Raw genomic sequence first — 56,693 nt, 5'->3', positions numbered from 1 at the left:
GCCTGGCTCCTCGGGAGAGAGTGGAGAGATGCAACACCTCTGAGGAACTCCTTGAAGCATCCTGGCAGGTCTTATCTGTCTGGATTCTGTTTGAGAGGGTGGGATGAAGTCCCACTTAGTAAGGCGATACTACGCTCCTGCACAACAGAGATTGAAGTGCTTTTTTTAACAATTGCTTTTTAAAAAATATTGTCTAGATGTATTTTAGATACATTTTACCTTACACCTCTATGTCAAACATGCTGCTTTTTTAACACGTTACCACAGAACTAAGATTGTGCTCCATGTTGGAGAGATGTGAACATCAATGTCTACAGTAACAATAAAAATTTTGCAAAAGAAAAAAAATCTGTTCTTATCAGTTTAATATCTGATACGTTCCCTATTTGGGGACCATATATTAAATTGATTTTTGGAACTGGGAGATGGAATAGGGGCTTGCTCCGTCCATTCCACGCATCGACCTGGTATTGCAGTACCGCCAGGAGCGGTGCACCCACCTCTGCTGGTCACAATGAATTTGTTGCTGGATGTTTCCATTCTATGTAGTTCTGTGGGAAAACGAAGAAACCCTTTAAGCAGCTGTCGTGTTTCTCAAAGGCTGTCTCTTGTTTTTGAGACTTTCACCGAATACCATGTCATGCTGCGGCTTAAAGGACATTCTTTCATTGAAGAAAGCGTCGTCTTGCTCCGTTATTGAGGGAACATGCGGTGGGTGGTCATATAAATAATGGTTTCAAATATAGATCATATAAATTTCCTATAAAGTTATAATATTGGCGCTTGGCTAATCAAAAACGTAAATAAGTAAAGTTTTGTAAAGGAGTTTGAATTGTTACACCGCTACATGTTCCTGACCACACAAAGAAACAGGAAATGAGTGCTAGAAAGGCGTGGGGCAGGGTCAATTCAATTCTCGCTTTGAATTCTTGTTAGAATTTAAGCAAGGCGTGATGGGAATGTTTTTGCTGATTCTTTTGACCTCATTCACAAATATTTACTTAATGCAAGTCTAAAAGAGACTACTTAAATTAATGTACGTGTCATGCATCATCCAGCGTGTATGTGTGTGCATGCGATCACACGTGCGTTGCAATCGGGCCCGTGACTGAAGATGGTGTGGGTGCTTAACCTTTTGGCCTGGCAATGTGTACATCTCATACTTACCTGGCAGGGGAGATACCATGATCACGAAGGTGGTTCACCCAGGGTGAGGCTCAGCCATTGCACTCCGGCTGTACTGACCCCTGCGAATTCCCCAAATGTGGGAATCTCGACTGCACAATTTCTGACAGTGGGGGACTGCGTTCGCGCTCTCCCCTGATTTCTGATGGTAATGACAATGACATAAAATCATTCATGTCACTTAGTGAGCACGGTATCATGCTTATTTGTCAACATGCGATAAATAGTTAGCTTCTTTCGCAGTTGACAAATTACTGTCATTCACCTCCACACAAGTGGTGGCGCTAGCAAGTGACAATGTCAATTGGGAAGCAGGAAGTGCGTGTAAACGAAAAGATCTCGGTTTTTTAGTCTGTTTAGGACTGTTTTACATGGTTACACGGCATGAAGTTAGCGCAGAATTCATATTGGTCCGATATGGATCACGTGACAGGCGAGCGATTTCCTAACTTTCTTTTCACTTAGAGGAGGAAAAGCAACACAATTGTCCTCTTACGATCCGCAATACGTTTTATTAGATTCTTGAAATTCGCACGTCGGACTATTTAACCATTTAAGAGCATTGCGATGCCAGTGAATGGAATACTTCTATTGCTGTTTCCAATTGGTCCACTTTGGGTCACATGGACTACAGTACCCAGCAATTGCTCAGCTTTTGTTTCGTTCGCAGGCTGGCAAGCAACACAGTTGGTCTCGTTTTCAGCTAAAAATGTGTGAGTTTGATGTTTGGCATGTAAATGGTTTGTTGTGATCATTTTACATTGGTCACCGTCACTGTTGCTCGGAATGTCGAGAATCAAGTCGCCCCCTGTGTCAGTTTGCTGATATCGCTTCTCGGCCTTTTGGCTAAGACTGCGATCACCTCCTTTGGGCGTGTTGGTTCTATACCTGCTGTGGTATAGGACTTATTCATTGGGGGATATATCAGCTGTTGCTTATTGTTGATAATAACCTTTGTATTTTCAGTTATCCGACTAAGGTAAGTAAATGTAAACTAGTATTTGTTATTATTTATTATCTACGTCCTGTGGTTCTCCGGCTATGTCGGCCACCCATGCCGGCATGCGGAGGCACCACAGTGTACGTTTTACTTTCAAGGAAGTTAATGGAGAGTTCCTGGTAATGTCCAGACTGGATTTTTCCAGGAAACTTATCCAACAGACCTTGGAATTTAATGCTAATGACCTGAACTGTATCATAACGTTGCCTTTTAGCAAAGGTTTTGATGTTAGTTTCAGCTCTGCTCAAAATCTTCGCGAATTTTGGCTTCGTTATGAAGAGGTAAAAGCCCAGTTTTCTGCGTTCAATGTGGAAAAACTGACTGATAATGCTGCTAAAACAGTTATTGTCAGAATGTTTAATGAGACAGTGAATGCAGATGACATTTGTTTTTGGCTGGGTAGATATTGCGCGGTGAAAGGCCAGGCTATGAAAGTGAGAGATGAGGATGGCATCTGGAACTGTGCCTGGCGGGTACCCATTCAACAATGGCAGGACCCCCAGGGCTTCCAGGGCCTGAAACATCTCCCATCAATGATAGTTTTGGGTGAAAACCGAGGCTACATACACTACCAGGGTCAACCCAAGCTCTGCCGCAAGTGTGGTGAGCATGGACACCTGGCAGAAGCATGTCAGCAGATAATTTGTGGAAAATGCAGAGTAATTGGGCATACTTTTGAAGAATGCACCAATGGCAGAAAGTGCAATCTCTGTGGGGAATCAAACCACCTCTACAGAAATTGTCCAAAATCATTTGCCAACAAATTGAAGGCTGGGAAAGAAATGGTACTGCTAAATGAAATTGAAATGGACAAACAACCAAAAGACACACCGGAAAATTCAAATCTCCCTCCAAAACCTGTCATTGGTGGAGAGGGAACAGGTGAGGAGGTGGAAGGGCAGGGGCATATGTTGACTACACCAATGGGGAGTTCAGAAGAAAGTAGCATGTTGCCACAAATGCCCACAACCGAATCGACCAAAACCAACATGGAAGACCAGACTAGTAGTGAACGCAGCGAAATTCCTTGTACACAAAAAATTAAACGACTAGCATCTGAGCGGTCTTCTGAGTCTCCATTGACCTTAGAGAAGAGGGGAAGGCCCGGGAGCTCAGAGAGCGACGTGGAAGAGCACAGGGTTTTTCCTTGCAACTCACCAAACGAGCTGTCTTTTTTGAACATAGTACTACAATCAACGCCCAAAAACCATAACACAATGAATTTAAGATTGCGAGAAAGACCATCACCAAGACTCCCGAATCCTACACCTATTGCTCAGGTGAAGGAAGAACTCCGGTCTCAAGAAATTACCTAATTGATTAGTTTTAAAGAGCTTCCTCCTTTTGATACCCTGTTTTGTAGGCCTCCATTTTAAATCATATCTTTAACTCTCACCTTCTCGACTATAAACGTTAGAAGTGTGAAATCAAAGACTCGTGCTCAGAGCGTATTGTCCTTTTTAAAAACTCTTAAGTCTGATGTGTTTTTAATGCAAGAATGTGGTATTCCCTTTTTAAAAAATGATAAGCAGTGGGAGGAAATGTGGCCACACCCATCTTTATGGAGTGGGTCGAACGAAAACCGCAACGATGGAGTGGCCATTTTAATAAACAACACTCGAATTGCAATTAAAGGTAGCACGGTTTTAATAGATGGACGAGCACTTTTAGCACACCTAACCTTCATGGGAAAGGGTTTTAACCTTTTAAATATATACGGTCCAAATGAAAAACACGACAGGTATGAACTTTTAGAGAACTTGCAGTGTCACATGCTAGGTCGTGCACCCTTTATTATGGGAGGAGATTTTAACTGTGTTTTAAGCAGAAATGATAAAAAAGGAGCTGGGGAGGATTTTAAAGTTGATAAAACATCTGTTTTACTGAAGGACATGTGCCGGGTTTTTAAATTAGATGATTGTTTTAAAACCATACATCCAAGAGAGGAGGGTTTTACATGGTTTAGCGGAGATAGCAGCAAAGCCTCTCGCATTGACTATTTATTTACACGGGGTTGGACACCAACTGATGCGAGATTAACCCCTGTCTTCTTCTCAGACCACCTCTCACTTTCTTGCAACCTGTCAATCCCATCTGGTTTGACAGTTGGCAGAGGCCTCTGGAGGCTCAACTGTTCCCTTCTTGAAGACGAAGTCCTGGTGAACAAATACAGGGAGCAGTACAAAAATTGGCAAACGCTCCAAGACCTGTTTGAATCACGAGCACAATGGTGGGAAATGATAAAGTTAAGAACCCAGACCTTTTTTAGAGAAGCAGGAAGAGAGAAGAAAAAGAAGGAAATGAAACATATGTTAGGACTACAAAAAAGACTACAAAGGTATTTTAACCTCTCACAAAAGGGTATCAATTTTAATGAGGAAATTAAACAGATTAAAAATAAATTGAGGCTTTTAGCAGACATCAAAAGTAAAGGTGTAATACTAAGGAGTAAAGAAAAGGAGATAGAGGAAGGAGAAAAATGTACAAGGTACTTTTTTAAAAGAATTATGAACAAGAGTGGGGGTATTTTTAAGTTGCGAAAAGTAAATGGTGCTATAACAGAAATAAGCAGTGAAATAAAAGAGACAGTGGAAAGCTACTACCAGAAACTGTATGACAGGAAAGAGATTCAACCTGAGACAACGTCGGAAGTATTGAATTTTATTGAGAAAACAGTGACTGATAAAGTGCTTTTAACGCGAGATTTTACTCAAGAGGAATTAAACAAATGCATAAAACAATTTAAGAAAGCAAAAGCTCCGGGTGAGGACGGACTCTGCCTGGAATTTTATTTGACCTTTTGGGACATTATAGCACCGGATTTAATCACTGTTTTTAATGAATTTGACAAAACAAGCCGACTACCAGACAGTTTTAGAGTAGGGATAGTGACACTACTGCACAAGAAGGGAGACAAGGCGGACCTGGACAACTGGCGACCTATCACGCTTTTAAATGTTGATTGCAAACTTTTTAGTAAACTTTTAGCTACACGCATGTCTGTTTTTATGGGCGAATTGATCAACCCGGATCAAACCTGTGCCATCGTGGGGAGGAAGATCACGGACAGCCTCATGCTGATCCGTGACACCATCTGTTATGCGAGAGACAGAAATATGCGGCTAGTAGTCCTAAATTTAGATTTTGAGAAAGCGTTTGACCGAATCTCGCACCGGTACCTCTTTAGAGTACTGCAAAAATGGGGTTTTCCCGAAAGGTATATAGCGTGGGTGGGATTGCTGTACCGGGATATTAGCAGTAGATTTGTGGTTAATGGGGACCTGACAAAAGCAGTCCAAATTAACTGCGGTGTCCGTCAGGGTTGTCCTTTATCTGCACTCCTCTATGTCCTATGCATAGAACCGCTGGCACAGATGTTGAGAAAGGATAAAATGATCAAGGGGGTTAACATTCCAGGTGGCGGGGGACTCACGACAAAATGTATTTTATATATGGACGATTTTAATATCCTGTGCTCAGACCTTTTATCGGTGACAAGGGCTTTGGACTTGACTGATTGGTATGGGAGGGCCTCTGGGTCAAAACTTAATAGAGCCAAGACACAAGCACAGTTTTATGGACCGTGGACATTGACAGAAAAGACAGGTTTACCCCTGACATTGACAAAAACTGACCAGAAAATACTCGGGATCAGATTTGGCAGGGAAGGGGGAGGAGAAGCAAGTTGGGGCGACGTGGTAGGGAAAGTGAGGAAAAGACTTGTTTTTTGGAGAATGAGGGAACTGACCATAGAGGGAAAAGTTTTAATCATAAAAGCAGTTATTCTACCATTGCTTTTATTAATCAGTTCTGTTTTTATCCCAACAAGAAGTATCCTTTTAGGTTTGGACCGGGCTATCTTTTACTTCATCTGGGGATCCAAGTGGGAGAGACTGAAGAGAGCAACAATGAAGATGAGCAGAGAAAAAGGGGGAAAAGGAGTGCCGGACCTCCAGCTCTTCTTGGGAAGCAGATATGTGGCCCTGCACTTCCAAACTGCACTAGAGCCCTCAAGCGCTCAAAAAGCTCGAGCAATGTTAAGATTCTGGATGGGATCTTACCTCCGGAAATTAAGACTCATCCCTAGCGATCAAAGACTGCCTGTGTCTTTTATCCTGCCGCCTGCCTATTCTTTTATAAAAGTTTTTTTAAGGAATTTTAAACTAGAAAATCAAGAATGCCATGTTTTAAAAAACCACAGATCTCTCATCTCTGTTGTGCAGGAGCGGGAAACGGTATGTCCAGTGCGCGGGCTTGCATTCGGCGAGCCCACAACTGTTTGGCGCAATGTAAACCATCCCGCCCTCCCAAACAAACTTCGGGACCTGTCATGGATGGCGGCGCACGAAATCCTCCCAGTCAGGTACGTTATGCACTCCCGAGGTATGGCAGCGCACTCAAACTGCCCCCGACCTGGTTGTGGCGCCCAAGAGTCGGTGAGGCACCTCCTCTGGGAGTGCAGTGCTGCCACGGACCTGTGGGCGACAGCCGGCCACCTGCAATTCTCGGACTTGCCAGCAAGGGAGGTCCTCAATGCACAATTCGTGCTCTATGGGGTGGGCCCAATGACGAACACAAGAGAACATTTTGCAAAGCAGTGGCTCACCCTTGCCGCCATCAAAGATGCCATTTGGACCTCCAGAAACTTGCTGGTAAGGAGGCACAGACAGACCACCCCCGTGGCTGTGCTCCGAATGGCAGCGGCTACTCTGAGCTGCCTGCGGCAAGCCAAGGACACAGTCACCAAGAAGAGTCGTCTGTGCCCGCCCGGAGGAGGGAACCGGAGCCCACAGGGAAGGTCCTGGCAGCGACGGCCTGGCTCCTCTGGAGAGAGTGGAGAGATGCAACACCTCTGAGGAACTCCTTGAAGCATCCTGGCAGGTCTTATCTGTCTGGATTCTGTTTGAGAGGGTGGGATGAAGTCCCACTTAGTAAGGCGATACTACGCTCCTGCACAACAGAGATTGAAGTGCTTTTTTTAACAATTGCTTTTTAAAAAATATTGTCTAGATGTATTTTAGATACATTTTACCTTACACCTCTATGTCAAACATGCTGCTTTTTTAACACGTTACCACAGAACTAAGATTGTGCTCCATGTTGGAGAGATGTGAACATCAATGTCTACAGTAACAATAAAAATTTTGCAAAAGAAAAAAAATCTGTTCTTATCAGTTTAATATCTGATACGTTCCCTATTTGGGGACCATATATTAAATTGATTTTTGGAACTGGGAGATGGAATAGGGGCTTGCTCCGTCCATTCCACGCATCGACCTGGTATTGCAGTACCGCCAGGAGCGGTGCACCCACCTCTGCTGGTCACAATGAATTTGTTGCTGGATGTTTCCATTCTATGTAGTTCTGTGGGAAAACGAAGAAACCCTTTAAGCAGCTGTCGTGTTTCTCAAAGGCTGTCTCTTGTTTTTGAGACTTTCACCGAATACCATGTCATGCTGCGGCTTAAAGGACATTCTTTCATTGAAGAAAGCGTCGTCTTGCTCCGTTATTGAGGGAACATGCGGTGGGTGGTCATATAAATAATGGTTTCAAATATAGATCATATAAATTTCCTATAAAGTTATAATATTGGCGCTTGGCTAATCAAAAACGTAAATAAGTAAAGTTTTGTAAAGGAGTTTGAATTGTTACACCGCTACATGTTCCTGACCACACAAAGAAACAGGAAATGAGTGCTAGAAAGGCGTGGGGCAGGGTCAATTCAATTCTCGCTTTGAATTCTTGTTAGAATTTAAGCAAGGCGTGATGGGAATGTTTTTGCTGATTCTTTTGACCTCATTCACAAATATTTACTTCATGCAAGTCTAAAAGAGACTACTTAAATTAATGTATGTGTCATGCATCATCCAGCGTGTATGTGTGTGCATGCGATCACACGTGCGTTGCAATCGGGCCCGTGACTGAAGATGGTGTGGGTGCTTAACCTTTTGGCCTGGCAATGTGTACATCTCATACTTACCTGGCAGGGGAGATACCATGATCACGAAGGTGGTTCACCCAGGGTGAGGCTCAGCCATTGCACTCCGGCTGTACTGACCCCTGCGAATTCCCCAAATGTGGGAATCTCGACTGCACAATTTCTGACAGTGGGGGACTGCGTTCGCGCTCTCCCCTGATTTCTGATGGTAATGACAATGAAATAAAATCATTCATGTCACTTAGTGAGCACGGTATCATGCTTATTTGTCAACATGCGATAAATAGTTAGCTTCTTTCGCAGTTGACAAATTACTGTCATTCACCTCCACACAAGTGGTGGCGCTAGCAAGTGACAATGTCAATTGGGAAGCAGGAAGTGCGTGTAAACGAAAAGATCTCGGTTTTTTAGTCTGTTTAGGACTGTTTTACATGGTTACACGGCATGAAGTTAGCGCAGAATTCATATTGGTCCGATATGGATCACGTGACAGGCGAGCGATTTCCTAACTTTCTTTTCACTTAGAGGAGGAAAAGCAACACAATTGTCCTCTTACGATCCGCAATACGTTTTATTAGATTCTTGAAATTCGCACGTCGGACTATTTAACCATTTAAGAGCATTGCGATGCCAGTGAATGGAATACTTCTATTGCTGTTTCCAATTGGTCCACTTTGGGTCACATGGACTACAGTACCCAGCAATTGCTCAGCTTTTGTTTCGTTCGCAGGCTGGCAAGCAACACAGTTGGTCTCGTTTTCAGCTAAAAATGTGTGAGTTTGATGTTTGGCATGTAAATGGTTTGTTGTGATCATTTTACATTGGTCACCGTCACTGTTGCTCGGAATGTCGAGAATCAAGTCGCCCCCTGTGTCAGTTTGCTGATATCGCTTCTCGGCCTTTTGGCTAAGACTGCGATCACCTCCTTTGGGCGTGTTGGTTCTATACCTGCTGTGGTATAGGACTTATTCATTGGGGGATATATCAGCTGTTGCTTATTGTTGATAATAACCTTTGTATTTTCAGTTATCCGACTAAGGTAAGTAAATGTAAACTAGTATTTGTTATTATTTATTATCTACGTCCTGTGGTTCTCCGGCTATGTCGGCCACCCATGCCGGCATGCGGAGGCACCACAGTGTACGTTTTACTTTCAAGGAAGTTAATGGAGAGTTCCTGGTAATGTCCAGACTGGATTTTTCCAGGAAACTTATCCAACAGACCTTGGAATTTAATGCTAATGACCTGAACTGTATCATAACGTTGCCTTTTAGCAAAGGTTTTGATGTTAGTTTCAGCTCTGCTCAAAATCTTCGCGAATTTTGGCTTCGTTATGAAGAGGTAAAAGCCCAGTTTTCTGCGTTCAATGTGGAAAAACTGACTGATAATGCTGCTAAAACAGTTATTGTCAGAATGTTTAATGAGACAGTGAATGCAGATGACATTTGTTTTTGGCTGGGTAGATATTGCACGGTGAAAGGCCAGGCTATGAAAGTGAGAGATGAGGATGGCATCTGGAACTGTGCCTGGCGGGTACCCATTCAACAATGGCAGGACCCCCAGGGCTTCCAGGGCCTGAAACATCTCCCATCAATGATAGTTTTGGGTGAAAACCGAGGCTACATACACTACCAGGGTCAACCCAAGCTCTGCCGCAAGTGTGGTGAGCATGGACACCTGGCAGAAGCATGTCAGCAGATAATTTGTGGAAAATGCAGAGTAATTGGGCATACTTTTGAAGAATGCACCAATGGCAGAAAGTGCAATCTCTGTGGGGAATCAAACCACCTCTACAGAAATTGTCCAAAATCATTTGCCAACAAATTGAAGGCTGGGAAAGAAATGGTACTGCTAAATGAAATTGAAATGGACAAACAACCAAAAGACACACCGGAAAATTCAAATCTCCCTCCAAAACCTGTCATTGGTGGAGAGGGAACAGGTGAGGAGGTGGAAGGGCAGGGGCATATGTTGACTACACCAATGGGGAGTTCAGAAGAAAGTAGCATGTTGCCACAAATGCCCACAACCGAATCGACCAAAACCAACATGGAAGACCAGACTAGTAGTGAACGCAGCGAAATTCCTTGTACACAAAAAATTAAACGACTAGCATCTGAGCGGTCTTCTGAGTCTCCATTGACCTTAGAGAAGAGGGGAAGGCCCGGGAGCTCAGAGAGCGACGTGGAAGAGCACAGGGTTTTTCCTTGCAACTCACCAAACGAGCTGTCTTTTTTGAACATAGTACTACAATCAACGCCCAAAAACCATAACACAATGAATTTAAGATTGCGAGAAAGACCATCACCAAGACTCCCGAATCCTACACCTATTGCTCAGGTGAAGGAAGAACTCCGGTCTCAAGAAATTACCTAATTGATTAGTTTTAAAGAGCTTCCTCCTTTTGATACCCTGTTTTGTAGGCCTCCATTTTAAATCATATCTTTAACTCTCACCTTCTCGACTATAAACGTTAGAAGTGTGAAATCAAAGACTCGTGCTCAGAGCGTATTGTCCTTTTTAAAAACTCTTAAGTCTGATGTGTTTTTAATGCAAGAATGTGGTATTCCCTTTTTAAAAAATGATAAGCAGTGGGAGGAAATGTGGCCACACCCATCTTTATGGAGTGGGTCGAACGAAAACCGCAACGATGGAGTGGCCATTTTAATAAACAACACTCGAATTGCAATTAAAGGTAGCACGGTTTTAATAGATGGACGAGCACTTTTAGCACACCTAACCTTCATGGGAAAGGGTTTTAACCTTTTAAATATATACGGTCCAAATGAAAAACACGACAGGTATGAACTTTTAGAGAACTTGCAGTGTCACATGCTAGGTCGTGCACCCTTTATTATGGGAGGAGATTTTAACTGTGTTTTAAGCAGAAATGATAAAAAAGGAGCTGGGGAGGATTTTAAAGTTGATAAAACATCTGTTTTACTGAAGGACATGTGCCGGGTTTTTAAATTAGATGATTGTTTTAAAACCATACATCCAAGAGAGGAGGGTTTTACATGGTTTAGCGGAGATAGCAGCAAAGCCTCTCGCATTGACTATTTATTTACACGGGGTTGGACACCAACTGATGCGAGATTAACCCCTGTCTTCTTCTCAGACCACCTCTCACTTTCTTGCAACCTGTCAATCCCATCTGGTTTGACAGTTGGCAGAGGCCTCTGGAGGCTCAACTGTTCCCTTCTTGAAGACGAAGTCCTGGTGAACAAATACAGGGAGCAGTACAAAAATTGGCAAACGCTCCAAGACCTGTTTGAATCACGAGCACATGGTGGGAAATGATAAAGTTAAGAACCCAGACCTTTTTTAGAGAAGCAGGAAGAGAGAAGAAAAAGAAGGAAATGAAACATATGTTAGGACTACAAAAAAGACAAAAAAGACTACAAAGGTATTTTAACCTCTCACAAAAGGGTATCAATTTTAATGAGGAAATTAAACAGATTAAAAATAAATTGAGGCTTTTAGCAGACATCAAAAGTAAAGGTGTAATACTAAGGAGTAAAGAAAAGGAGATAGAGGAAGGAGAAAAATGTACAAGGTACTTTTTTAAAAGAATTATGAACAAGAGTGGGGGTATTTTTAAGTTGCGAAAAGTAAATGGTGCTATAACAGAAATAAGCAGTGAAATAAAAGAGACAGTGGAAAGCTACTACCAGAAACTGTATGACAGGAAAGAGATTCAACCTGAGACAACGTCGGAAGTATTGAATTTTATTGAGAAAACAGTGACTGATAAAGTGCTTTTAACGCGAGATTTTACTCAAGAGGAATTAAACAAATGCATAAAACAATTTAAGAAAGCAAAAGCTCCGGGTGAGGACGGACTCTGCCTGGAATTTTATTTGACCTTTTGGGACATTATAGCACCGGATTTAATCACTGTTTTTAATGAATTTGACAAAACAAGCCGACTACCAGACAGTTTTAGAGTAGGGATAGTGACACTACTGCACAAGAAGGGAGACAAGGCGGACCTGGACAACTGGCGACCTATCACGCTTTTAAATGTTGATTGCAAACTTTTTAGTAAACTTTTAGCTACACGCATGTCTGTTTTTATGGGCGAATTGATCAACCCGGATCAAACCTGTGCCATCGTGGGGAGGAAGATCACGGACAGCCTCATGCTGATCCGTGACACCATCTGTTATGCGAGAGACAGAAATATGCGGCTAGTAGTCCTAAATTTAGATTTTGAGAAAGCGTTTGACCGAATCTCGCACCGGTACCTCTTTAGAGTACTGCAAAAATGGGGTTTTCCCGAAAGGTATATAGCGTGGGTGGGATTGCTGTACCGGGATATTAGCAGTAGATTTGTGGTTAATGGGGACCTGACAAAAGCAGTCCAAATTAACTGCGGTGTCCGTCAGGGTTGTCCTTTATCTGCACTCCTCTATGTCCTATGCATAGAACCGCTGGCACAGATGTTGAGAAAGGATAAAATGATCAAGGGGGTTAACATTCCAGGTGGCGGGGGACTCACGACAAAATGTATTTTATATATGGACGATTTTAATATCCTGTGCTCAGACCTTTTATCGGTGACAAGGGCTTTGGACTTGACTGATTGGTATGGGAGGGCCTCTGGGTCAAAACTTAATAGAGCCAAGACACAAGCACAGTTTTATGGACCGTGGACATTGACAGAAAAGACAGGTTTACCCCTGACATTGACAAAAACTGACCAGAAAATACTCGGGATCAGATTTGGCAGGGAAGGGGGAGGAGAAGCAAGTTGGGGCGACGTGGTAGGGAAAGTGAGGAAAAGACTTGTTTTTTGGAGAATGAGGGAACTGACCATAGAGGGAAAAGTTTTAATCATAAAAGCAGTTATTCTACCATTGCTTTTATTAATCAGTTCTGTTTTTATCCCAACAAGAAGTATCCTTTTAGGTTTGGACCGGGCTATCTTTTACTTCATCTGGGGATCCAAGTGGGAGAGACTGAAGAGAGCAACAATGAAGATGAGCAGAGAAAAAGGGGGAAAAGGAGTGCCGGACCTCCAGCTCTTCTTGGGAAGCAGATATGTGGCCCTGCACTTCCAAACTGCACTAGAGCCCTCAAGCGCTCAAAAAGCTCGAGCAATGTTAAGATTCTGGATGGGATCTTACCTCCGGAAATTAAGACTCATCCCTAGCGATCAAAGACTGCCTGTGTCTTTTATCCTGCCGCCTGCCTATTCTTTTATAAAAGTTTTTTTAAGGAATTTTAAACTAGAAAATCAAGAATGCCATGTTTTAAAAAACCACAGATCTCTCATCTCTGTTGTGCAGGAGCGGGAAACGGTATGTCCAGTGCGCGGGCTTGCATTCGGCGAGCCCACAACTGTTTGGCGCAATGTAAACCATCCCGCCCTCCCAAACAAACTTCGGGACCTGTCATGGATGGCGGCGCACGAAATCCTCCCAGTCAGGTACGTTATGCACTCCCGAGGTATGGCAGCGCACTCAAACTGCCCCCGACCTGGTTGTGGCGCCCAAGAGTCGGTGAGGCACCTCCTCTGGGAGTGCAGTGCTGCCACGGACCTGTGGGCGACAGCCGGCCACCTGCAATTCTCGGACTTGCCAGCAAGGGAGGTCCTCAATGCACAATTCGTGCTCTATGGGGTGGGCCCAATGACGAACACAAGAGAACATTTTGCAAAGCAGTGGCTCACCCTTGCCGCCATCAAAGATGCCATTTGGACCTCCAGAAACTTGCTGGTAAGGAGGCACAGACAGACCACCCCCGTGGCTGTGCTCCGAATGGCAGCGGCTACTCTGAGCTGCCTGCGGCAAGCCAAGGACACAGTCACCAAGAAGAGTCGTCTGTGCCCGCCCGGAGGAGGGAACCGGAGCCCACAGGGAAGGTCCTGGCAGCGACGGCCTGGCTCCTCGGGAGAGAGTGGAGAGATGCAACACCTCTGAGGAACTCCTTGAAGCATCCTGGCAGGTCTTATCTGTCTGGATTCTGTTTGAGAGGGTGGGATGAAGTCCCACTTAGTAAGGCGATACTACGCTCCTGCACAACAGAGATTGAAGTGCTTTTTTTAACAATTGCTTTTTAAAAAATATTGTCTAGATGTATTTTAGATACATTTTACCTTACACCTCTATGTCAAACATGCTGCTTTTTTAACACGTTACCACAGAACTAAGATTGTGCTCCATGTTGGAGAGATGTGAACATCAATGTCTACAGTAACAATAAAAATTTTGCAAAAGAAAAAAAATCTGTTCTTATCAGTTTAATATCTGATACGTTCCCTATTTGGGGACCATATATTAAATTGATTTTTGGAACTGGGAGATGGAATAGGGGCTTGCTCCGTCCATTCCACGCATCGACCTGGTATTGCAGTACCGCCAGGAGCGGTGCACCCACCTCTGCTGGTCACAATGAATTTGTTGCTGGATGTTTCCATTCTATGTAGTTCTGTGGGAAAACGAAGAAACCCTTTAAGCAGCTGTCGTGTTTCTCAAAGGCTGTCTCTTGTTTTTGAGACTTTCACCGAATACCATGTCATGCTGCGGCTTAAAGGACATTCTTTCATTGAAGAAAGCGTCGTCTTGCTCCGTTATTGAGGGAACATGCGGTGGGTGGTCATATAAATAATGGTTTCAAATATAGATCATATAAATTTCCTATAAAGTTATAATATTGGCGCTTGGCTAATCAAAAACGTAAATAAGTAAAGTTTTGTAAAGGAGTTTGAATTGTTACACCGCTACATGTTCCTGACCACACAAAGAAACAGGAAATGAGTGCTAGAAAGGCGTGGGGCAGGGTCAATTCAATTCTCGCTTTGAATTCTTGTTAGAATTTAAGCAAGGCGTGATGGGAATGTTTTTGCTGATTCTTTTGACCTCATTCACAAATATTTACTTAATGCAAGTCTAAAAGAGACTACTTAAATTAATGTACGTGTCATGCATCATCCAGCGTGTATGTGTGTGCATGCGATCACACGTGCGTTGCAATCGGGCCCGTGACTGAAGATGGTGTGGGTGCTTAACCTTTTGGCCTGGCAATGTGTACATCTCATACTTACCTGGCAGGGGAGATACCATGATCACGAAGGTGGTTCACCCAGGGTGAGGCTCAGCCATTGCACTCCGGCTGTACTGACCCCTGCGAATTCCCCAAATGTGGGAATCTCGACTGCACAATTTCTGACAGTGGGGGACTGCGTTCGCGCTCTCCCCTGATTTCTGATGGTAATGACAATGACATAAAATCATTCATGTCACTTAGTGAGCACGGTATCATGCTTATTTGTCAACATGCGATAAATAGTTAGCTTCTTTCGCAGTTGACAAATTACTGTCATTCACCTCCACACAAGTGGTGGCGCTAGCAAGTGACAATGTCAATTGGGAAGCAGGAAGTGCGTGTAAACGAAAAGATCTCGGTTTTTTAGTCTGTTTAGGACTGTTTTACATGGTTACACGGCATGAAGTTAGCGCAGAATTCATATTGGTCCGATATGGATCACGTGACAGGCGAGCGATTTCCTAACTTTCTTTTCACTTAGAGGAGGAAAAGCAACACAATTGTCCTCTTACGATCCGCAATACGTTTTATTAGATTCTTGAAATTCGCACGTCGGACTATTTAACCATTTAAGAGCATTGCGATGCCAGTGAATGGAATACTTCTATTGCTGTTTCCAATTGGTCCACTTTGGGTCACATGGACTACAGTACCCAGCAATTGCTCAGCTTTTGTTTCGTTCGCAGGCTGGCAAGCAACACAGTTGGTCTCGTTTTCAGCTAAAAATGTGTGAGTTTGATGTTTGGCATGTAAATGGTTTGTTGTGATCATTTTACATTGGTCACCGTCACTGTTGCTCGGAATGTCGAGAATCAAGTCGCCCCCTGTGTCAGTTTGCTGATATCGCTTCTCGGCCTTTTGGCTAAGACTGCGATCACCTCCTTTGGGCGTGTTGGTTCTATACCTGCTGTGGTATAGGACTTATTCATTGGGGGATATATCAGCTGTTGCTTATTGTTGATAATAACCTTTGTATTTTCAGTTATCCGACTAAGGTAAGTAAATGTAAACTAGTATTTGTTATTATTTATTATCTACGTCCTGTGGTTCTCCGGCTATGTCGGCCACCCATGCCGGCATGCGGAGGCACCACAGTGTACGTTTTACTTTCAAGGAAGTTAATGGAGAGTTCCTGGTAATGTCCAGACTGGATTTTTCCAGGAAACTTATCCAACAGACCTTGGAATTTAATGCTAATGACCTGAACTGTATCATAACGTTGCCTTTTAGCAAAGGTTTTGATGTTAGTTTCAGCTCTGCTCAAAATCTTCGCGAATTTTGGCTTCGTTATGAAGAGGTAAAAGCCCAGTTTTCTGCGTTCAATGTGGAAAAACTGACTGATAATGCTGCTAAAACAGTTATTGTCAGAATGTTTAATGAGACAGTGAATGCAGATGACATTTGTTTTTGGCTGGGTAGATATTGCACGGTGAAAGGCCAGGCTATGAAAGTGAGAGATGAGGATGGCATCTGGAACTGTGCCTGGCGGGTACCCATTCAACAATGGCAGGACCCCCAGGGCTTCCAGGGCCTGAAACATCTCCCATCAATGATAGTTTTGGGTGAAAACCGAGGCTACATACACTACCAGGGTCAACCCAAGCTCTGCCGCAAGTGTGGTGAGCATGGACACCTGGCAGAAGCATGTCAGCAGATAATTTGTGGAAAATGCAGAGTAATTGGGCATACTTTTGAAGAATGCACCAATGGCAGAAAGTGCAATCTCTGTGGGGAATCAAACCACCTCTACAGAAATTGTCCAAAATCATTTGCCAACAAATTGAAGGCTGGGAAAGAAATGGTACTGCTAAATGAAATTGAAATGGACAAACAACCAAAAGACACACCGGAAAATTCAAATCTCCCTCCAAAACCTGTCATTGGTGGAGAGGGAACAGGTGAGGAGGTGGAAGGGCAGGGGCATATGTTGACTACACCAATGGGGAGTTCAGAAGAAAGTAGCATGTTGCCACAAATGCCCACAACCGAATCGACCAAAACCAACATGGAAGACCAGACTAGTAGTGAACGCAGCGAAATTCCTTGTACACAAAAAATTAAACGACTAGCATCTGAGCGGTCTTCTGAGTCTCCATTGACCTTAGAGAAGAGGGGAAGGCCCGGGAGCTCAGAGAGCGACGTGGAAGAGCACAGGGTTTTTCCTTGCAACTCACCAAACGAGCTGTCTTTTTTGAACATAGTACTACAATCAACGCCCAAAAACCATAACACAATGAATTTAAGATTGCGAGAAAGACCATCACCAAGACTCCCGAATCCTACACCTATTGCTCAGGTGAAGGAAGAACTCCGGTCTCAAGAAATTACCTAATTGATTAGTTTTAAAGAGCTTCCTCCTTTTGATACCCTGTTTTGTAGGCCTCCATTTTAAATCATATCTTTAACTCTCACCTTCTCGACTATAAACGTTAGAAGTGTGAAATCAAAGACTCGTGCTCAGAGCGTATTGTCCTTTTTAAAAACTCTTAAGTCTGATGTGTTTTTAATGCAAGAATGTGGTATTCCCTTTTTAAAAAATGATAAGCAGTGGGAGGAAATGTGGCCACACCCATCTTTATGGAGTGGGTCGAACGAAAACCGCAACGATGGAGTGGCCATTTTAATAAACAACACTCGAATTGCAATTAAAGGTAGCACGGTTTTAATAGATGGACGAGCACTTTTAGCACACCTAACCTTCATGGGAAAGGGTTTTAACCTTTTAAATATATACGGTCCAAATGAAAAACACGACAGGTATGAACTTTTAGAGAACTTGCAGTGTCACATGCTAGGTCGTGCACCCTTTATTATGGGAGGAGATTTTAACTGTGTTTTAAGCAGAAATGATAAAAAAGGAGCTGGGGAGGATTTTAAAGTTGATAAAACATCTGTTTTACTGAAGGACATGTGCCGGGTTTTTAAATTAGATGATTGTTTTAAAACCATACATCCAAGAGAGGAGGGTTTTACATGGTTTAGCGGAGATAGCAGCAAAGCCTCTCGCATTGACTATTTATTTACACGGGGTTGGACACCAACTGATGCGAGATTAACCCCTGTCTTCTTCTCAGACCACCTCTCACTTTCTTGCAACCTGTCAATCCCATCTGGTTTGACAGTTGGCAGAGGCCTCTGGAGGCTCAACTGTTCCCTTCTTGAAGACGAAGTCCTGGTGAACAAATACAGGGAGCAGTACAAAAATTGGCAAACGCTCCAAGACCTGTTTGAATCACGAGCACAATGGTGGGAAATGATAAAGTTAAGAACCCAGACCTTTTTTAGAGAAGCAGGAAGAGAGAAGAAAAAGAAGGAAATGAAACATATGTTAGGACTACAAAAAAGACTACAAAGGTATTTTAACCTCTCACAAAAGGGTATCAATTTTAATGAGGAAATTAAACAGATTAAAAATAAATTGAGGCTTTTAGCAGACATCAAAAGTAAAGGTGTAATACTAAGGAGTAAAGAAAAGGAGATAGAGGAAGGAGAAAAATGTACAAGGTACTTTTTTAAAAGAATTATGAACAAGAGTGGGGGTATTTTTAAGTTGCGAAAAGTAAATGGTGCTATAACAGAAATAAGCAGTGAAATAAAAGAGACAGTGGAAAGCTACTACCAGAAACTGTATGACAGGAAAGAGATTCAACCTGAGACAACGTCGGAAGTATTGAATTTTATTGAGAAAACAGTGACTGATAAAGTGCTTTTAACGCGAGATTTTACTCAAGAGGAATTAAACAAATGCATAAAACAATTTAAGAAAGCAAAAGCTCCGGGTGAGGACGGACTCTGCCTGGAATTTTATTTGACCTTTTGGGACATTATAGCACCGGATTTAATCACTGTTTTTAATGAATTTGACAAAACAAGCCGACTACCAGACAGTTTTAGAGTAGGGATAGTGACACTACTGCACAAGAAGGGAGACAAGGCGGACCTGGACAACTGGCGACCTATCACGCTTTTAAATGTTGATTGCAAACTTTTTAGTAAACTTTTAGCTACACGCATGTCTGTTTTTATGGGCGAATTGATCAACCCGGATCAAACCTGTGCCATCGTGGGGAGGAAGATCACGGACAGCCTCATGCTGATCCGTGACACCATCTGTTATGCGAGAGACAGAAATATGCGGCTAGTAGTCCTAAATTTAGATTTTGAGAAAGCGTTTGACCGAATCTCGCACCGGTACCTCTTTAGAGTACTGCAAAAATGGGGTTTTCCCGAAAGGTATATAGCGTGGGTGGGATTGCTGTACCGGGATATTAGCAGTAGATTTGTGGTTAATGGGGACCTGACAAAAGCAGTCCAAATTAACTGCGGTGTCCGTCAGGGTTGTCCTTTATCTGCACTCCTCTATGTCCTATGCATAGAACCGCTGGCACAGATGTTGAGAAAGGATAAAATGATCAAGGGGGTTAACATTCCAGGTGGCGGGGGACTCACGACAAAATGTATTTTATATATGGACGATTTTAATATCCTGTGCTCAGACCTTTTATCGGTGACAAGGGCTTTGGACTTGACTGATTGGTATGGGAGGGCCTCTGGGTCAAAACTTAATAGAGCCAAGACACAAGCACAGTTTTATGGACCGTGGACATTGACAGAAAAGACAGGTTTACCCCTGACATTGACAAAAACTGACCAGAAAATACTCGGGATCAGATTTGGCAGGGAAGGGGGAGGAGAAGCAAGTTGGGGCGACGTGGTAGGGAAAGTGAGGAAAAGACTTGTTTTTTGGAGAATGAGGGAACTGACCATAGAGGGAAAAGTTTTAATCATAAAAGCAGTTATTCTACCATTGCTTTTATTAATCAGTTCTGTTTTTATCCCAACAAGAAGTATCCTTTTAGGTTTGGACCGGGCTATCTTTTACTTCATCTGGGGATCCAAGTGGGAGAGACTGAAGAGAGCAACAATGAAGATGAGCAGAGAAAAAGGGGGAAAAGGAGTGCCGGACCTCCAGCTCTTCTTGGGAAGCAGATATGTGGCCCTGCACTTCCAAACTGCACTAGAGCCCTCAAGCGCTCAAAAAGCTCGAGCAATGTTAAGATTCTGGATGGGATCTTACCTCCGGAAATTAAGACTCATCCCTAGCGATCAAAGACTGCCTGTGTCTTTTATCCTGCCGCCTGCCTATTCTTTTATAAAAGTTTTTTTAAGGAATTTTAAACTAGAAAATCAAGAATGCCATGTTTTAAAAAACCACAGATCTCTCATCTCTGTTGTGCAGGAGCGGGAAACGGTATGTCCAGTGCGCGGGCTTGCATTCGGCGAGCCCACAACTGTTTGGCGCAATGTAAACCATCCCGCCCTCCCAAACAAACTTCGGGACCTGTCATGGATGGCGGCGCACGAAATCCTCCCAGTCAGGTACGTTATGCACTCCCGAGGTATGGCAGCGCACTCAAACTGCCCCCGACCTGGTTGTGGCGCCCAAGAGTCGGTGAGGCACCTCCTCTGGGAGTGCAGTGCTGCCACGGACCTGTGGGCGACAGCCGGCCACCTGCAATTCTCGGACTTGCCAGCAAGGGAGGTCCTCAATGCACAATTCGTGCTCTATGGGGTGGGCCCAATGACGAACACAAGAGAACATTTTGCAAAGCAGTGGCTCACCCTTGCCGCCATCAAAGATGCCATTTGGACCTCCAGAAACTTGCTGGTAAGGAGGCACAGACAGACCACCCCCGTGGCTGTGCTCCGAATGGCAGCGGCTACTCTGAGCTGCCTGCGGCAAGCCAAGGACACAGTCACCAAGAAGAGTCGTCTGTGCCCGCCCGGAGGAGGGAACCGGAGCCCACAGGGAAGGTCCTGGCAGCGACGGCCTGGCTCCTCGGGAGAGAGTGGAGAGATGCAACACCTCTGAGGAACTCCTTGAAGCATCCTGGCAGGTCTTATCTGTCTGGATTCTGTTTGAGAGGGTGGGATGAAGTCCCACTTAGTAAGGCGATACTACGCTCCTGCACAACAGAGATTGAAGTGCTTTTTTTAACAATTGCTTTTTAAAAAATATTGTCTAGATGTATTTTAGATACATTTTACCTTACACCTCTATGTCAAACATGCTGCTTTTTTAACACGTTACCACAGAACTAAGATTGTGCTCCATGTTGGAGAGATGTGAACATCAATGTCTACAGTAACAATAAAAATTTTGCAAAAGAAAAAAAATCTGTTCTTATCAGTTTAATATCTGATACGTTCCCTATTTGGGGACCATATATTAAATTGATTTTTGGAACTGGGAGATGGAATAGGGGCTTGCTCCGTCCATTCCACGCATCGACCTGGTATTGCAGTACCGCCAGGAGCGGTGCACCCACCTCTGCTGGTCACAATGAATTTGTTGCTGGATGTTTCCATTCTATGTAGTTCTGTGGGAAAACGAAGAAACCCTTTAAGCAGCTGTCGTGTTTCTCAAAGGCTGTCTCTTGTTTTTGAGACTTTCACCGAATACCATGTCATGCTGCGGCTTAAAGGACATTCTTTCATTGAAGAAAGCGTCGTCTTGCTCCGTTATTGAGGGAACATGCGGTGGGTGGTCATATAAATAATGGTTTCAAATATAGATCATATAAATTTCCTATAAAGTTATAATATTGGCGCTTGGCTAATCAAAAACGTAAATAAGTAAAGTTTTGTAAAGGAGTTTGAATTGTTACACCGCTACATGTTCCTGACCACACAAAGAAACAGGAAATGAGTGCTAGAAAGGCGTGGGGCAGGGTCAATTCAATTCTCGCTTTGAATTCTTGTTAGAATTTAAGCAAGGCGTGATGGGAATGTTTTTGCTGATTCTTTTGACCTCATTCACAAATATTTACTTAATGCAAGTCTAAAAGAGACTACTTAAATTAATGTACGTGTCATGCATCATCCAGCGTGTATGTGTGTGCATGCGATCACACGTGCGTTGCAATCGGGCCCGTGACTGAAGATGGTGTGGGTGCTTAACCTTTTGGCCTGGCAATGTGTACATCTCATACTTACCTGGCAGGGGAGATACCATGATCACGAAGGTGGTTCACCCAGGGTGAGGCTCAGCCATTGCACTCCGGCTGTACTGACCCCTGCGAATTCCCCAAATGTGGGAATCTCGACTGCACAATTTCTGACAGTGGGGGACTGCGTTCGCGCTCTCCCCTGATTTCTGATGGTAATGACAATGACATAAAATCATTCATGTCACTTAGTGAGCACGGTATCATGCTTATTTGTCAACATGCGATAAATAGTTAGCTTCTTTCGCAGTTGACAAATTACTGTCATTCACCTCCACACAAGTGGTGGCGCTAGCAAGTGACAATGTCAATTGGGAAGCAGGAAGTGCGTGTAAACGAAAAGATCTCGGTTTTTTAGTCTGTTTAGGACTGTTTTACATGGTTACACGGCATGAAGTTAGCGCAGAATTCATATTGGTCCGATATGGATCACGTGACAGGCGAGCGATTTCCTAACTTTCTTTTCACTTAGAGGAGGAAAAGCAACACAATTGTCCTCTTACGATCCGCAATACGTTTTATTAGATTCTTGAAATTCGCACGTCGGACTATTTAACCATTTAAGAGCATTGCGATGCCAGTGAATGGAATACTTCTATTGCTGTTTCCAATTGGTCCACTTTGGGTCACATGGACTACAGTACCCAGCAATTGCTCAGCTTTTGTTTCGTTCGCAGGCTGGCAAGCAACACAGTTGGTCTCGTTTTCAGCTAAAAATGTGTGAGTTTGATGTTTGGCATGTAAATGGTTTGTTGTGATCATTTTACATTGGTCACCGTCACTGTTGCTCGGAATGTCGAGAATCAAGTCGCCCCCTGTGTCAGTTTGCTGATATCGCTTCTCGGCCTTTTGGCTAAGACTGCGATCACCTCCTTTGGGCGTGTTGGTTCTATACCTGCTGTGGTATAGGACTTATTCATTGGGGGATATATCAGCTGTTGCTTATTGTTGATAATAACCTTTGTATTTTCAGTTATCCGACTAAGGTAAGTAAATGTAAACTAGTATTTGTTATTATTTATTATCTACGTCCTGTGGTTCTCCGGCTATGTCGGCCACCCATGCCGGCATGCGGAGGCACCACAGTGTACGTTTTACTTTCAAGGAAGTTAATGGAGAGTTCCTGGTAATGTCCAGACTGGATTTTTCCAGGAAACTTATCCAACAGACCTTGGAATTTAATGCTAATGACCTGAACTGTATCATAACGTTGCCTTTTAGCAAAGGTTTTGATGTTAGTTTCAGCTCTGCTCAAAATCTTCGCGAATTTTGGCTTCGTTATGAAGAGGTAAAAGCCCAGTTTTCTGCGTTCAATGTGGAAAAACTGACTGATAATGCTGCTAAAACAGTTATTGTCAGAATGTTTAATGAGACAGTGAATGCAGATGACATTTGTTTTTGGCTGGGTAGATATTGCGCGGTGAAAGGCCAGGCTATGAAAGTGAGAGATGAGGATGGCATCTGGAACTGTGCCTGGCGGGTACCCATTCAACAATGGCAGGACCCCCAGGGCTTCCAGGGCCTGAAACATCTCCCATCAATGATAGTTTTGGGTGAAAACCGAGGCTACATACACTACCAGGGTCAACCCAAGCTCTGCCGCAAGTGTGGTGAGCATGGACACCTGGCAGAAGCATGTCAGCAGATAATTTGTGGAAAATGCAGAGTAATTGGGCATACTTTTGAAGAATGCACCAATGGCAGAAAGTGCAATCTCTGTGGGGAATCAAACCACCTCTACAGAAATTGTCCAAAATCATTTGCCAACAAATTGAAGGCTGGGAAAGAAATGGTACTGCTAAATGAAATTGAAATGGACAAACAACCAAAAGACACACCGGAAAATTCAAATCTCCCTCCAAAACCTGTCATTGGTGGAGAGGGAACAGGTGAGGAGGTGGAAGGGCAGGGGCATATGTTGACTACACCAATGGGGAGTTCAGAAGAAAGTAGCATGTTGCCACAAATGCCCACAACCGAATCGACCAAAACCAACATGGAAGACCAGACTAGTAGTGAACGCAGCGAAATTCCTTGTACACAAAAAATTAAACGACTAGCATCTGAGCGGTCTTCTGAGTCTCCATTGACCTTAGAGAAGAGGGGAAGGCCCGGGAGCTCAGAGAGCGACGTGGAAGAGCACAGGGTTTTTCCTTGCAACTCACCAAACGAGCTGTCTTTTTTGAACATAGTACTACAATCAACGCCCAAAAACCATAACACAATGAATTTAAGATTGCGAGAAAGACCATCACCAAGACTCCCGAATCCTACACCTATTGCTCAGGTGAAGGAAGAACTCCGGTCTCAAGAAATTACCTAATTGATTAGTTTTAAAGAGCTTCCTCCTTTTGATACCCTGTTTTGTAGGCCTCCATTTTAAATCATATCTTTAACTCTCACCTTCTCGACTATAAACGTTAGAAGTGTGAAATCAAAGACTCGTGCTCAGAGCGTATTGTCCTTTTTAAAAACTCTTAAGTCTGATGTGTTTTTAATGCAAGAATGTGGTATTCCCTTTTTAAAAAATGATAAGCAGTGGGAGGAAATGTGGCCACACCCATCTTTATGGAGTGGGTCGAACGAAAACCGCAACGATGGAGTGGCCATTTTAATAAACAACACTCGAATTGCAATTAAAGGTAGCACGGTTTTAATAGATGGACGAGCACTTTTAGCACACCTAACCTTCATGGGAAAGGGTTTTAACCTTTTAAATATATACGGTCCAAATGAAAAACACGACAGGTATGAACTTTTAGAGAACTTGCAGTGTCACATGCTAGGTCGTGCACCCTTTATTATGGGAGGAGATTTTAACTGTGTTTTAAGCAGAAATGATAAAAAAGGAGCTGGGGAGGATTTTAAAGTTGATAAAACATCTGTTTTACTGAAGGACATGTGCCGGGTTTTTAAATTAGATGATTGTTTTAAAACCATACATCCAAGAGAGGAGGGTTTTACATGGTTTAGCGGAGATAGCAGCAAAGCCTCTCGCATTGACTATTTATTTACACGGGGTTGGACACCAACTGATGCGAGATTAACCCCTGTCTTCTTCTCAGACCACCTCTCACTTTCTTGCAACCTGTCAATCCCATCTGGTTTGACAGTTGGCAGAGGCCTCTGGAGGCTCAACTGTTCCCTTCTTGAAGACGAAGTCCTGGTGAACAAATACAGGGAGCAGTACAAAAATTGGCAAACGCTCCAAGACCTGTTTGAATCACGAGCACAATGGTGGGAAATGATAAAGTTAAGAACCCAGACCTTTTTTAGAGAAGCAGGAAGAGAGAAGAAAAAGAAGGAAATGAAACATATGTTAGGACTACAAAAAAGACTACAAAGGTATTTTAACCTCTCACAAAAGGGTATCAATTTTAATGAGGAAATTAAACAGATTAAAAATAAATTGAGGCTTTTAGCAGACATCAAAAGTAAAGGTGTAATACTAAGGAGTAAAGAAAAGGAGATAGAGGAAGGAGAAAAATGTACAAGGTACTTTTTTAAAAGAATTATGAACAAGAGTGGGGGTATTTTTAAGTTGCGAAAAGTAAATGGTGCTATAACAGAAATAAGCAGTGAAATAAAAGAGACAGTGGAAAGCTACTACCAGAAACTGTATGACAGGAAAGAGATTCAACCTGAGACAACGTCGGAAGTATTGAATTTTATTGAGAAAACAGTGACTGATAAAGTGCTTTTAACGCGAGATTTTACTCAAGAGGAATTAAACAAATGCATAAAACAATTTAAGAAAGCAAAAGCTCCGGGTGAGGACGGACTCTGCCTGGAATTTTATTTGACCTTTTGGGACATTATAGCACCGGATTTAATCACTGTTTTTAATGAATTTGACAAAACAAGCCGACTACCAGACAGTTTTAGAGTAGGGATAGTGACACTACTGCACAAGAAGGGAGACAAGGCGGACCTGGACAACTGGCGACCTATCACGCTTTTAAATGTTGATTGCAAACTTTTTAGTAAACTTTTAGCTACACGCATGTCTGTTTTTATGGGCGAATTGATCAACCCGGATCAAACCTGTGCCATCGTGGGGAGGAAGATCACGGACAGCCTCATGCTGATCCGTGACACCATCTGTTATGCGAGAGACAGAAATATGCGGCTAGTAGTCCTAAATTTAGATTTTGAGAAAGCGTTTGACCGAATCTCGCACCGGTACCTCTTTAGAGTACTGCAAAAATGGGGTTTTCCCGAAAGGTATATAGCGTGGGTGGGATTGCTGTACCGGGATATTAGCAGTAGATTTGTGGTTAATGGGGACCTGACAAAAGCAGTCCAAATTAACTGCGGTGTCCGTCAGGGTTGTCCTTTATCTGCACTCCTCTATGTCCTATGCATAGAACCGCTGGCACAGATGTTGAGAAAGGATAAAATGATCAAGGGGGTTAACATTCCAGGTGGCGGGGGACTCACGACAAAATGTATTTTATATATGGACGATTTTAATATCCTGTGCTCAGACCTTTTATCGGTGACAAGGGCTTTGGACTTGACTGATTGGTATGGGAGGGCCTCTGGGTCAAAACTTAATAGAGCCAAGACACAAGCACAGTTTTATGGACCGTGGACATTGACAGAAAAGACAGGTTTACCCCTGACATTGACAAAAACTGACCAGAAAATACTCGGGATCAGATTTGGCAGGGAAGGGGGAGGAGAAGCAAGTTGGGGCGACGTGGTAGGGAAAGTGAGGAAAAGACTTGTTTTTTGGAGAATGAGGGAACTGACCATAGAGGGAAAAGTTTTAATCATAAAAGCAGTTATTCTACCATTGCTTTTATTAATCAGTTCTGTTTTTATCCCAACAAGAAGTATCCTTTTAGGTTTGGACCGGGCTATCTTTTACTTCATCTGGGGATCCAAGTGGGAGAGACTGAAGAGAGCAACAATGAAGATGAGCAGAGAAAAAGGGGGAAAAGGAGTGCCGGACCTCCAGCTCTTCTTGGGAAGCAGATATGTGGCCCTGCACTTCCAAACTGCACTAGAGCCCTCAAGCGCTCAAAAAGCTCGAGCAATGTTAAGATTCTGGATGGGATCTTACCTCCGGAAATTAAGACTCATCCCTAGCGATCAAAGACTGCCTGTGTCTTTTATCCTGCCGCCTGCCTATTCTTTTATAAAAGTTTTTTTAAGGAATTTTAAACTAGAAAATCAAGAATGCCATGTTTTAAAAAACCACAGATCTCTCATCTCTGTTGTGCAGGAGCGGGAAACGGTATGTCCAGTGCGCGGGCTTGCATTCGGCGAGCCCACAACTGTTTGGCGCAATGTAAACCATCCCGCCCTCCCAAACAAACTTCGGGACCTGTCATGGATGGCGGCGCACGAAATCCTCCCAGTCAGGTACGTTATGCACTCCCGAGGTATGGCAGCGCACTCAAACTGCCCCCGACCTGGTTGTGGCGCCCAAGAGTCGGTGAGGCACCTCCTCTGGGAGTGCAGTGCTGCCACGGACCTGTGGGCGACAGCCGGCCACCTGCAATTCTCGGACTTGCCAGCAAGGGAGGTCCTCAATGCACAATTCGTGCTCTATGGGGTGGGCCCAATGACGAACACAAGAGAACATTTTGCAAAGCAGTGGCTCACCCTTGCCGCCATCAAAGATGCCATTTGGACCTCCAGAAACTTGCTGGTAAGGAGGCACAGACAGACCACCCCCGTGGCTGTGCTCCGAATGGCAGCGGCTACTCTGAGCTGCCTGCGGCAAGCCAAGGACACAGTCACCAAGAAGAGTCGTCTGTGCCCGCCCGGAGGAGGGAACCGGAGCCCACAGGGAAGGTCCTGGCAGCGACGGCCTGGCTCCTCTGGAGAGAGTGGAGAGATGCAACACCTCTGAGGAACTCCTTGAAGCATCCTGGCAGGTCTTATCTGTCTGGATTCTGTTTGAGAGGGTGGGATGAAGTCCCACTTAGTAAGGCGATACTACGCTCCTGCACAACAGAGATTGAAGTGCTTTTTTTAACAATTGCTTTTTAAAAAATATTGTCTAGATGTATTTTAGATACATTTTACCTTACACCTCTATGTCAAACATGCTGCTTTTTTAACACGTTACCACAGAACTAAGATTGTGCTCCATGTTGGAGAGATGTGAACATCAATGTCTACAGTAACAATAAAAATTTTGCAAAAGAAAAAAAATCTGTTCTTATCAGTTTAATATCTGATACGTTCCCTATTTGGGGACCATATATTAAATTGATTTTTGGAACTGGGAGATGGAATAGGGGCTTGCTCCGTCCATTCCACGCATCGACCTGGTATTGCAGTACCGCCAGGAGCGGTGCACCCACCTCTGCTGGTCACAATGAATTTGTTGCTGGATGTTTCCATTCTATGTAGTTCTGTGGGAAAACGAAGAAACCCTTTAAGCAGCTGTCGTGTTTCTCAAAGGCTGTCTCTTGTTTTTGAGACTTTCACCGAATACCATGTCATGCTGCGGCTTAAAGGACATTCTTTCATTGAAGAAAGCGTCGTCTTGCTCCGTTATTGAGGGAACATGCGGTGGGTGGTCATATAAATAATGGTTTCAAATATAGATCATATAAATTTCCTATAAAGTTATAATATTGGCGCTTGGCTAATCAAAAACGTAAATAAGTAAAGTTTTGTAAAGGAGTTTGAATTGTTACACCGCTACATGTTCCTGACCACACAAAGAAACAGGAAATGAGTGCTAGAAAGGCGTGGGGCAGGGTCAATTCAATTCTCGCTTTGAATTCTTGTTAGAATTTAAGCAAGGCGTGATGGGAATGTTTTTGCTGATTCTTTTGACCTCATTCACAAATATTTACTTCATGCAAGTCTAAAAGAGACTACTTAAATTAATGTATGTGTCATGCATCATCCAGCGTGTATGTGTGTGCATGCGATCACACGTGCGTTGCAATCGGGCCCGTGACTGAAGATGGTGTGGGTGCTTAACCTTTTGGCCTGGCAATGTGTACATCTCATACTTACCTGGCAGGGGAGATACCATGATCACGAAGGTGGTTCACCCAGGGTGAGGCTCAGCCATTGCACTCCGGCTGTACTGACCCCTGCGAATTCCCCAAATGTGGGAATCTCGACTGCACAATTTCTGACAGTGGGGGACTGCGTTCGCGCTCTCCCCTGATTTCTGATGGTAATGACAATGAAATAAAATCATTCATGTCACTTAGTGAGCACGGTATCATGCTTATTTGTCAACATGCGATAAATAGTTAGCTTCTTTCGCAGTTGACAAATTACTGTCATTCACCTCCACACAAGTGGTGGCGCTAGCAAGTGACAATGTCAATTGGGAAGCAGGAAGTGCGTGTAAACGAAAAGATCTCGGTTTTTTAGTCTGTTTAGGACTGTTTTACATGGTTACACGGCATGAAGTTAGCGCAGAATTCATATTGGTCCGATATGGATCACGTGACAGGCGAGCGATTTCCTAACTTTCTTTTCACTTAGAGGAGGAAAAGCAACACAATTGTCCTCTTACGATCCGCAATACGTTTTATTAGATTCTTGAAATTCGCACGTCGGACTATTTAACCATTTAAGAGCATTGCGATGCCAGTGAATGGAATACTTCTATTGCTGTTTCCAATTGGTCCACTTTGGGTCACATGGACTACAGTACCCAGCAATTGCTCAGCTTTTGTTTCGTTCGCAGGCTGGCAAGCAACACAGTTGGTCTCGTTTTCAGCTAAAAATGTGTGAGTTTGATGTTTGGCATGTAAATGGTTTGTTGTGATCATTTTACATTGGTCACCGTCACTGTTGCTCGGAATGTCGAGAATCAAGTCGCCCCCTGTGTCAGTTTGCTGATATCGCTTCTCGGCCTTTTGGCTAAGACTGCGATCACCTCCTTTGGGCGTGTTGGTTCTATACCTGCTGTGGTATAGGACTTATTCATTGGGGGATATATCAGCTGTTGCTTATTGTTGATAATAACCTTTGTATTTTCAGTTATCCGACTAAGGTAAGTAAATGTAAACTAGTATTTGTTATTATTTATTATCTACGTCCTGTGGTTCTCCGGCTATGTCGGCCACCCATGCCGGCATGCGGAGGCACCACAGTGTACGTTTTACTTTCAAGGAAGTTAATGGAGAGTTCCTGGTAATGTCCAGACTGGATTTTTCCAGGAAACTTATCCAACAGACCTTGGAATTTAATGCTAATGACCTGAACTGTATCATAACGTTGCCTTTTAGCAAAGGTTTTGATGTTAGTTTCAGCTCTGCTCAAAATCTTCGCGAATTTTGGCTTCGTTATGAAGAGGTAAAAGCCCAGTTTTCTGCGTTCAATGTGGAAAAACTGACTGATAATGCTGCTAAAACAGTTATTGTCAGAATGTTTAATGAGACAGTGAATGCAGATGACATTTGTTTTTGGCTGGGTAGATATTGCACGGTGAAAGGCCAGGCTATGAAAGTGAGAGATGAGGATGGCATCTGGAACTGTGCCTGGCGGGTACCCATTCAACAATGGCAGGACCCCCAGGGCTTCCAGGGCCTGAAACATCTCCCATCAATGATAGTTTTGGGTGAAAACCGAGGCTACATACACTACCAGGGTCAACCCAAGCTCTGCCGCAAGTGTGGTGAGCATGGACACCTGGCAGAAGCATGTCAGCAGATAATTTGTGGAAAATGCAGAGTAATTGGGCATACTTTTGAAGAATGCACCAATGGCAGAAAGTGCAATCTCTGTGGGGAATCAAACCACCTCTACAGAAATTGTCCAAAATCATTTGCCAACAAATTGAAGGCTGGGAAAGAAATGGTACTGCTAAATGAAATTGAAATGGACAAACAACCAAAAGACACACCGGAAAATTCAAATCTCCCTCCAAAACCTGTCATTGGTGGAGAGGGAACAGGTGAGGAGGTGGAAGGGCAGGGGCATATGTTGACTACACCAATGGGGAGTTCAGAAGAAAGTAGCATGTTGCCACAAATGCCCACAACCGAATCGACCAAAACCAACATGGAAGACCAGACTAGTAGTGAACGCAGCGAAATTCCTTGTACACAAAAAATTAAACGACTAGCATCTGAGCGGTCTTCTGAGTCTCCATTGACCTTAGAGAAGAGGGGAAGGCCCGGGAGCTCAGAGAGCGACGTGGAAGAGCACAGGGTTTTTCCTTGCAACTCACCAAACAAGCTGTCTTTTTTGAACATAGTACTACAATCAACGCCCAAAAACCATAACACAATGAATTTAAGATTGCGAGAAAGACCATCACCAAGACTCCCGAATCCTACACCTATTGCTCAGGTGAAGGAAGAACTCCGGTCTCAAGAAATTACCTAATTGATTAGTTTTAAAGAGCTTCCTCCTTTTGATACCCTGTTTTGTAGGCCTCCATTTTAAATCATATCTTTAACTCTCACCTTCTCGACTATAAACGTTAGAAGTGTGAAATCAAAGACTCGTGCTCAGAGCGTATTGTCCTTTTTAAAAACTCTTAAGTCTGATGTGTTTTTAATGCAAGAATGTGGTATTCCCTTTTTAAAAAATGATAAGCAGTGGGAGGAAATGTGGCCACACCCATCTTTATGGAGTGGGTCGAACGAAAACCGCAACGATGGAGTGGCCATTTTAATAAACAACACTCGAATTGCAATTAAAGGTAGCACGGTTTTAATAGATGGACGAGCACTTTTAGCACACCTAACCTTCATGGGAAAGGGTTTTAACCTTTTAAATATATACGGTCCAAATGAAAAACACGACAGGTATGAACTTTTAGAGAACTTGCAGTGTCACATGCTAGGTCGTGCACCCTTTATTATGGGAGGAGATTTTAACTGTGTTTTAAGCAGAAATGATAAAAAAGGAGCTGGGGAGGATTTTAAAGTTGATAAAACATCTGTTTTACTGAAGGACATGTGCCGGGTTTTTAAATTAGATGATTGTTTTAAAACCATACATCCAAGAGAGGAGGGTTTTACATGGTTTAGCGGAGATAGCAGCAAAGCCTCTCGCATTGACTATTTATTTACACGGGGTTGGACACCAACTGATGCGAGATTAACCCCTGTCTTCTTCTCAGACCACCTCTCACTTTCTTGCAACCTGTCAATCCCATCTGGTTTGACAGTTGGCAGAGGCCTCTGGAGGCTCAACTGTTCCCTTCTTGAAGACGAAGTCCTGGTGAACAAATACAGGGAGCAGTACAAAAATTGGCAAACGCTCCAAGACCTGTTTGAATCACGAGCACAATGGTGGGAAATGATAAAGTTAAGAACCCAGACCTTTTTTAGAGAAGCAGGAAGAGAGAAGAAAAAGAAGGAAATGAAACATATGTTAGGACTACAAAAAAGACTACAAAGGTATTTTAACCTCTCACAAAAGGGTATCAATTTTAATGAGGAAATTAAACAGATTAAAAATAAATTGAGGCTTTTAGCAGACATCAAAAGTAAAGGTGTAATACTAAGGAGTAAAGAAAAGGAGATAGAGGAAGGAGAAAAATGTACAAGGTACTTTTTTAAAAGAATTATGAACAAGAGTGGGGGTATTTTTAAGTTGCGAAAAGTAAATGGTGCTATAACAGAAATAAGCAGTGAAATAAAAGAGACAGTGGAAAGCTACTACCAGAAACTGTATGACAGGAAAGAGATTCAACCTGAGACAACGTCGGAAGTATTGAATTTTATTGAGAAAACAGTGACTGATAAAGTGCTTTTAACGCGAGATTTTACTCAAGAGGAATTAAACAAATGCATAAAACAATTTAAGAAAGCAAAAGCTCCGGGTGAGGACGGACTCTGCCTGGAATTTTATTTGACCTTTTGGGACATTATAGCACCGGATTTAATCACTGTTTTTAATGAATTTGACAAAACAAGCCGACTACCAGACAGTTTTAGAGTAGGGATAGTGACACTACTGCACAAGAAGGGAGACAAGGCGGACCTGGACAACTGGCGACCTATCACGCTTTTAAATGTTGATTGCAAACTTTTTAGTAAACTTTTAGCTACACGCATGTCTGTTTTTATGGGCGAATTGATCAACCCGGATCAAACCTGTGCCATCGTGGGGAGGAAGATCACGGACAGGCTCATGCTGATCCGTGACACCATCTGTTATGCGAGAGACAGAAATATGCGGCTAGTAGTCCTAAATTTAGATTTTGAGAAAGCGTTTGACCGAATCTCGCACCGGTACCTCTTTAGAGTACTGCAAAAATGGGGTTTTCCCGAAAGGTATATAGCGTGGGTGGGATTGCTGTACCGGGATATTAGCAGTAGATTTGTGGTTAATGGGGACCTGACAAAAGCAGTCCAAATTAACTGCGGTGTCCGTCAGGGTTGTCCTTTATCTGCACTCCTCTATGTCCTATGCATAGAACCGCTGGCACAGATGTTGAGAAAGGATAAAATGATCAAGGGGGTTAACATTCCAGGTGGCGGGGGACTCACGACAAAATGTATTTTATATATGGACGATTTTAATATCCTGTGCTCAGACCTTTTATCGGTGACAAGGGCTTTGGACTTGACTGATTGGTATGGGAGGGCCTCTGGGTCAAAACTTAATAGAGCCAAGACACAAGCACAGTTTTATGGACCGTGGACATTGACAGAAAAGACAGGTTTACCCCTGACATTGACAAAAACTGACCAGAAAATACTCGGGATCAGATTTGGCAGGGAAGGGGGAGGAGAAGCAAGTTGGGGCGACGTGGTAGGGAAAGTGAGGAAAAGACTTGTTTTTTGGAGAATGAGGGAACTGACCATAGAGGGAAAAGTTTTAATCATAAAAGCAGTTATTCTACCATTGCTTTTATTAATCAGTTCTGTTTTTATCCCAACAAGAAGTATCCTTTTAGGTTTGGACCGGGCTATCTTTTACTTCATCTGGGGATCCAAGTGGGAGAGACTGAAGAGAGCAACAATGAAGATGAGCAGAGAAAAAGGGGGAAAAGGAGTGCCGGACCTCCAGCTCTTCTTGGGAAGCAGATATGTGGCCCTGCACTTCCAAACTGCACTAGAGCCCTCAAGCGCTCAAAAAGCTCGAGCAATGTTAAGATTCTGGATGGGATCTTACCTCCGGAAATTAAGACTCATCCCTAGCGATCAAAGACTGCCTGTGTCTTTTATCCTGCCGCCTGCCTATTCTTTTATAAAAGTTTTTTTAAGGAATTTTAAACTAGAAAATCAAGAATGCCATGTTTTAAAAAACCACAGATCTCTCATCTCTGTTGTGCAGGAGCGGGAAACGGTATGTCCAGTGCGCGGGCTTGCATTCGGCGAGCCCACAACTGTTTGGCGCAATGTAAACCATCCCGCCCTCCCAAACAAACTTCGGGACCTGTCATGGATGGCGGCGCACGAAATCCTCCCAGTCAGGTACGTTATGCACTCCCGAGGTATGGCAGCGCACTCAAACTGCCCCCGACCTGGTTGTGGCGCCCAAGAGTCGGTGAGGCACCTCCTCTGGGAGTGCAGTGCTGCCACGGACCTGTGGGCGACAGCCGGCCACCTGCAATTCTCGGACTTGCCAGCAAGGGAGGTCCTCAATGCACAATTCGTGCTCTATGGGGTGGGCCCAATGACGAACACAAGAGAACATTTTGCAAAGCAGTGGCTCACCCTTGCCGCCATCAAAGATGCCATTTGGACCTCCAGAAACTTGCTGGTAAGGAGGCACAGACAGACCACCCCCGTGGCTGTGCTCCGAATGGCAGCGGCTACTCTGAGCTGCCTGCGGCAAGCCAAGGACACAGTCACCAAGAAGAGTCGTCTGTGCCCGCCCGGAGGAGGGAACCGGAGCCCACAGGGAAGGTCCTGGCAGCGACGGCCTGGCTCCTCGGGAGAGAGTGGAGAGATGCAACACCTCTGAGGAACTCCTTGAAGCATCCTGGCAGGTCTTATCTGTCTGGATTCTGTTTGAGAGGGTGGGATGAAGTCCCACTTAGTAAGGCGATACTACGCTCCTGCACAACAGAGATTGAAGTGCTTTTTTTAACAATTGCTTTTTAAAAAATATTGTCTAGATGTATTTTAGATACATTTTACCTTACACCTCTATGTCAAACATGCTGCTTTTTTAACACGTTACCACAGAACTAAGATTGTGCTCCATGTTGGAGAGATGTGAACATCAATGTCTACAGTAACAATAAAAATTTTGCAAAAGAAAAAAAATCTGTTCTTATCAGTTTAATATCTGATACGTTCCCTATTTGGGGACCATATATTAAATTGATTTTTGGAACTGGGAGATGGAATAGGGGCTTGCTCCGTCCATTCCACGCATCGACCTGGTATTGCAGTACCGCCAGGAGCGGTGCACCCACCTCTGCTGGTCACAATGAATTTGTTGCTGGATGTTTCCATTCTATGTAGTTCTGTGGGAAAACGAAGAAACCCTTTAAGCAGCTGTCGTGTTTCTCAAAGGCTGTCTCTTGTTTTTGAGACTTTCACCGAATACCATGTCATGCTGCGGCTTAAAGGACATTCTTTCATTGAAGAAAGCGTCGTCTTGCTCCGTTATTGAGGGAACATGCGGTGGGTGGTCATATAAATAATGGTTTCAAATATAGATCATATAAATTTCCTATAAAGTTATAATATTGGCGCTTGGCTAATCAAAAACGTAAATAAGTAAAGTTTTGTAAAGGAGTTTGAATTGTTACACCGCTACATGTTCCTGACCACACAAAGAAACAGGAAATGAGTGCTAGAAAGGCGTGGGGCAGGGTCAATTCAATTCTCGCTTTGAATTCTTGTTAGAATTTAAGCAAGGCGTGATGGGAATGTTTTTGCTGATTCTTTTGACCTCATTCACAAATATTTACTTAATGCAAGTCTAAAAGAGACTACTTAAATTAATGTACGTGTCATGCATCATCCAGCGTGTATGTGTGTGCATGCGATCACACGTGCGTTGCAATCGGGCCCGTGACTGAAGATGGTGTGGGTGCTTAACCTTTTGGCCTGGCAATGTGTACATCTCATACTTACCTGGCAGGGGAGATACCATGATCACGAAGGTGGTTCACCCAGGGTGAGGCTCAGCCATTGCACTCCGGCTGTACTGACCCCTGCGAATTCCCCAAATGTGGGAATCTCGACTGCACAATTTCTGACAGTGGGGGACTGTGTTCGCGCTCTCCCCTGATTTCTGATGGTAATGACAATGAAATAAAATCATTCATGTCACTTAGTGAGCACGGTATCATGCTTATTTGTCAACATGCGATAAATAGTTAGCTTCTTTCGCAGTTGACAAATTACTGTCATTCACCTCCACACAAGTGGTGGCGCTAGCAAGTGACAATGTCAATTGGGAAGCAGGAAGTGCGTGTAAACGAAAAGATCTCGGTTTTTTAGTCTGTTTAGGACTGTTTTACATGGTTACACGGCATGAAGTTAGCGCAGAATTCATATTGGTCCGATATGGATCACGTGACAGGCGAGCGATTTCCTAACTTTCTTTTCACTTAGAGGAGGAAAAGCAACACAATTGTCCTCTTACGATCCGCAATACGTTTTATTAGATTCTTGAAATTCGCACGTCGGACTATTTAACCATTTAAGAGCATTGCGATGCCAGTGAAAGGAATACTTCTATTGCTGTTTCCAATTGGTCCACTTTGGGTCACATGGACTACAGTACCCAGCAATTGCTCAGCTTTTGTTTCGTTCGCAGGCTGGCAAGCAACACAGTTGGTCTCGTTTTCAGCTAAAAATGTGTGAGTTTGATGTTTGGCATGTAAATGGTTTGTTGTGATCATTTTACATTGGTCACCGTCACTGTTGCTCGGAATGTCGAGAATCAAGTCGCCCCCTGTGTCAGTTTGCTGATATCGCTTCTCGGCCTTTTGGCTAAGACTGCGATCACCTCCTTTGGGCGTGTTGGTTCTATACCTGCTGTGGTATAGGACTTATTCATTGGGGGATATATCAGCTGTTGCTTATTGTTGATAATAACCTTTGTATTTTCAGTTATCCGACTAAGGTAAGTAAATGTAAACTAGTATTTGTTATTATTTATTATCTACGTCCTGTGGTTCTCCGGCTATGTCGGCCACCCATGCCGGCATGCGGAGGCACCACAGTGTACGTTTTACTTTCAAGGAAGTTAATGGAGAGTTCCTGGTAATGTCCAGACTGGATTTTTCCAGGAAACTTATCCAACAGACCTTGGAATTTAATGCTAATGACCTGAACTGTATCATAACGTTGCCTTTTAGCAAAGGTTTTGATGTTAGTTTCAGCTCTGCTCAAAATCTTCGCGAATTTTGGCTTCGTTATGAAGAGGTAAAAGCCCAGTTTTCTGCGTTCAATGTGGAAAAACTGACTGATAATGCTGCTAAAACAGTTATTGTCAGAATGTTTAATGAGACAGTGAATGCAGATGACATTTGTTTTTGGCTGGGTAGATATTGCACGGTGAAAGGCCAGGCTATGAAAGTGAGAGATGAGGATGGCATCTGGAACTGTGCCTGGCGGGTACCCATTCAACAATGGCAGGACCCCCAGGGCTTCCAGGGCCTGAAACATCTCCCATCAATGATAGTTTTGGGTGAAAACCGAGGCTACATACACTACCAGGGTCAACCCAAGCTCTGCCGCAAGTGTGGTGAGCATGGACACCTGGCAGAAGCATGTCAGCAGATAATTTGTGGAAAATGCAGAGTAATTGGGCATACTTTTGAAGAATGCACCAATGGCAGAAAGTGCAATCTCTGTGGGGAATCAAACCACCTCTACAGAAATTGTCCAAAATCATTTGCCAACAAATTGAAGGCTGGGAAAGAAATGGTACTGCTAAATGAAATTGAAATGGACAAACAACCAAAAGACACACCGGAAAATTCAAATCTCCCTCCAAAACCTGTCATTGGTGGAGAGGGAACAGGTGAGGAGGTGGAAGGGCAGGGGCATATGTTGACTACACCAATGGGGAGTTCAGAAGAAAGTAGCATGTTGCCACAAATGCCCACAACCGAATCGAGCAAAACCAACATGGAAGACCAGACTAGTAGTGAACGCAGCGAAATTCCTTGTACACAAAAAATTAAACGACTAGCATCTGAGCGGTCTTCTGAGTCTCCATTGACCTTAGAGAAGAGGGGAAGGCCCGGGAGCTCAGAGAGCGACGTGGAAGAGCACAGGGTTTTTCCTTGCAACTCACCAAACGAGCTGTCTTTTTTGAACATAGTACTACAATCAACGCCCAAAAACCATAACACAATGAATTTAAGATTGCGAGAAAGACCATCACCAAGACTCCCGAATCCTACACCTATTGCTCAGGTGAAGGAAGAACTCCGGTCTCAAGAAATTACCTAATTGATTAGTTTTAAAGAGCTTCCTCCTTTTGATACCCTGTTTTGTAGGCCTCCATTTTAAATCATATCTTTAACTCTCACCTTCTCGACTATAAACGTTAGAAGTGTGAAATCAAAGACTCGTGCTCAGAGCGTATTGTCCTTTTTAAAAACTCTTAAGTCTGATGTGTTTTTAATGCAAGAATGTGGTATTCCCTTTTTAAAAAATGATAAGCAGTGGGAGGAAATGTGGCCACACCCATCTTTATGGAGTGGGTCGAACGAAAACCGCAACGATGGAGTGGCCATTTTAATAAACAACACTCGAATTGCAATTAAAGGTAGCACGGTTTTAATAGATGGACGAGCACTTTTAGCACACCTAACCTTCATGGGAAAGGGTTTTAACCTTTTAAATATATACGGTCCAAATGAAAAACACGACAGGTATGAACTTTTAGAGAACTTGCAGTGTCACATGCTAGGTCGTGCACCCTTTATTATGGGAGGAGATTTTAACTGTGTTTTAAGCAGAAATGATAAAAAAGGAGCTGGGGAGGATTTTAAAGTTGATAAAACATCTGTTTTACTGAAGGACATGTGCCGGGTTTTTAAATTAGATGATTGTTTTAAAACCATACATCCAAGAGAGGAGGGTTTTACATGGTTTAGCGGAGATAGCAGCAAAGCCTCTCGCATTGACTATTTATTTACACGGGGTTGGACACCAACTGATGCGAGATTAACCCCTGTCTTCTTCTCAGACCACCTCTCACTTTCTTGCAACCTGTCAATCCCATCTGGTTTGACAGTTGGCAGAGGCCTCTGGAGGCTCAACTGTTCCCTTCTTGAAGACGAAGTCCTGGTGAACAAATACAGGGAGCAGTACAAAAATTGGCAAACGCTCCAAGACCTGTTTGAATCACGAGCACAATGGTGGGAAATGATAAAGTTAAGAACCCAGACCTTTTTTAGAGAAGCAGGAAGAGAGAAGAAAAAGAAGGAAATGAAACATATGTTAGGACTACAAAAAAGACTACAAAGGTATTTTAACCTCTCACAAAAGGGTATCAATTTTAATGAGGAAATTAAACAGATTAAAAATAAATTGAGGCTTTTAGCAGACATCAAAAGTAAAGGTGTAATACTAAGGAGTAAAGAAAAGGAGATAGAGGAAGGAGAAAAATGTACAAGGTACTTTTTTAAAAGAATTATGAACAAGAGTGGGGGTATTTTTAAGTTGCGAAAAGTAAATGGTGCTATAACAGAAATAAGCAGTGAAATAAAAGAGACAGTGGAAAGCTACTACCAGAAACTGTATGACAGGAAAGAGATTCAACCTGAGACAACGTCGGAAGTATTGAATTTTATTGAGAAAACAGTGACTGATAAAGTGCTTTTAACGCGAGATTTTACTCAAGAGGAATTAAACAAATGCATAAAACAATTTAAGAAAGCAAAAGCTCCGGGTGAGGACGGACTCTGCCTGGAATTTTATTTGACCTTTTGGGACATTATAGCACCGGATTTAATCACTGTTTTTAATGAATTTGACAAAACAAGCCGACTACCAGACAGTTTTAGAGTAGGGATAGTGACACTACTGCACAAGAAGGGAGACAAGGCGGACCTGGACAACTGGCGACCTATCACGCTTTTAAATGTTGATTGCAAACTTTTTAGTAAACTTTTAGCTACACGCATGTCTGTTTTTATGGGCGAATTGATCAACCCGGATCAAACCTGTGCCATCGTGGGGAGGAAGATCACGGACAGCCTCATGCTGATCCGTGACACCATCTGTTATGCGAGAGACAGAAATATGCGGCTAGTAGTCCTAAATTTAGATTTTGAGAAAGCGTTTGACCGAATCTCGCACCGGTACCTCTTTAGAGTACTGCAAAAATGGGGTTTTCCCGAAAGGTATATAGCGTGGGTGGGATTGCTGTACCGGGATATTAGCAGTAGATTTGTGGTTAATGGGGACCTGACAAAAGCAGTCCAAATTAACTGCGGTGTCCGTCAGGGTTGTCCTTTATCTGCACTCCTCTATGTCCTATGCATAGAACCGCTGGCACAGATGTTGAGAAAGGATAAAATGATCAAGGGGGTTAACATTCCAGGTGGCGGGGGACTCACGACAAAATGTATTTTATATATGGACGATTTTAATATCCTGTGCTCAGACCTTTTATCGGTGACAAGGGCTTTGGACTTGACTGATTGGTATGGGAGGGCCTCTGGGTCAAAACTTAATAGAGCCAAGACACAAGCACAGTTTTATGGACCGTGGACATTGACAGAAAAGACAGGTTTACCCCTGACATTGACAAAAACTGACCAGAAAATACTCGGGATCAGATTTGGCAGGGAAGGGGGAGGAGAAGCAAGTTGGGGCGACGTGGTAGGGAAAGTGAGGAAAAGACTTGTTTTTTGGAGAATGAGGGAACTGACCATAGAGGGAAAAGTTTTAATCATAAAAGCAGTTATTCTACCATTGCTTTTATTAATCAGTTCTGTTTTTATCCCAACAAGAAGTATCCTTTTAGGTTTGGACCGGGCTATCTTTTACTTCATCTGGGGATCCAAGTGGGAGAGACTGAAGAGAGCAACAATGAAGATGAGCAGAGAAAAAGGGGGAAAAGGAGTGCCGGACCTCCAGCTCTTCTTGGGAAGCAGATATGTGGCCCTGCACTTCCAAACTGCACTAGAGCCCTCAAGCGCTCAAAAAGCTCGAGCAATGTTAAGATTCTGGATGGGATCTTACCTCCGGAAATTAAGACTCATCCCTAGCGATCAAAGACTGCCTGTGTCTTTTATCCTGCCGCCTGCCTATTCTTTTATAAAAGTTTTTTTAAGGAATTTTAAACTAGAAAATCAAGAATGCCATGTTTTAAAAAACCACAGATCTCTCATCTCTGTTGTGCAGGAGCGGGAAACGGTATGTCCAGTGCGCGGGCTTGCATTCGGCGAGCCCACAACTGTTTGGCGCAATGTAAACCATCCCGCCCTCCCAAACAAACTTCGGGACCTGTCATGGATGGCGGCGCACGAAATCCTCCCAGTCAGGTACGTTATGCACTCCCGAGGTATGGCAGCGCACTCAAACTGCCCCCGACCTGGTTGTGGCGCCCAAGAGTCGGTGAGGCACCTCCTCTGGGAGTGCAGTGCTGCCACGGACCTGTGGGCGACAGCCGGCCACCTGCAATTCTCGGACTTGCCAGCAAGGGAGGTCCTCAATGCACAATTCGTGCTCTATGGGGTGGGCCCAATGACGAACACAAGAGAACATTTTGCAAAGCAGTGGCTCACCCTTGCCGCCATCAAAGACGCCATTTGGACCTCCAGAAACTTGCTGGTAAGGAGGCACAGACAGACCACCCCTGTGGCTGTGCTCCGAATGGCAGCGGCTACTCTGAGCTGCCTGCGGCAAGCCAAGGACACAGTCACCAAGAAGAGTCGTCTGTGCCCGCCCGGAGGAGGGAACCGGAGCCCACAGGGAAGGTCCTGGCAGCGACGGCCTGGCTCCTCGGGAGAGAGTGGAGAGATACAACACCTCTGAGGAACTCCTTGAAGCATCCTGGCAGGTTTTATCTGTCTGGACTCTGTTTGAGAGGGTGGGATGAAGTCCCACTTAGTAAGGCGATACTACGCTCCTGCACAACAGAGGTTGAAGTGCCTTTTTTTTTAACAATTGCTTTTTAAAAAATATTGTCTAGATGTATTTTAGATACATTTTACCTTACACCTCTATGTCAAACATGCTGCTTTTTTAACACGTTACCACAGAACTAAGATTGTGCTCCATGTTGGAGAGATGTGAACATCAATGTCTACAGTAACAATAAAAATTTTGCAAAAGAAAAAATCTGTTCTTATCAGTTTAATATCTGATATGTTCCCTATTTGGGGACCATATATTAATTTGATTTTTGGAACTGGGAGATGGAATAGGGGCTTGCTGCGTCCATTCCACGCATCGACCTGGTATTGCAGTACCGCCAGGAGCGGTGCACCCACCTCTGCTGGTCACAATGAATTTGTTGCTGGATGTTTCCATTGTATGTAGTTCTGTGGGAAAACAAAGAAACCCTTTAAGCAGCTGTCGTGTTTCTCAAAGGCTGTCTCTTGTTTTTGAGACTTTCACCGAATACCATGTCATGCTGCGGCTTAAAGGACATTCTTTCATTGAAGAAAGCGTCGTCTTGCTCCGTTATTGAGGGAACATGCGGTGGGTGGTCATATAAATAATGGTTTCAAATATAGATCATATAAATTTCCTATAAAGTTATAATATTGGCGCTTGGCTAATCAAAAACGTAAATAAGTAAAGTTTTGTAAAGGAGTTTGAATTGTTACACCGCTACATGTTCCTGACCACACAAAGAAACAGGAAATGAGTGCTAGAAAGGCGTGGGGCCGGGTCAATTCAATTCTCGCTTTGAATTCTTGTTAGAATTTAAGCAAGGCGTGATGGGAATGTTTTTGCTGATTCTTTTGACCTCATTCACAAATATTTACTTAATGCAAGTCTAAAAGAGACTACTTAAATTCATGTACGTGTCATGCATCATCCAGCGTGTATGTGTGTGCATGCGATCACACGTGCGTTGCAATCGGGCCCGTGACTGAAGATGGTGTGGGTGCTTAACCTTTTGGCCTGGCAATGTGTACTTCTCATACTTACCTGGCAGGGGAGATACCATGATCACGAAGGTGGTTCACCCAGGGTGAGGCTCAGCCATTGCACTCCGGCTGTACTGACCCCTGCGAATTCCCCAAATGTGGGAATCTCGACTGCACAATTTCTGACAGTGGGGGACTGCGTTCGCGCTCTCCCCTGATTTCTGATGGTAATGACAATGAAATAAAATCATTCATGTCACTTAGTGAGCACGGTATCATGCTTATTTGTCAACATGCGATAAATAGTTAGCTTCTTTCGCAGTTGACAAATTACTGTCATTCACCTCCACACAAGTGGTGGCGCTAGCAAGTGACAATGTCAATTGGGAAGCAGGAAGTGCGTGTAAACGAAAAGATCTCGGTTTTTTAGTCTGTTTAGGACTGTTTTACATGGTTACACGGCATGAAGTTAGCGCAGAATTCATATTGGTCCGATATGGATCACGTGACAGGCGAGCGATTTCCTAACTTTCTTTTCACTTAGAGGAGGAAAAGCAACACAATTATCCTCTTACGATCCGCAATACGTTTTATTAGATTCTTGAAATTCGCACGTCGGACTGTTTAACCATTTAAGAGCATTGCGATGCCAGTGAATGGAATACTTCTATTGCTGTTTCCAATTGGTCCACTTTGGGTCACATGGACTACAGTACCCAGCAATTGCTCAGCTTTTGTTTCGTTCGCAGGCTGGCAAGCAACACAGTTGGTCTCGTTTTCAGCTAAAAATGTGTGAGTTTGATGTTTGGCATGTAAATGGTTTGTTGTGATCATTTTACATTGGTCACCGTCACTGTTGCTCGGAATGTCGAGAATCAAGTCGCCCCCTGTGTCAGTTTGCTGATATCGCTTCTCGGCCTTTTGGCTAAGATCAAGTGTAGTATCTGTTCTTATCAGTTTAATATCTGATACGTTCCCTATTTGGGGACCATATATTAAATTGATTTTTGGAACTGGGAGATGGAATAGGGGCTTGCTGCGTCCATTCCACGCATCGACCTGGTATTGCAGTACCGCCAGGAGCGGTGCACCCACCTCTGCTGGTCACAATGAATTTGTTGCTGGATGTTTCCATTGTATGTAGTTCTGTGGGAAAACAAAGAAACCCTTTAAGCAGCTGTCGTGTTTCTCAAAGGCTGTCTCTTGTTTTTGAGACTTTCACCGAATACCATGTCATGCTGCGGCTTAAAGGACATTCTTTCATTGAAGAAAGCGTCGTCTTGCTCCGTTATTGAGGGAACATGCGGTGGGTGGTCATATAAATAATGGTTTCAAATATAGATCATATAAATTTCCTATAAAGTTATAATATTGGCGCTTGGCTAATCAAAAACGTAAATAAGTAAAGTTTTGTAAAGGAGTTTGAATTGTTACACCGCTACATGTTCCTGACCACACAAAGAAACAGGAAATGAGTGCTAGAAAGGCGTGGGGCCGGGTCAATTCAATTCTCGCTTTGAATTCTTGTTAGAATTTAAGCAAGGCGTGATGGGAATGTTTTTGCTGATTCTTTTGACCTCATTCACAAATATTTACTTAATGCAAGTCTAAAAGAGACTACTTAAATTCATGTACGTGTCATGCATCATCCAGCGTGTATGTGTGTGCATGCGATCACACGTGCGTTGCAATCGGGCCCGTGACTGAAGATGGTGTGGGTGCTTAACCTTTTGGCCTGGCAATGTGTACTTCTCATACTTACCTGGCAGGGGAGATACCATGATCACGAAGGTGGTTCACCCAGGGTGAGGCTCAGCCATTGCACTCCGGCTGTACTGACCCCTGCGAATTCCCCAAATGTGGGAATCTCGACTGCACAATTTCTGACAGTGGGGGACTGCGTTCGCGCTCTCCCCTGATTTCTGATGGTAATGACAATGAAATAAAATCATTCATGTCACTTAGTGAGCACGGTATCATGCTTATTTGTCAACATGCGATAAATAGTTAGCTTCTTTCGCAGTTGACAAATTACTGTCATTCACCTCCACACAAGTGGTGGCGCTAGCAAGTGACAATGTCAATTGGGAAGCAGGAAGTGCGTGTAAACGAAAAGATCTCGGTTTTTTAGTCTGTTTAGGACTGTTTTACATGGTTACACGGCATGAAGTTAGCGCAGAATTCATATTGGTCCGATATGGATCACGTGACAGGCGAGCGATTTCCTAACTTTCTTTTCACTTAGAGGAGGAAAAGCAACACAATTGTCCTCTTACGATCCGCAATACGTTTTATTAGATTCTTGAAATTCGCACGTCGGACTATTTAACCATTTAAGAGCATTGCGATGCCAGTAAATGGAATACTTCTATTGCTGTTTCCAATTGGTCCACTTTGGGTCACATGGACTACAGTACCCAGCAATTGCTCAGCTTTTGTTTCGTTCGCAGGCTGGCAAGCAACACAGTTGGTCTCGTTTTCAGCTAAAAATGTGTGAGTTTGATGTTTGGCATGTAAATGGTTTGTTGTGATCATTTTACATTGGTCACCGTCACTGTTGCTCGGAATGTCGAGAATCAAGTCGCCCCCTGTGTCAGTTTGCTGATATCGCTTCTCGGCCTTTTGGCTAAGATCAAGTGTAGTATCTGTTCTTATCAGTTTAATATCTGATACGTTCCCTATTTGGGGACCATATATTAAATTGATTTTTGGAACTGGGAGATGGAATAGGGGCTTGCTGCGTCCATTCCACGCATCGACCTGGTATTGCAGTACCGCCAGGAGCGGTGCACCCACCTCTGCTGGTCACAATGAATTTGTTGCTGGATGTTTCCATTGTATGTAGTTCTGTGGGAAAACAAAGAAACCCTTTAAGCAGCTGTCGTGTTTCTCAAAGGCTGTCTCTTGTTTTTGAGACTTTCACCGAATACCATGTCATGCTGCGGCTTAAAGGACATTCTTTCATTGAAGAAAGCGTCGTCTTGCTCCGTTATTGAGGGAACATGCGGTGGGTGGTCATATAAATAATGGTTTCAAATATAGATCATATAAATTTCCTATAAAGTTATAATATTGGCGCTTGGCTAATCAAAAACGTAAATAAGTAAAGTTTTGTAAAGGAGTTTGAATTGTTACACCGCTACATGTTCCTGACCACACAAAGAAACAGGAAATGAGTGCTAGAAAGGCGTGGGGCCGGGTCAATTCAATTCTCGCTTTGAATTCTTGTTAGAATTTAAGCAAGGCGTGATGGGAATGTTTTTGCTGATTCTTTTGACCTCATTCACAAATATTTACTTAATGCAAGTCTAAAAGAGACTACTTAAATTCATGTACGTGTCATGCATCATCCAGCGTGTATGTGTGTGCATGCGATCACACGTGCGTTGCAATCGGGCCCGTGACTGAAGATGGTGTGGGTGCTTAACCTTTTGGCCTGGCAATGTGTACTTCTCATACTTACCTGGCAGGGGAGATACCATGATCACGAAGGTGGTTCACCCAGGGTGAGGCTCAGCCATTGCACTCCGGCTGTACTGACCCCTGCGAATTCCCCAAATGTGGGAATCTCGACTGCACAATTTCTGACAGTGGGGGACTGCGTTCGCGCTCTCCCCTGATTTCTGATGGTAATGACAATGAAATAAAATCATTCATGTCACTTAGTGAGCACGGTATCATGCTTATTTGTCAACATGCGATAAATAGTTAGCTTCTTTCGCAGTTGACAAATTACTGTCATTCACCTCCACACAAGTGGTGGCGCTAGCAAGTGACAATGTCAATTGGGAAGCAGGAAGTGCGTGTAAACGAAAAGATCTCGGTTTTTTAGTCTGTTTAGGACTGTTTTACATGGTTACACGGCATGAAGTTAGCGCAGAATTCATATTGGTCCGATATGGATCACGTGACAGGCGAGCGATTTCCTAACTTTCTTTTCACTTAGAGGAGGAAAAGCAACACAATTGTCCTCTTACGATCCGCAATACGTTTTATTAGATTCTTGAAATTCGCACGTCGGACTATTTAACCATTTAAGAGCATTGCGATGCCAGTAAATGGAATACTTCTATTGCTGTTTCCAATTGGTCCACTTTGGGTCACATGGACTACAGTACCCAGCAATTGCTCAGCTTTTGTTTCGTTCGCAGGCTGGCAAGCAACACAGTTGGTCTCGTTTTCAGCTAAAAATGTGTGAGTTTGATGTTTGGCATGTAAATGGTTTGTTGTGATCATTTTACATTGGTCACCGTCACTGTTGCTCGGAATGTCGAGAATCAAGTCGCCCCCTGTGTCAGTTTGCTGATATCGCTTCTCGGCCTTTTGGCTAAGATCAAGTGTAGTATCTGTTCTTATCAGTTTAATATCTGATACGTTCCCTATTTGGGGACCATATATTAAATTGATTTTTGGAACTGGGAGATGGAATAGGGGCTTGCTCCGTCCATTCCACGCATCGACCTGGTATTGCAGTACCGCCAGGAGCGGTGCACCCACCTCTGCTGGTCACAATGAATTTGTTGCTGGATGTTTCCATTCTATGTAGTTCTGTGGGAAAACGAAGAAACCCTTTAAGCAGCTGTCGTGTTTCTCAAAGGCTGTCTCTTGTTTTTGAGACTTTCACCGAATACCATGTCATGCTGCGGCTTAAAGGACATTCTTTCATTGAAGAAAGCGTCGTCTTGCTCCGTTATTGAGGGAACATGCGGTGGGTGGTCATATAAATAATGGTTTCAAATATAGATCATATAAATTTCCTATAAAGTTATAATATTGGCGCTTGGCTAATCAAAAACGTAAATAAGTGAAGTTTTGTAAAGGAGTTTGAATTGTTACACCGCTACATGTTCCTGACCACACAAAGAAACAGGAAATGAGTGCTAGAAAGGGGTCAATTCAATTCTCGCTTTGAATTCTTGTTAGAATTTAAGCAAGGCGTGATGGGAATGTTTTTGCTGATTCTTTTGACCTCATTCACAAATATTTACTTAATGCAAGTCTAAAAGAGACTACTTAAATTAATGTACGTGTCATGCATCATCCAGCGTGTATGTGTGTGCATGCGATCACACGTGCGTTGCAATCGGGCCCGTGACTGAAGATGGTGGGGGTGCTTAACCTTTTGGCCTGGCAATGTGTACATCTCATACTTACCTGGCAGGGGAGATACCATGATCACGAAGGTGGTTCACCCAGGGTGAGGCTCAGCCATTGCACTCCGGCTGTACTGACCCCTGCGAATTCCCCAAATGTGGGAATCTCGACTGCACAATTTCTGACAGTGGGGGACTGCGTTCGCGCTCTCCCCTGATTTCTGATGGTAATGACAATGAAATAAAATCATTCATGTCACTTAGTGAGCACGGTATCATGCTTATTTGTCAACATGCGATAAATAGTTAGCTTCTTTCGCAGTTGACAAATTACTGTCATTCACCTCCACACAAGTGGTGGCGCTAGCAAGTGACAATGTCAATTGGGAAGCAGGAAGTGCGTGTAAACGAAAAGATCTCGGTTTTTTAGTCTGTTTAGGACTGTTTTACATGGTTACACGGCATGAAGTTAGCGCAGAATTCATATTGGTCCGATATGGATCACGTGACAGGCGAGCGATTTCCTAACTTTCTTTTCACTTAGAGGAGGAAAAGCAACACAATTGTCCTCTTACGATCCGCAATACGTTTTATTAGATTCTTGAAATTCGCACGTCGGACTATTTAACCATTTAAGAGCATTGCGATGCCAGTGAATGGAATACTTCTATTGCTGTTTCCAATTGGTCCACTTTGGGTCACATGGACTACAGTACCCAGCAATTGCTCAGCTTTTGTTTCGTTCGCAGGCTGGCAAGCAACACAGTTGGTCTCGTTTTCAGCTAAAAATGTGTGAGTTTGATGTTTGGCATGTAAATGGTTTGTTGTGATCATTTTACATTGGTCACCGTCACTGTTGCTCGGAATGTCGAGAATCAAGTCGCCCCCTGTGTCAGTTTGCTGATATCGCTTCTCGGCCTTTTGGCTAAGATCAAGTGTAGTATCTGTTCTTATCAGTTTAATATCTGATATGTTCCCTATTTGGGGACCATATATTAAATTGATTTTTGGAACTGGGAGATGGAATAGGGGCTTGCTCCGTCCATTCCACGCATCGACCTGGTATTGCAGTACCGCCAGGAGCGGTGCACCCACCTCTGCTGGTCACAATGAATTTGTTGCTGGATGTTTCCATTCAATGTAGTTCTGTGGGAAAACAAAGAAACCCTTTAAGCAGCTGTCGTGTTTCTCAAAGGCTGTCTCTTGTTTTTGAGACTTTCACCGAATACCATGTCATGCTGCGGCTTAAAGGACATTCTTTCATTGAAGAAAGCGTCGTCTTGCTCCGTTATTGAGGGAACATGCGGTGGGTGGTCATATAAATAATGGTTTCAAATATAGATCATATAAATTTCCTATAAAGTTATAATATTGGCGCTTGGCTAATCAAAAACGTAAATGAGTAAAGTTTTGTAAAGGAGTTTGAATTGTTACACCGCTACATGTTCCTGACCACACAAAGAAACAGGAAATGAGTGCTAGAAAGGCGTGGGGCAGGGTCAATTCAATTCTCGCTTTGAATTCTTGTTAGAATTTAAGCAAGGCGTGATGGGAATGTTTTTGCTGATTCTTTTGACCTCATTCACAAATATTTACTTAATGCAAGTCTAAAAGAGACTACTTAAATTAATGTACGTGTCATGCATCATCCAGCGTGTATGTGTGTGCATGCGATCACACGTGCGTTGCAATCGGGCCCGTGACTGAAGATGGTGTGGGTGCTTAACCTTTTGGCCTGGCAATGTGTACATGTCATACTTACCTGGCAGGGGAGATACCATGATCACGAAGGTGGTTCACCCAGGGTGAGGCTCAGCCGTTGCACTCCGGCTGTACTGACCCCTGCGAATTCCCCAAATGTGGGAATCTCGACTGCACAATTTCTGACACTGGGGGACTGCGTTCGCGCGCTCCCCTGATTTCTGATGGTAATGACAATGAAATAAAATCATTCATGTCACTTAGTGAGCACGCATTCATGCTTATTTGTCAACATGCGATAAATAGTTAGCTTCTTTCGCAGTTGACAAATTACTGTCATTCACCTCCACACAAGTGGTGGCGCTAGCAAGTGACATTGTCAATTGGGAAGCAGGAAGTGCGTGTAAACGAAAAGATCTCGGTTTTTTAGTCTGTTTAGGACTGTTTTACATGGTTACACGGCATGAAGTTAGCGCAGAATTCATATTGGTCCGATATGGATCACGTGACAGGCGAGCGATTTCCTAACTTTCTTTTCACTTAGAGGAGGAAAAGCAACACAATTGTCCTCTTACGATCCGCAATACGTTTTATTAGATTCTTGAAATTCGCACGTCGAACTATTTAACCATTTAAGAGCATTGCGATGCCAGTAAATGGAATACTTCTATTGCTGTTTCCAATTGGTCCACTTTGGGTCACATGGACTACAGTACCCAGCAATTGCTCAGCTTTTGTTTCGTTCGCAGGCTGGCAAGCAACACAGTTGGTCTCGTTTTCAGCTAAAAATGTGTGAGTTTGATGTTTGGCATGTAAATGGTTTGTTGTGATCATTTTACATTGGTCACCGTCACTGTTGCTCGGAATGTCGAGAATCAAGTCGCCCCCTGTGTCAGTTTGCTGATATCGCTTCTCGGCCTTTTGGCTAAGATCAAGTGTAGTATCTGTTCTTATCAGTTTAATATCTGATACGTTCCCTATTTGGGGATGTTGGAATTTATCTTTATATCAATGTTAGAATTTAACTTTAACCCAATGTAAACTCAAATTAGTAATCTGACTCCAATTTGCGACCTTACCCAACTCTCACTCATCCAACAATATGCGCGCTCGTTCTGCAATAGAAAGGTATCAGGAAGCCGGCATTTTCACGCACAAGTGGGTTTATTCCCAATACACAGATTTCTACATGGCACCTGGATCTCGGGTCCCTCTCAATACACCTCTACACCTCTCTTGCCACCAGCGAATGTGTTCTACCCCCGAGTTGCCCAGTACTGATTCGTACTATACAACATGCAAAATGGCACAGACAAAGGCATCCTGGCATGATTCTATTGGCTATGTGTATTGCAGTTAACTTTAGCTCGCTCTCATTGGTCTTTCTCCTCCCGCCGATTCCCGTGACTCCTCCTGCGTGCGATCCCCCGATGGCCGCTCCTTCCTGGAGTCATCTCGTCTCGCTCAGCACCTTCTGCTTCTAAAACATTCCATTCTTGCACAACCCCCGCAACCAGTTTTGCTTCACCAGTCACACTCTCAGCATTTTACAATATCACATTTTCATACATTGGATGCACCAACATCTAATGAACTATGTTAAGCTCAAACTCTTATATTCCTTTAATAGTCAAATGTATGAAATCCTTTAAGTGTAACTGAAGTTTAGACCATGCTAATGACCAAACCCTCAGGATTGGAATGCAGGAAGATTGGATCACAGCTGCACCACAGGAGGTGTGAACGAGACCCCTCTGAAACAATGGACTTCCATGCCGGGATCACAAAAGTGGCTCCTAGCAGTCTACTCTTTATTCAGTTTTTAAATTGACTGCCATTTACATTGTCCTTTAATCCCTCTCATGACCTCAGACATCTGAGGTCATCACTTGAACACCTTATTTCATTGCTGCACACGAGCTCGACATCATTTGCCATAAAACTAAAACACATCAAACAATTAGTAAAAGAATAAGAATCAGTAGAAAATTTCATTCCAGTAGACAATTAGTGAAAATTAATACAAAAATGTCATTCCAATAGAAAATTAGTAGAAAAGTTCATTCCAGTAGAAAATTAGTAGAAAATTTCATTCCCTCCTTATGGCCTCAGGTCCCCGAGGCCATCTTTCCATACTCATATCCTGGACTTCCGGAGGGCCACGGCTACCTCCGCCTCCTGGGGGTCCTTTTGAGGGATCATCATGTACTGACCCCCCGGAGGGAGTGGCCCCAACGTGCGTTCTATTGTCTTAACAGTTAATGATCTGATACATGGAATACAGCAACATCCGTATAACACCATAATAGCGGCAAACACAGCGATAGAAATCAGTACTGATGCAATCAGGCTTTTATATTTACCAAAGATGTTTAACCAGTCAGAATACCAACTGGTGTCCACACCTGAGTGCTCCTTCATTTTGTTACTTAGCGTGCGCAGACCCTCCAATGCCTTGGTAAGGCGACCGTCAGGAGATGTATTGTTGGGAATCAGAGTACAACACTGATGCCCAAAAATACCACACACCCCTCCTCTTTCGGCTAACACCATATCTAAGCTTATTCTGTTCTGGAATGCCATAAGAGACGTGGCAGCCAATTGCTCATGCACTGCCTGGAGTGCTGAGGTGGTCAAATTCGCCAATCGTTGGACATTATAGTGGACATAATTAATCCGGTCCACATTTTTGTTTACTGTAACGAACAGGAAAAGGCTCTCCCATCCTGCCGCAATTTGATCCACCAATTTATACTCGTCAGGGATCCCTCTTGGAACTCCAATTGCATCTATATACGTGGGATCTCCTGCATTCAACCATTCTTGCATGTCCCTTCTCTTCCTGTTAAGGAAGGGGATTCTTCCCCATTGTCCAACACCTTCCCACTCCATTTTGGCCAGATCTAAGGCTGTCACACTAACTGGCATGATCAGCATTACCAGGGCGCACTTACCTGAGGCATTGGTGGGAAGCCTATCGTACAGCACTTTCTCTCCACACCACAGCCAAACATCATCACGAGCGAGAGGGATTCCTACTGGCAAAGACACATTTTCATTACACCATGACTCCTGGATATTGCCAATCCCAGGACCCGTCCCATTTAACTTTTAGGCAGGTGAACTTTTGTTTTGCAACTTGGGTGTCAAAAATAGGCTCTTTCTTTTTTATTCCCACATCATTCCATGGGTGTGTCCAATTAAAATTGTCACGCAAGTGTTCACCTGTGTCGGTTGTTTACATTTCAGATTTAGCAGTAGTTGTTGTGTCTGTGTCAGCGTCTTACCATCATCTCGCTCTGCTTCATACCATACCGTTCCATTACAGGAATAGTACACCATCACTCGTTCTCCTTTCACTCCATCACTTCTGTCATCCTGCATCCTTTGTTCAAACGCCAACATAGTCCACACAAAGCACAAGCCAGCCAGCAAAATAGTCAAACATTTGCATCGTCCTCGTCTTTGTTCAGACTCGAAAGTGTCTGACTTTGATCCAATTCATGCCATCTACACATTCCCTCTCTTGACCTGCCCGTCCGGGCGGTCAACCTCTAAGCTCAACCTTGGCGGGCACAAATACTGGGGCCGGGCGCAACTGTGAGTTATGGTACCACTGTTGTTCTGTAGTTCCCAATTGGATGGCGTGTGAGGTTCTAGCCAGAACACTAAACTGTCCTTACCCGCGAGATTGAGTCCACCTCCGGGAAAGCACCCGGAGGTTGATGTACGGAGTAATGTCCGACTCCAGTGATGCTGAGTTCACTGAGTTCAAATATCTAACTGCGTTCCGAGATTACAAATTAAGCCTCGAGCTAACGCTCCAATATTGACTGTTAATTGACAAATTTTAAAGCAACACAAATGAAATAGTAACCATTTATGCTTAAAATAAAAAAAATCCCAAAACTATAATAACGCAGATACCGAATTAAACCTCTATTTTCTTTTTTTTTTTTTTTTTTTTTTTTTATGGGAAGAAAAGGTGCTCTACAAGACATAGACAGCTCCAAGACCGCTGCAGTCTTCACCTCCTATTGTCTCATGATTGACTCAATCCACCTACAGGCTGTGCCCACACTGATTCTGTCAACTGGGGGAGGGGGTAGAGACAGTAAAAACAATCGCGGAGCTGTGGAGCCGAGCCCCAAATCAGTCGGGCCCTGGGTCCACAACACCTCTAGCAGAGACACACACAGAACTACCATTTCCGAGCGACCCTTCCCTGGAAATTTTGAAATTTAGTAATGTTCCCAAAACCAAAGAATTTGTAGTCGGTGCTGAAATATGATCTCCTGATTGTGACGCGGAGTATTCAACAACTATGGGGTCTAGATCTCTAGTATGATGACGCTCATCAATATTCAATGCGATTTGTGGCTCTGCGACAGTAAACAATTCATACCATTTCCGCTGCTCAGGGACAAGGCACACGTGCGAGGCAACGCCAGTAGACATAACAAATATATAATTCTAACGCAAGATGCACTCATGACTAAATTTGGACGAGTGCATTTTTGATAAACCAAATCATGTTTGTGATCACATGTACAATGTGATATGTCAATTGGTGAATTGAAAGGGTGGCGGTTGCTAAACCACTCAGACCAGAGCAAGAACAGGGCATACCCACCGCGGGAGGATGGGAACCAGGTTTCAGAGCTGCCCTCAAATGTTTCAGTTCAGTTTAGCCACAGGGAAGGAAGAGAGCACGACATATGCTCCCTCCGTGGGATGTGCACAGTCAAGTTCAGTCCCATCCGGGAATGCCACTCGAATTCCAGTGTTCGTTCAGTCAATGGCAGTGACTCAGGCAATCTCGAGAGTCCACATGGCTCAGTGGGGGTTGCGGAAGGAGCTCATAGCTCGCCCCAATATCCAGCACCATCGAAAACTTGTCCATCCACCGTCCCCGGAATGCTAGGACCTGCTAGTCCTCGAACGCTGAAGCTCCGCGGCCCCCTGTCACGGAATGGGGTACGAGCGGGTTTGTGTCAAGTGCGTTGGGAGTGGGTAACGGTGGCGCCCCCTGCGCTGGTGGAGCTCTTTGTGACAGATATGACACCGGAGGATGGCACATTCCAGAAAGTGGCTCGGCATGGACAGCTCATCACCCAGTGACCCCACACCCCGCAGCCAGAGCACACCCCACTCACAACCCCCGTCTGTAACCACCCATACCTCTGTTACTGCAATCCCAACCTCGTTGACTGGCCTGCTATGGACAGCAGCCAGTCTGCTGTGGCGCTGCGTCACCCGAACCTTGCCCAGAAGCAGCAGAAGTGGAAGGAGCAGCTGCCTCCTTTTTTCTTATCTCTCTTGGCCTTCTAAACCTGCAAGTACAACAATTTTAGTCACGCTCCTTAATCCAATCCCATATTTTCCTTTTCTGATGTCGTGCAAAATTATGTACAAAATGTGTTCTACTTAGCCCGAGTAGCATTTCTCATTGATGGACTATTTCGCCTGATTTCTGCCACTGGGAGGGGCACGCCCTGGTGGACGGCCAACTGGAACAGCTGTGTAATGTCGACATTATTGGATGGGTCACTGCCGGAAGTCTCACTCCAATCACGTCTCGCCCTGGCCACATAGACCAGGCCTGTCTCCCCCTTCCCCACCTGAACGACACAGCAACATCGACCCCAACGGGCCAGAAATATCTGATGCACGGCACGGCCAATCTCACCTGAGGTGTCCCCACTTAGCTGGTGACCATCATGCTGGTCAGCAGGTCTGGCCTCGGCCTCAAGTGAGGACAGTTCCTCTTAAATAAATTTTGTCCCGCTTGCAACTCTGTATAAACCTCTTAGTCTGGTGTCTCCTTTGTAGGAGATTTCAACCAACGTGACCTCTTTACAACGTGTGACCTCTTTACAACGTGTCGAATAAACCAATGTTGACCTTTCTGCTATCTTTACAGCTGTGAGAGCTGTTACTAACCACTCCTTCCCCCTTGGGTAATTACAAATGTCTTATCTTCAAACTTCTTACAAGCACCCAGTATCCTGGCTTCACTATATTAGTGCCCCTGCTGGGAGACAGAAAGATCCTGGTCACTCTAAATTTGCGCCTGTCTTTTGTTTTCCTAACACTTTTCACATATGGTCAGCTAAAGTTGCTTTAACAACTATTTCCCATTTGTTCTTAAATTTGAGGTATTCTATAAGTTCTTCCAAACAGTGTTTTACAATGTCTTAGTCCTAAATACAATGAAATACGTTACAATGGAAAATATCAGAATAAAATTTCATACATCCAACATGAGACACGTGCTTGTGACCACTTCAGGGTCATTTTTGTCTGAAATATCTCCTCTACAACAACTTACCCTTGCGTTAAGTGAGTAATTTTCCATAAAAACAGTGCCACTAATTCGACATTAACTTCAAGTATCACTGCTGTGGTGCTGTATTATATGGAAAAGTCTGAACAATCCAAGAAAATTTTGCCCTATCCTGGACTGGGTGTGTGTTATCTAGTCGCGCATCCAATGTGAATATATCTTATATCTCCCTCTTGTTGAGGAGAACCTCCGGGATGGGCGTGGTGAGGCGCTATTTGAAGCGTTCTCCGGCCTTCTGGTCACACTGGTCACATGTCACCTCAAACCTGTGGACAGAACTGGACGAGTGGCACTTGCCAGTGAGAATGAGAAGGGGTAAATTATCTTCCTTCCAAAACTTTCAGTTTTGCATAAATTTTGTGTAATAACGTCAATCAACCATTCACTTGATGTTTGAATTTAATTACTCCAATCTTTCTCCAATAACAATTTGAAAATCAATACTCGGGA

At 43.7% G+C, this 56,693-nt stretch overlaps 22 non-coding genes and 1 pseudogene across 22 annotated transcripts; all 23 read left to right on the top strand.

Moving 5' to 3' along the window:
- Positions 1-303: 303 nt before the first annotated feature.
- LOC148334041 (U2 spliceosomal RNA) lies at positions 304-501 on the top strand. Its single transcript, XR_015844521.1, has one exon. It is a non-coding gene; the product is annotated as a U2 spliceosomal RNA (small nuclear RNA).
- Positions 502-1,159: 658 nt separating this feature from the next.
- Positions 1,160-1,323, top strand: LOC148334040 (U1 spliceosomal RNA). Its single transcript, XR_015844483.1, has one exon. It is a non-coding gene; the product is annotated as a U1 spliceosomal RNA (small nuclear RNA).
- A 5,978-nt stretch (positions 1,324-7,301) lies between these two features.
- On the top strand, positions 7,302-7,499 carry LOC148334039 (U2 spliceosomal RNA). The gene has a single exon (XR_015844520.1). It is a non-coding gene; the product is annotated as a U2 spliceosomal RNA (small nuclear RNA).
- Positions 7,500-8,157: 658 nt separating this feature from the next.
- Positions 8,158-8,321, top strand: LOC148334038 (U1 spliceosomal RNA). The gene has a single exon (XR_015844472.1). It is a non-coding gene; the product is annotated as a U1 spliceosomal RNA (small nuclear RNA).
- Positions 8,322-14,307: 5,986 nt separating this feature from the next.
- Positions 14,308-14,505, top strand: LOC148334037 (U2 spliceosomal RNA). The gene has a single exon (XR_015844519.1). It is a non-coding gene; the product is annotated as a U2 spliceosomal RNA (small nuclear RNA).
- Positions 14,506-15,163: 658 nt separating this feature from the next.
- On the top strand, positions 15,164-15,327 carry LOC148334036 (U1 spliceosomal RNA). Its single transcript, XR_015844461.1, has one exon. It is a non-coding gene; the product is annotated as a U1 spliceosomal RNA (small nuclear RNA).
- A 5,978-nt stretch (positions 15,328-21,305) lies between these two features.
- LOC148334035 (U2 spliceosomal RNA) lies at positions 21,306-21,503 on the top strand. The gene has a single exon (XR_015844518.1). It is a non-coding gene; the product is annotated as a U2 spliceosomal RNA (small nuclear RNA).
- Positions 21,504-22,161: 658 nt separating this feature from the next.
- On the top strand, positions 22,162-22,325 carry LOC148334034 (U1 spliceosomal RNA). The gene has a single exon (XR_015844450.1). It is a non-coding gene; the product is annotated as a U1 spliceosomal RNA (small nuclear RNA).
- Positions 22,326-28,303: 5,978 nt separating this feature from the next.
- On the top strand, positions 28,304-28,501 carry LOC148334033 (U2 spliceosomal RNA). The gene has a single exon (XR_015844517.1). It is a non-coding gene; the product is annotated as a U2 spliceosomal RNA (small nuclear RNA).
- A 658-nt stretch (positions 28,502-29,159) lies between these two features.
- On the top strand, positions 29,160-29,323 carry LOC148334032 (U1 spliceosomal RNA). Its single transcript, XR_015844439.1, has one exon. It is a non-coding gene; the product is annotated as a U1 spliceosomal RNA (small nuclear RNA).
- Positions 29,324-35,301: 5,978 nt separating this feature from the next.
- LOC148334031 (U2 spliceosomal RNA) lies at positions 35,302-35,499 on the top strand. Its single transcript, XR_015844516.1, has one exon. It is a non-coding gene; the product is annotated as a U2 spliceosomal RNA (small nuclear RNA).
- Positions 35,500-36,157: 658 nt separating this feature from the next.
- On the top strand, positions 36,158-36,321 carry LOC148334030 (U1 spliceosomal RNA). Its single transcript, XR_015844365.1, has one exon. It is a non-coding gene; the product is annotated as a U1 spliceosomal RNA (small nuclear RNA).
- A 5,981-nt stretch (positions 36,322-42,302) lies between these two features.
- LOC148334029 (U2 spliceosomal RNA) lies at positions 42,303-42,498 on the top strand. The gene has a single exon (XR_015844541.1). It is a non-coding gene; the product is annotated as a U2 spliceosomal RNA (small nuclear RNA).
- Positions 42,499-43,156: 658 nt separating this feature from the next.
- Positions 43,157-43,320, top strand: LOC148334028 (U1 spliceosomal RNA). The gene has a single exon (XR_015844428.1). It is a non-coding gene; the product is annotated as a U1 spliceosomal RNA (small nuclear RNA).
- Positions 43,321-44,008: 688 nt separating this feature from the next.
- LOC148334027 (U2 spliceosomal RNA) lies at positions 44,009-44,199 on the top strand. Its single transcript, XR_015844490.1, has one exon. It is a non-coding gene; the product is annotated as a U2 spliceosomal RNA (small nuclear RNA).
- A 658-nt stretch (positions 44,200-44,857) lies between these two features.
- On the top strand, positions 44,858-45,021 carry LOC148334026 (U1 spliceosomal RNA). The gene has a single exon (XR_015844416.1). It is a non-coding gene; the product is annotated as a U1 spliceosomal RNA (small nuclear RNA).
- Positions 45,022-45,709: 688 nt separating this feature from the next.
- Positions 45,710-45,900, top strand: LOC148334025 (U2 spliceosomal RNA). Its single transcript, XR_015844489.1, has one exon. It is a non-coding gene; the product is annotated as a U2 spliceosomal RNA (small nuclear RNA).
- A 658-nt stretch (positions 45,901-46,558) lies between these two features.
- Positions 46,559-46,722, top strand: LOC148334024 (U1 spliceosomal RNA). Its single transcript, XR_015844405.1, has one exon. It is a non-coding gene; the product is annotated as a U1 spliceosomal RNA (small nuclear RNA).
- A 688-nt stretch (positions 46,723-47,410) lies between these two features.
- LOC148334023 (U2 spliceosomal RNA) lies at positions 47,411-47,601 on the top strand. Its single transcript, XR_015844418.1, has one exon. It is a non-coding gene; the product is annotated as a U2 spliceosomal RNA (small nuclear RNA).
- A 648-nt stretch (positions 47,602-48,249) lies between these two features.
- LOC148334022 (U1 spliceosomal RNA) lies at positions 48,250-48,413 on the top strand. The gene has a single exon (XR_015844394.1). It is a non-coding gene; the product is annotated as a U1 spliceosomal RNA (small nuclear RNA).
- Positions 48,414-49,101: 688 nt separating this feature from the next.
- Positions 49,102-49,292, top strand: LOC148334021 (U2 spliceosomal RNA). Its single transcript, XR_015844413.1, has one exon. It is a non-coding gene; the product is annotated as a U2 spliceosomal RNA (small nuclear RNA).
- Positions 49,293-49,950: 658 nt separating this feature from the next.
- Positions 49,951-50,114, top strand: LOC148334020 (U1 spliceosomal RNA). The gene has a single exon (XR_015844378.1). It is a non-coding gene; the product is annotated as a U1 spliceosomal RNA (small nuclear RNA).
- A 688-nt stretch (positions 50,115-50,802) lies between these two features.
- On the top strand, positions 50,803-50,934 carry LOC148334019 (U2 spliceosomal RNA; annotated as a pseudogene).
- Positions 50,935-56,693: the final 5,759 nt, after the last annotated feature.

This window comes from Idiotropiscis lumnitzeri, chromosome 7 (genome assembly GCF_059441095.1).
Source record: "Idiotropiscis lumnitzeri isolate Australia: NSW breed Sydney's pygmy pipehorse chromosome 7, RoL_Ilum_1.0, whole genome shotgun sequence".
In the NCBI taxonomy this organism is placed as follows: domain Eukaryota; kingdom Metazoa; phylum Chordata; class Actinopteri; order Syngnathiformes; family Syngnathidae; genus Idiotropiscis; species Idiotropiscis lumnitzeri.
The sequence above is the reverse complement of the archived record's forward strand: the minus strand, read 5'-3'. Positions and strand labels throughout refer to the sequence as shown.